Genomic DNA, 67,039 nt, shown 5'->3' on the forward strand with positions numbered 1-67,039 from the left:
ATAAGCATTAATCCTAGCTAAAAGTCATTGGCTGCAGCAAGCCCTGAGATTATAATTAGGTATCTTGCAGTATTGAAATATAAAATTTATGATCAGATCTGGAAAGTTAAAATGATCATAGAAGTGTTGCTTTGTAAAATATGAAATGCTTTTCCTAGATTCATTCGACAAATGGTGAAGTTTAAACAATGAAAGGTAAAAAACTATACTTACATGAGAAGAGGTTAAAAACGAAGAAAAACAAATGGCTTATTACATTTTCACTCCCCCAATTATACAGGATGAACTGATTTGTCTCTCTATCTTTGTGAAAAATACATTTTTGGCAATATTTTAAGTGGTCCTCATTTGAGCTCATTCTATTAAATGATTTTGGTCGTTTGTTGAAAAAAAAAATTAAATGATTTTGGCTTCCTAAAATTACATGTTGACTCTTTTTAGAACTTCTTGGTTGTTGTCTTATAGAAATTTCTATGGGAAAGAGAAACTCTGAAATTACTAATATTTTCTGAAATTTCAGATACCAAATTAGCACTTAACAAACCACTCAAACCTCTGAGACCAAAAAAAAAAAAAAAAAGGAAGAGAGGGGGGGAGGAGAAAAATTGGGCAGCTGTACGTAATGATCTAGTACATTTCTCCTTAAACTGGATATGACATTTCCTTTTCTCAGCGACGTAGACATTTGTCCCTAATTTGAAGTGCTACGTTTGCAGATCATAGGCATATTTCTGTAGAGAGCAAATCTAGTGTTTTCATGATGAATGCATAAATCCGACTGTGACTTTGAAAGATAAAACTTAGATTGAATTGATTTACGGCTATACCTGATATGATCTCTTATTTCTTGTTTAATTTGGTACGATAACTCAGCTTGTTGTCAGTGGCCATATATCCACAGAGTTACACATCACATAGTTCCAAGTCAACAAGGTAAACGTTTTTTTTTAAATTAAAAAAAAAAAAACTAACTAAATCAGAAATGCATTAAAACATGTACGTGATATCATTCAGGAGGTTTCATTTGGCTACAAAAGTCATTAGCTAAAGCAGCCAAAACACAAATGGGAGGAGGGGAATTAAAATAGGCACATCTCCAGCAATTGGAGAGTGTATTAACAACAAAGTTACGCTCTTTAATTATGCCAGAATTATTCCAATTGGTGATCCATTACCAAGTTGTTTTTCTTACACCATCTCTGCCGGAGGTCTCCAATCATAATCCACCAAACTTAAGCGGGGCTTGATTTACTAAACATGAAACTTTTTGGGTAAAAATGTCACAAGAGCCAGACTTCATGGGTACAAGTTTTTTTTTTTTTCAAACAGTAACTTTCTTAAAAAAGAAACATTACTAAAAGAAGGTTGTATACCTACCTAAAGATGGTTACAATTAATGTTATTTTCAAAATAATAGTAACAATGCCAATGATGACGATGATGATACAACTTGTTCATGCAAACATATGGCACAATTAAGTCATAATAAAAGTACAACTTGGTCATATAAACATTTGGGACGGTTATTCAAATTGCTATTGAATACATTTTGTATCAATATATAGGCGGCTACATATAAGAGTGCATGAGTATAATAGGTATGCGGAACAGTGCACCTACGAGACCCTTTTGGGAATTTACCCTAGTGAATGACTTGCACTAGTACATATAATTTACTTGCACACTTTAGTTTTTGACGCAATATTATAGGTCACAAAATATATGCAAATGATAAGTTCGTATTTACGTCCATACAGAGAAAGTTTGGTGAAAGTGAAGGGTGAGAGTGCTGAAGAAGAAGAAGAGAAGGCAACCCTTTTCTCCTCTCCTTTCATTATCCCATCTCCCTGGCTTTGCTTGTTTCTTGTCTGATTAGCAAATCATTCCCTAGCTTCCATGAATGAGCTTCCAAACACCTAAAACAAGCAGATCAACAATTCAGCACCCACGGCGAGCTCCACCGATTTATCACTGATCATCACAAAGATGGTGATGTTTCTGGTTCGCTACTGCCGCCTATAGTCCCAAACCCCAAATCCAACCTTGTACTACCGTCTTATTACAGGTAACTTACCGACATAAGTAGAAATGACTAAGAGAAATCAAGAAACTTTACCATTCATTCTGGCATCATTGGCCTTTTACCTTCTGTTTCCAAAATCAGTTCCCATCGATCTTTAACTTGATTTTCATGTGCATCATCCGTTATTCTTCAGAATATGCTATAGTCTATCAGTTTCATATTATTACACACAGTAGTTTATTCCAGCACAAAGATTACTGTTACTTCTTGAATTTAACATTAAGCAAGATGTTGATGTATTAAATAGGAAGTGGGATGCTGCCAAAATCTTGTTTTACACCTCCCTTTGACAATTGACAGGGTAAGGGCTTACACAAGCTGCCTAGCTAGAATAGGGGTAATTGAATTCGTCAAATCCCAACTATCAAGTTTGAGCATCTTCACACGCCCATGTCCCAAAGCTTCCATCAAGGAATCTACAGCTTCTCAAATGGATATGAAAGATCTCCGACCACGACGAAGCAAGGGATGGAGTGGATCAGCCAAAGAGTGCAAAACTTTGAGCTGCAGCAGCAGCAGCAAGTGCAAACTGAGGTTAATTCTGGAGAGCCACCGGTTTATGATGATACCGGAGGTGGGATGTTGACAGAGATGATAGATTTCTCTCGGGGACGCGGTAAATCAGCTAATCATTTACTGCTAGATGGTCAGATCCCCTCCAGTTATAGATGGTCTCAAAAACAGCAACTACCACTGACGGTGGTAAACGAAGCTGAGGTGAGTAAAAACTAGTACTACTTTTTTTTAATGATGTAAGAAAAGCAATACGACTAATTATACTAATGATTCTTGAACAGTGTTACAGTGCTTTTCTTATTTTTACCAATTTTCATGCAGCTTCTGCTCATGAACCCGCTTCATGTTAAAGCATCTTCTTCTTCTCCAACTAGTACATCTTCGCTCCACATGTCGGTTCCAAACTCCTCCGACTCTCATCATCCTAGCCTTCATCTTCAAGAGTATCATTTGGAAAATCCTTCTCAATTTTCTTGGGTTCGCGTTAACGGTAACGAAGTTGATGATGATAATACCAAAATCGGAAGGGCCATGGAGGCTCAAGGGCTTTCATTGTCATTATCTTCTTCGATGCCAAACTTGGAAGCAGCCAAATTCCAAGAACTGAGACCAGGAGATGGTGGGGTGTACTTCTTTGATCAAGGAGTAGGGCCCCCAATGAATTTCAGTGGATTCAAGAATCAAGAACCTAATCCAAATATACTAGGTAATATTGTTACGGATTATTCTAGTCAAGTTCACGTTGGACTTCCAGCTTCTTCAAGAATCGGGAATGTCTTGAGGAATCCCAGGTACTTGAGGGCTGCCCAGGAATTGCTGGAAGAATTCTGCTGTGTTGGGAAGGGAAATTTGAAGAGCCCGAAAAGTGAAAACCCTAGGACCATTTCTATTGTTGAGAATGCTAGTGGAGGGGCAGTTTCATCAGCTAGCTCCAAGGACCGCCCGCCTTTATCAGCTGCTGAAAAGACGGAGTACCAAAGGAAGAAGGTCAAGCTCTTGTCCATGCTTGATGAGGCATGTATCCAATTCTCTCTCTTTCTCCTCTTTTTACAACATGGTAGCATTGAGGAATTTTTGGTAGGAATAGTTAATTTCCTGAACTTTTTGACCACTTCTCTCCTGGCATGCAATAAGAAATCCGGCCGACAGACTCAGGTTGAGATTGAGATTCTTCTTTGAACTAAACTAAGTGTTTGCTTTACCAAGCCAGCTGGAGATTAAAATTTACTAGTATAGCACAATCCAAGTGTTATCATTTCTGTATATTCTTTCACTTGAACGTCTGACAGGATACCATCTTGGGGTACATGTCGAGGAAGGAGCGACATGCCTCCATTATAGGTTCAATCTTGGATCTATCATGAAGGCTAAGCAAAAGATTCATCCGTACTAACAAATATGTTTTGCTCAAAGAGCTTGGATTTCAAACATTTTGGGACCATGTCTTTTTCATGTTACTGTATGATTTTAAACATTTCTTTAATATAATTGAGTTGTACCATTGACACAAGGCATCTTAATTATCAGAAGCTTCGATTAAAAAATTCCCAAGAAGGTCAGAATAAAGCCTAATGTTACGCTGAAACTTTCAAAGAAATGGACCTTCCAACTCCTCCAATAATCTTCCCAGCCATACAAAATGCTTACCCATGATGATATGAATTTTGAATTGGTTAATGAATGATTAAGTCCTCTACTGAAGTTTGCATTAGGATATTGATATCCTTAATTATTAAGTACTCTACTGAAGCTTGCATTAGGAAATTGATATCCTAATTAATAAGTGCAGTTGATACTCCACTTTCTTCCGGGAGCAAAAGAAAGTGTTTTTGTTGCTAACAAAGGCTCGTAATTGAAGCCTAAGTGTCTGTTAATGACTTGGCGTTACATGTAAAGCTTCGCGTGCCATACAATTATTTAGTGCCATTTTTTCTTTTTTTAACTTTAATATTCAGTCAAGTTTCAATTGTTGATGACCATGTTACAAAATGTATCCGTTTGCTTATTAATCAGGTGGATGCAAGGTACACACATTATTGTGAACAAATGCAAGCTATTGTCCACTCATTTGACTCGGTGATTGGATATGGGGCGGCAGCTCCATACACAAACCTTGCTCAGAAGGCAATGTCAAGGCATTTCCGGAGCATAAAGGATGCAATATTGGGTCAGGTGAAGGTTACATGCGAACTTCTTGGAGACAAAGATGTGAATGGTACAATAGGCTTGACCAAAGGAGAGACCCCAAGACTTCGGTGGCTTGAGCAAAAGTTTAGGCAGCAGAAAGCCCTTCATCAATTAGGAATGCTTGATCCCGAGACTTGGAGGCCCCAGAGAGGCTTGCCTGAACGATCTGTTAACATACTGAGGGCCTGGCTTTTTGAGCATTTTCTTCACCCGTACATCTCTCTCTCTCTCTCAGTTTTAACAGCCTTTACTTTTACCCTTTCATTTTGTTGATTTTTGGTTGAAAGTTTTAGTCATAAAGATCACGACATCCTTTTGTTTTGCTTTCGTGCAATGAGGAAAGGAAAGATTGTCTGGTCTTAGAAAGTCTTTTGTTAATGGAATCTTGTTTGTATTTGATAATTTAAGGAGTCACGAAATCCAGTGCAAGAATTGTTGGGTTGTGATGATTGTTGTGGGATTTTGAATGATAAGTCCTGAATTGGGTTCTGATGTTGTCTCTCTGCAGGTACCCGAGTGATGCAGACAAACATTTGTTATCTCGACAGACTGGTTTATCGAAAAATCAGGTACTCACTCGCACCTTTCTAGACCACGAAAACTGATGTGTCATAATATGCCTTAGAAGTTAAAAATCCATCTTCATCTTCAATGGCCACATCATATTTTAGGAGCATCAACTTTGCTTGAAACATGAAGGGTTAGCAGTACTTTATATGCTGTCCCAAATTTGGTGAAGAGACCGAAACTGAAGAAAGTTGAGACATTTACGAGACAATTACATCGCTCTCGTACTAAAACAAAATCTAAAAGTTTACAATTATATCAAACGTTTTCTGCCCATCGTGAGTTCTCAGATGAATATATGATGAACAACTTTTTTTTTTAAAAAAAAAAAAAATTTTAGTAACAAGAGATTCTCTACAACTAGCTAGACAATAGGAACCATAGATAGAAAGAACTATGAGTTTTAGTCTTACAACGACCATGCTTCTTTTTCTTCGTCTAAAAATGTTGTGGCTCAATTTATTTCCATAATAATTAGCAAGAAAGATTTTAAGAATTTTTTACATTACTTGTATAAGTGCACTACTTCAATAGAATATCTGCGCCCGGGCAGCGTGCAGAACATGTTGTCCTAGGTGTATATTTTGCCTAAGATTCCACGAAAAGAAATTAACAATATGCATTAGTTTACAAGATTCATGCAGATTAAAATAGACAAGTATATGGATATAAAAATTGCAGACAAATTCAATTTATGCATACAACTGCAGATATTCACGATGCATATATGCGTACATATGTGTGTAAAGACTATAGGTATATGCACCAACACCAATGTTGCATATATGGTCATACGATAAAAAGGAAAATGAAAAGATATTGGATTGTGCTAAAGTTGTTCTAAACTACATCCATACGTATATCGTCTCTACTTATAGTTTTAAGAGACTTAATCTTTCAACAAAAAAAAAAAAAAAAAAAAGCAAATAGATCAACTATTTAGATATTCGTGTTGCAAATTTGATTCTATGTTCATCCCAGACAATTGTCGTGTCTAAATTCACCTTTGGTTCACTACGGTTTGGTAAATTACTATCATATTTCTCAAGTGTCTGATGATGCACTAAACGGCTATCATTCCAAATCATGCCTGCCAGAAATAGACATCTCCATCACCTATATGATTAATTATTGGGATACTTTTAAAAACCTCTTCCAAGGTTTCTAATACTTTCATTGTGCTCCATCGAAATTTAGAAATTACACCTACCTCAAAAGTCCAACTAAAATGATAATATTAACCTTACTATTTTAATAACACTCTCTTGTTGGGTATGTATATAGAAAGAATGGGATTTATAATTATATTTTTTTTCCTTTTCTCTTCTTATTTGTCTTTTTTTTATATATATTTTGCGAGTAAAACTATAGAACTCTAAACTATAAGTACGGACTATAATTGCTATCATTATCAAATGTTGAAGTAGTGATCGATCTTTTTTTTTTTTTTGTGACAACTTTGAATATGATCCAATGTTTTTTTTATTGATTTTTTCTCTTTGTATCAAAAGCAACAATGACTTAGAAAGAAACTATTTAAAACTACTACTAAGCTATGATAGTTCCAACAAATCAAAAATCCGCAAACTCTAAAAGAATTATGGTAATACTTTCTTGTCCAACTTAGAAGGAATGTGTATCAAGATTAAAATACCATGTACAGTAACTTATCATAGTGATAAAACTATTGTAATAATTGCTTATTCAATAATAAATATAGGTATTGAAAACTTGACGCTTTTCTTTATATTTTTACTATATATTTTTACAATTGTTTAGGAAAGTAATGTAAACTGAGGGCATTTTAGGGTGTTCATTTAAAATTTTGACCAAATCTATGATTTTGTTCCCACAAGTGTAATTTTTAAATTTTCAAGGGATCTCAATGAAATTATCACAAAACTTAGTGAGGTTTATGAAATTATCCCTTAATTATTAGATTCAATATTTGCCAGAATTCAACATGAATATTTATATGGGAGATTCCAAGATGTTTTTGGAAATTCATATGTGCATGAACATTTTAATACAGAAAACTTTTTATTAGGTGAAACTTTATTTTATTGATCAACAGCAAGAAAAGTGATTATAGAAAGAAAAATACACAGGGCCCCAAATTCAACTCACAAAATTATTACAACAAAACTAGGGAAGACCTATATTTATATGGCAAACATAAGAATAGTTTTTCATTTTTTTCAACCATACCTTATCAATTCTAGCAAAGAAAGGATGGAAATGTTATGTTCAATTGTTTGGCCCAACATAAGAGAAGTTAAACCTGTCAGAAGTAATTAAATCTGTAAAAGTAAGCGTTCTTGAAATAACTGTGAGTCTAAGATTTCGTAGGATGCAAACTTGGAAATTGCTTCAAGTCTTACATGAAATACTTGAACATTGGTTCCTGCGGGAATAAAGATATTGATGCCTACCGGCAAAAGAAAATGAATGCATATATGCATTTTGTACAGTAATTTTGGATTTATTAATAGATTAGTAGTATTTAGTTCTGATCGATCAAAAACAGATCTCCATCTCCACTTTTACCCCAAAATTGACAAAATAAAACAAATTACATATGCTAATCAGTAGAGGTTGTCAACATGTATCCAATCATAGCACTGGCGTCAGTCTTTTACAATGAAATAAAAATTCGCCAAAAAAATTGAGTAAGTACAACAATATGTACTACTTTCCCTAAATGGCTGAATATAGGGGTTATTCTTCATATGGGCTTACTCCTTTTGGACTGCAAAAATGCATGCATGTTACTATGATTTTCTAGGGTCAATTACTACCAGAAATGTTAAATGATATTTCAAGAATACTACGTGGTGATGACAAGTTAAACTCATGAAATCAATTATTACTTTTTGAAAACTCCCAAAAATATATTAACCGACTCTGGTGCAGTGAATTCAAATGGCGCAGTAAAAAAGATTCAAACAACATGCATGTAAAGGTAGACCGAAGCAGCAATGATTTTAAGCAAAAAGAAACTAATTTACACTCCTCTATTTAAACAGAATAAATTGTACAATCTTTAGCAGTTATGCTACAATATTGTCTTAATGCATAAAGAAAAATATAGGTTCAGTATGAAGATGCATGAAATTTTGGCTCTCGCTTTTAATTTCTAAGGACCACTGTGTGTGTGTGTGTGTGTAACACTTTCCCTTTACCGAAAGACATTCTTGCTGCAATAGACAAATATATAAAATCTGTCACCTGCATATGTACGCATTGCTTCTGTGAAATCAATGAATGATGCAATAAATGCATGCTCTTTATAACTCATCAACTTAACTCTCTGTATGCATGATACCTAATAAATTCCAAAAAAAAACAAAAAATCCAGGTTTCGAATTGGTTCATCAATGCAAGGGTGAGACTGTGGAAGCCCATGGTGGAAGATATATACAAAGAAGAGACCAAAGATGAGGAGCAGAAAAAAGTGACAACAGTAAATCATCATGCAGCCAATGAATTAGCCAAATCAGTTGATTCAGTGGATGAGGAGGACCACCACAACCAAAACCAAAGCCAAAACCAAAACCAAAACCAAAACCAAAACCACAACATAGTCTCTGCACAAACTCCAATGACCAACAGTAAAACAACAACAGCAACAACAATATTATCCTCATCAATCACAACTATGACATTGGTAGACGGGCGAAGATCCGAAATCAATGCTGTAGAAAAAGACCCTTCAAAGAACACCATCAATAATGGACAGTACACCTTGGGAAACCAAGCAATTCTTCAAGGTACCCCCTCAACTACAACTCCAACCTCCCTGATCTCATCACCCACATTTGGTCATCATCATGGTCAAACCTTGCCTACATATGGTTGTTTTATGGCCATCCCTGATGAGGCTCATGTAGGCATGCATGGTAATGCTACTTCCCGTGCAACAAATAACATTAATACATCCGGATCCCTTGTTGGGATGGGGAGCACTAGTCAGGCCGGGGATGTTTCCCTGACTCTGGGACTTCGGCACCCCTCATCAAATTTGCCAAGAAAGAGGACTGAGTTCTCTTTAAGAGACTTTGGGGCATTTTGAGTGAATGAAATTATTGATATATGACATATATATATAGTTTCGTAGTAGAAAAATCATAAGAATGTATGAGTGGAAGATATTAGTGCATACATAAACTATATAGTTTCTATTTAGCTGTTTGAAAACGTAAAGTTGGTTGCAATTGTATAAAGGAGTGGTATATGGGTTGTTTTTTTTCCCCTTTTATGAAATTTGTTTGGGAGAATTTTCATCATTACTAGAAAAAATGAGTAGCTCTTTTTTGTTTTTGTGCGCTTTTCGCTCTTATAATTTGCTGGAACATATTTTGGTTAATGACTATCATCCATCACTCCCAGGTTAGCTTCGAATGCAATTAGTGAACTGAATTGTCATGTATATTAAATTAAATAACTTAGTGACATATCTTCGTTGTCCATTATAAGGAGGACACTTGTTCGTATACAGCCAGTAAACACAGTATGTCGGATGTGGACAACATTGAATTCTGGTAATAAGCTATCCATATACATACATATATATATATATATATATATATATATATATATATATATATATCTGTGTATATATGTATATATTAGACAGATAGATATATGCCCACGTGTGGTTAATTTGTTTGCCAAGATCCTTGATCGATCTCTAGTTGTTTTAATATAAGAGAGTGACGTGCATCAATAATGTGAACAGAAATCTCAAGTCCACAAGCTGTTAATTCAGAAAATGAATAAGTAGAGAAAGGGAGAGAAAATGGCTCCTTTATGGAGAAAGATTGGAGGGACTTACAATTATTACTCATAAGAACACTAGCTACCATCGCAATAATTTTGAATTTGGTTCATTCGGGTCCCTAACTATCTAAGGTCACACTTGATTACACATGTAATCACTTACTAAATTAGCTAATTCTTCATGGTTTATGCTTCTATTGAATATGCTGTGTCATGTCTAAAAGACTCCATTTTGTGATAACTTTGCAGTCGTCACTGAGAAATATTATCACTAATGACTAATTTTTATAGTGAATTGTGCAAAACGGAGTGTCATGTGACCTAAAATTAAGGAGTTCATACACGCAATATTTACTTTTTCTCCAACGAGGCCACTGCCTTTCTTCTCTAATTAAAGAGGATAACATTAATTTTGAACTTTATCAAATGTGGACATGTTTTCTGTTTAATCAAAAGGAAAAAAAAAGAAAAGAAAACACCTATCCAGCACATTTCTTACGAGTTTCTAAGAATAGCTCCATATACACTGTATAGGATGCTGAGGTCTCCCAGAAATTTAGGATGCTTTTATCATGAAACTTTTAAGTGACACGAACATGAAGTCAGATGCAGATGCAAATGCACTATTTGAAGATAAAGTAGTCATTAACTTGAGGAGCACAATCACTAACCTGGTACTGTTTGTTTCTGGCAACTAGCACAGCTTTTGTTAATATTTACACTGAAAGCATGCTAATAGTACTAATGTCCATGGTCCCCACTCAAAAGACGCATGATTGATGGTTCTTGATGTTTAACTTTTATTTCTCAACGCTTGAAAATGTCAGATTTAGTTGGTCTCCAGTGAATCCTATTACTACCAATAGTAGTTATGTGTCTGGTAGTACAATTTTTTGAGAGAAATTTGTGAAAAATCCAGCATCAACAAGTTATTACAGCAATAAATTACAAACAATGGATGTGCTTTGAACTTCTACATTTCTTGCCAAAAGAAGAAGAAGAAATCAAGTGAAGCAACTAACTGATTTTCGACAACATAAGGTGATTTAGTCGATAAAGAAGGGCTACTTTCTCACAAAAAATCGTGTGCTCGAATTTTACCACCAATGTGAGACAGTGTTGGTGGGTGATCCACAAGAACCCCTCTAAATGAAGTATAATTTCAAGACATGCCTTGATCCATGGTTGTGATTGAAACTGAATCCATCCAAACTCTTTCGTATAAAAAAAAAAAAAAAAAAAACTGAGTTCCCTTCTTTTACCAGCATTACTGTAATAAGTTCTAAAAAATGGACTACATAAGCTCATAAACTGAGCATATACAGTTGCATTTGCATTAGTTAGTACAAAGTAATCATGCAATATGTTACGTCAGATTCTGGACAAAATGAATAGAAAATTTTGGAATTGAGCAGCTCATTGCTCCATCCTTGGGTGGGATGACTGCCTGTTCACATTTAAGCAGATATGGGCTTTCACGGGTTTATGATCAGAACTGCTGATGGTATCCATAGAATCATAGCAATGCAATGTTGCCTTTATGTGGTCATGATCGCCAATCTTGAACAATATGCGATCTGTCCACGCTGGAACCCGAACCTGCAATGCACCAAGACACAGCCAAACTTATCAGTCAATGCAGGTCTTTGTTAATTCATGATTGATTAACTTTAACTAGGAGCGTAGGAGGAGTGAGTATAATAAATACGCACCTTGTAACTAGTGTCGTAATTGCTGCTTCCTATATTGTACTTGTATGTTGGTTTAAACGATAATGTTCCTTCTCGAAATCCATTAAAAATTTGCCCTCTTTCAGCTTCTTGCAGAAGTTGGTCCTTGCTAGTCAGCAGCTGCAGTCCAGGTTGCAAAAGTTTAGGACAAACCTTAAATTTATGCTTAATACTTCGGTACCATAAAGTGTTGAGGGACAAATTAAATTAAAGTCCCTTGCTGGGTTGCTAAAAAGTTGCACAAAGTTGATAATGCTCCATTCTGTCTTAAATGGATTGGAGTTGGACACTCGGTTTCTCTTTCTCTTATGAGGATCAGGAATAGAAAAACAATCTTTACCGGACACAAAAACAGATATTAATCTTGAAGCCAGATGGTAAAGCAATCTCTATATATGAGAGAGAGAAACTGTATATTGTAGGACTTCTTCACTTACTTCATGAAGGTTTTCGTGTATCAAATCTCTAGCCGGAAATGTATTAATTCCTTCAAGTCTATAGTTGAAATCTCCCAACCATACGGTGAGTTGGGCGGGTGTGGCATTGGAGAAGATGGAGCGTGATATGTGCCTGAACTGGTCGTTTCTCTCTTCCACATTGCCAACATGTGCTGCATGTGTTGTTAAAGTAGCCAAAATCCAATACACAAATGGTTAGTGATGATGAATGCACGCATTTTAGAGACTAAATTAATTTGCTTTTAGACGCTCCACCATCTTTGTCAACTAAAATAATCAAGAATATGCTCCTGTATATAATATATATATATATATATGTACTTAACTTTTAAGATGGCAAAGTACACTTAACTTTTAATTAATATGGTTTTACTGCCAGTGTGGCTCAAATATTCAGAAATCAATTTCTCTGGTTTTCTGAATTAAGAATGTATATGATATACAGATTAATCTTTCCTATACTGACAATTTATACACTGTCAGCGTTGGATAAATGACAACTATACAAAATTTAAATTGAGATTTAACTTTTGTACACATGTCATGAATCCAACAGTTACGGCGTGTATATATATTAAATTCATTCCAATGCTATAAGTCTACCGGACTGTAATTAATGTATGACATTACAATGAAAAATTCGAAGACGAATCAAGGAAGATAACACAGCAGCCCAATTTCAACCAAACATTGATGCGGAGTTGGCCACATAGTGTTTGAGAGAAGTTTCAACGTCTGTGGACCAATTGATGACATTTTTGAGCTGTGAACTCTGCAGACTCTTTGGTGTGAATATGGGCACTAAATGTCCAACCTTACAACCACAGCAAGACCAATTATTGCATCATGGATTTGGACCAGAGGCCTGTGATACATTGTGCTAGACTACGTGGAGGGAGGGAGGCATTTATGTACTTTTGTACTATTTCTTTTTCTTTGTTGAAATTAGAGAAGAATAGTGAAGTTTCACCATGAGTAGAATAGTCCAGTCCACTGATTGATGTTACTTACCAGCAAGATGGCAAGAAACAAACAGCATTTGTATTCCCTTGTACTTAATTCTGATAGCAACAGCTCCTTTCTTTCTCCCAATCAGCCCTCCAAGCCCACCAACAGGCTGCTTATCCACCTTTATTCCTACGAATCAATGAACATCGCAAAAGATTAGAATATAAGATTGTGTTATGCTAAATAAGGCAGCCGAAGTTGATTTTGAAATTTGATCTTGAAATTCACTGGAGGCAAAGTACAACGCACCTCTTACAAACTGCTGAGAATGTTTCGGTCCAAATACGAACAGCTGCAGTGATTGCATTATAGCTTCCCCCAGAAGGCTTCAGGAATCAATCAATTGGAGAAGCAAATGTTAGAATCTACATATCTCTCAAAGTTAAAGGGAAAGAGAAAGTTTTTTTTTTTTTTTTGAATCTTTAATCATACTTATGATACAAAATAACTTCAAATTATTAGCATGTATAACAAATTTAAAAACCCAAGTAAAACTTGGTATAGCTAAAACAACAAAATTTATCTTCATTATTAGGCATATGGTTTTATGTGGTTGGAAAGGTGTGAATATTAGAATCTGGTTTTTCTTCAAGTGGGAAGCTTCATACTTTTTCCAAATTATGCTAGGTCACAATCATGGTGTGGCCGGCTCTATCAAATTATGGCCAAGGATCCCTCAAAAATTATGGTCCAGGTTGCTCCCGGAAAAGTAGTAATAGCAATCTACCACTGCTATCAAAAAAGAACAATTAAAGAACCTCAAATGACAACAATTCAGGCATAAACATGAGGAAACATATATACGAAAGAAAAAAAGCAAAACAAACCCTTAAGAATTAAAGAATTTAAGAAAGATTGACGTGAAGATAATTAATATCCCAGGAATTTCTTACATATGAGTATCAGCTAAGACATTCTTCAATAGTTGGGCAATGTTCTCCCGAGGCACCTCTTGCAGACCAATCACAAGAAGATCCAGCTTCCGAATTTTACCAACCAGCTTGTTTATATCTTCTGAGGATACCTTTTCATCAATGAATACTAATCATAGTTAGTTATTAGAAGTTAAAACGTGGAAGAAGAGAAGAGGAGGAGGGGGGGGGGGGGGGGCGGGGGAATGAGACTCTTGAGTTGATTACCTGTCCATTCATATTCCAAGTCACTATGCAAAGGCAAACGTCAGAATGGCCGGAGAACTCACAGCAATTGCCGGTATCCACAGTTCTGACGCCTTCATGAGTCCTGTCATCGCTGTCAATTATACTCGCCGCTGTTTTCTGCTTGATCATCTTCTTCGTTTTTCTGCTTAGTCTTGTACAGAAAATACCGCAGAGCCCTTCCATTGATGTTGGTGTGCCTTCTGACCTTCATACAATATTAGCTTTAGCCGTAAGAGAACAGATCACTGGAGGGCTTCAAATTTTGATGGCATATGTTCATATATAGATGAGGAAAATTTTGGTAAACTGGGCGGTGGAGAATTCAGAATTGGAAAGAAAACTGGTTAAGCTGTTTGATTTTGAGGATTTCAAACTCAATTGTGTGCTGTCCAAATTAAGTTAGGCCATTGGAGCCTTCGGGGAACTTTTCAAGTGTCAAACTTGATAGTGACATCCCTCTTCGAGAAATCTTGAGGAATTACTAGCAGATGGAACTTGTGCAGCAAATTTCTTGTTTGGATTGCGATTTTCCGTCGGAAAATTACGTCATTTTCCGTGATCACATTTCCCTATTACCTTTTTCCCTCACATACATCAAATCGCTACAGTAATTTTTCCATGAAAAATCATGGAAAATGCAATCCAAACAAGATTTTATAGTATCAATGCAGGACCTAATTCCTTAATGATCACATTAAGTTGATTTTGTTACTGTAAAAGAGAGCTTTTTATGTTCTGCGTTTATGCATGATATACATATATATATACACACACACTGAAAGTTACATACTTTTGTGTATCCGATGAGTTGTTTCCCCAGTACGAATTTACTAAAATGTGAAATTTACATTGCATAAGCTATTGCTTATAAATTATATTCCCGAAGGAAAGGACAGAAGAAGGAAAAAGTCGACATTTTGGACCTTCCTGTGCTTGCGCATGTGGAATTTGTGGTTATGTCTCGTGGTTGTTGAACGGCCATTGAAGTTTTGTACTGCTGCAGTCAATGTTCCGTGTGTCGAGCAACCAAGGAAATATGTATTATGGTAATCTTTCACGCAACTAAAACCAGTATGTATTGTCAAAGTCTCGTATCTCAGGATTTGAAGATGTTGGGTTCTAATTCTCTTTCTTTCTTCTAATTCTTAAATTTAACTCTTTTCTTGTTAGAAGAAAAAAACTCATAACTTTGTAAGCTTTCGTTTTTCTTTTTGCTGGAAATGGGAATCCAACCTGTAATTAACCAAGTTGACATCTAACTGAGAAGAAAAGTAAAAAAAAAAAAAAAAACAAGTGTATATTCAGCCGGTCACATATACTCGAATCTCAACTACATTCATAATAATTTGGATTCGTTCTGTTTGTCGCCTCACTCACCGTTTCATTTTAACACATGTTCTCCCTTATATGCTTGTTATTTGCACAATTAGTAAGTCAATTGGTTTGGCATGAAAGAAAAAAAAAGGTCATTCACTAGATGTCTTGAAACTGTGTGTGTCTGTGTGATTTTTTCAAATATATATATAATGTGATTGTATGGTCAAACTCAAAGGAGATGAAGAGGCACACAATAATAATGGAATAGATAATGCAATCATTGGCCAAAAAGGAAGAGGGACTGAAATTGATAAATAACCTAAATTTTTTATTATCCATCCAAAAAACTTTTTCAAATATTAATAAGTACATTTATATTTCTTTTTATGCTTGATCATTGTTGGTTGTGGTTTTGCTATGGAGATAGAGTTTCTTCTTTGTATTTAAGATGTTGACGTGCTTGGAGATTTAATGGCAGGTTAGATTATTTTGTTTTGAGAAGGTGTGAGCATTGGATTTGAAGTTTTGGGTGCGATTAGTTGTAAATAGGATTTTGATTTTTGGCAAAATGAATTTTTTGAAGATTTCTATAGTCATAATGATGCTTTTCTTTATCTTAAACTTGATTAATTCCATCCATGCCTAAATCTCTCCTAAGGATTTTCTTCAAAGTCATAATGTGGCTCATGTAGTAGGAGTAGTTAAACCACTTATATAGAACCAAATCATGGCATTCTATATTGAAGATTATGCAAATATAAGAGCAGCTGATTGTGAGTTTGATCATTCCATGGAACCATATGGTGAGAATATTTCTGAAGAATGGAACGAATCTTCAGAATTGGATGCATGCTTTGGGAGAAGTAATTTTATGATTATAATGATGTAATTACTTGGGTTTATAATTTAGAATTAGACTATTTGTTAGGTTAGTTTGTTAGTATAGTGGATTTGGTTGAAATATGAAAGAAAGCAATTGATAAAATAATTTTTGTAACGAAAAAGATAGTTTAGAATTTTTGAGAAAAATATAGTCTTTTGGGCCTGTGTTGTTATATAAATACTAAAAGTAAAGGCGGTAGATATAATTTAATAAACTGAAGGAGAGGTCTCTATAATTACTAGAAATCTCAGAAGAGGTTTCTGAAATTATCCCTTTAAAGTAATTGAATATGGGGAAAGGTAGGGGTGTACGCGAGCCAAGCTACTCGCGAGTAGCTTGGTCAACGACTTGGCTCGAACTCGGGTTGACCGAGTTCGAGCCGAGTTTCGAGTAGCTCGAATGAAAATCGAGTCGAGTTTCGAGTCAAAAATCCCCGGCTCGAGACTCGTCGAGTCGGGGTTATTTAAATAATATATTTATAATTTAAATAATATATATGTATTATAATTATAAAATGACCATTATGAGTATAAGTTATATGGAATTTACAAAATACTCTTCGTTATCGAGCCTTATCGAGTCGAGTTTCGAGCTACTCGCGAGTACATCGAGTCGAGTTTCGAGTATCAATTTTTTTGACTCGATCGAGCTCGAGCCGAGCTCAAGCCTAGAGATATATGAGTCGAGTCGAGCTCGAGTATAGCACTACTCGAGCTCAACTCGGCTCGATTACATCTCTAGGGAAAGGGCATGTAGGCCCCAGTTTTAATGGACGGAGCACCAAATTTCCAATATTTTGAGGGCCCCTCCTTCAATTCTTAATAAGTCTCTCAATTTCCCTTCAGGCTTCCCACTCGGCAAAAATGCTCCTGACAGCCGTTTTATATGCTTCTTATCTGCCAATTTGAGCCTGAAAAGAATCATCCTGTGAGTTCCCAAGCCCTGTTCTTCATATTTCACTACTTTAGGTGTTATAATAAATTGGGTTTTTTTTTTAATAATATCTCTATCCAACTCGTACTCTTTCTTTTTTCTTTTTTTTTTTTTAATTCTTATTCTTTCCTGAATGCACCTTTTTGTTTAATTGTCTTTTTTCTCATCACGTTAATTGATATGTAATTTAGTTTTCTCTGATTACAGCTTTGAACAATTTTCCAATGACCCTTTTAGATTACGGTCAAATACCCTTTGCGAAAATTTTTGGTATCGTTCAGGCTGCTGACTAATTTGGCAAAAGAAAAGAGAAACGATTACAATAGGTTGATGGATTTGTACTTAAAAACTTTGTAATTTGGAATCATAATCTATTGATGGAATGCTGATTCTCTCGGGGATTGGGTATTGAACGCTTAAGCAACTTATATTGGAACTTAAATTAGCTCCTTGGTTCTTGTTTTTACTAAGGATAGAGAAGTTCCGCTTTTCTGGGAGCTAATGTGGGTCTCAGGCTGTTGTGGTATAGATTGAGGTTTTTGCGCTGTAGGTGAGATTGGGGTGTGGAAGGGATTAATTTGGGTTTCCATAATATCGACATTTTTGTTTTAGGGTGATTCGATGTCTTTTCCTTGTTTAGTCATGTATTAGAGTTTGATAAGGCTTATGAAGTCTGCTTTGTGTCAAAACTTGATTTTTGAGAAGAGAATCTTCTTTTTGGTTGGAAGAATTTGATGTATAGTGCATGTGTTATAAATGTTTTGAATATAGTGTTCTGAAGCTAAAAGGCTTTTGATTTTGCAAGTGTAAGATGCATTACTGTTTTCAGGAATTTATGCCTTGGTCAGTCTTTGGATGAGAGATTGGTTCTGCATTTCCTATGTTGGTTCTGAAATTGAATTGTTATAGGAGGCTGAAAAACAAAACTTGGCCAAAAAAAAAAGGTTCAGATTTTGGAGGGGAGGAGGGTGCATTGCAATTGGAAGCAATCAACATGAAGTTGTAGGGATGGGATACTATTCTGTAAAACATAAAAGTTTCCTTCTTCGCTGTCTACCTCCAGTGACTTTCATTGTGAAATTTTGTATGATTGGATGTATTTCTTGCACACAACAGTGATTGATTGCAAAGAATTGCGTAAAACTGATATTCTCGATTGATTACATGTGCAAATCAAAAGGTAGCAGTTGGTGACATTTTGCTTGTTTTGCAGCCGTTGAGGTGCAGCCATCAATTGTTTTTATTGCCATAGATGAGTAGCATGGTAAGACAGCTTCTAAGAGTAATTATGTGCATATGGTGTATTTTTCTTGTGCACTCAAGCTTTCAGCTTTATGCTACAGACTTTGGAGTTGTAACCTATCACTCTTTTGAATGATATCATTTCCCTCTCCTTTGTCCTTATCTCCATAAAAGTTCAAGTACATGTTGAAGCTGTAGTTTTGTTCTCTTGTCAACCAAGCTTCAAGCATAGCTCCAGAAGTGCATTTAGTTTTATAGATTATAGTTACATCCACAGCAGAATTGTATCGATCTTCTGGAATTTAGGGGAAATATGAGCACTGTTTTGATGAAAAAATATATTTTCTTGTCTTATATTTTACTATTGGAGGAGCTCTACCGAATTACAAAATCTAAAGAAAAGTTAAATTTGTTGAACCTTCTATATCTAGATTAATCAGTTGAAAAAAGAAAATAGCAGAGCAACTTGCACTGCAGTCAGAATGACTGGTGTTCACCAATAAATGTTGGCAAGTAAGTGCTTAAGGTTGCCCATGCTGTTGTTGGTACTTGAATTGAGGGGAATTGTGGAATTCAAGGAATGTCATTAGTACCACTCCTTCCATCCTCCCCCTTCTTTTGCTCTATGCTCAGTTACTTTTAGATAGGTGTGCCTTATTAATCTGAAGTTGTACATCTAACTGTGCTTGATGCAAACTAGGTAAGTATTTTCTCCAATGATCATTTGACCAAGTTTCTTTGTGTCTTTGACATGCAGAAGCAACGGGAACCACCCAAGTTCCTTTGCAAATTGGAAATGGAGGTGGATAAGATTAGCAACTTACCAGGACATATCATAGACAAGATTTTGTCCCATATGTCACTGAGGGATGCTGTAAGAACTAGTGTCTTGTCAAGCAAGTGGAGATACAAATGGGATACACTTCCACACCTCGTATTTGATAACCAATCTGTCTTGGTTTCATCACAAGATCAGACCCTAATTAAGAATAAGCTTGTTAACATTGTTGACCATGTCCTTTTACTCCATTCTGGGCCGATACAAAAATTTAAGCTCTCTCACCGTGATGTTCAAGGTGTCAGCGATATTGATAGATGGATCCTGTTTTTATCAAGAGGCGCCTTAAAGGAATTTGTTCTTGAGATATGGAAAGGCCATAGATACAAGCTCCCATCATCTATATACTTTTGCCAAAACTTGATTCACTTGGAGCTCTTTAATTGTCTTTTAAGACCCCCAGCTACGTTTGATGGGTTTAAAAATTTAAAGAGCATAGATCTTCAGCACATTACAATGGACCAAGATGCATTTGAGCATCTAATATCTAGTTGCCCTTTGCTTGAGAGACTTACACTCATGAATTTTGATGGTTTCACGAATCTTAATATTCATGCGCCGAATCTTCTTTTCTTTGACATTGGAGGTGTATTTGAAAACGTGAGCTTCCAGGATACTTTCCAGCTAGCTGTAGTGTCCATTGGATTGTATACAAACACAGGATTTGATCGTAATCATACTTTTGGCAGTGCTGGAAATTTGATTAAGTTTTTTGCTCACCTGCCTCGAATACAAAGGCTTGAGGTGCAGAGTTATTTCTTGAAGGTATGCGGTTTTTGCTATCACTACAAGATAGATGTAAGATCTTATACAATAGTTAATGTTCAAAGAATTGCTTTGAGCAGATTTAGTTGTTATTTGATAGTTTAGTCAATTAAGTGAATTGGTTAACAGTTGCATCTTAACATCCTCTACTTACTTCTTTACCTGTTCATGGTCTTACTGAGTGCATAGAAGAAAGAAGTTGTACAACTGATTGAATAATTTTGGAAATACCTAATCCTTGATTCATGTCTGAATCTGATTGCCTTCCATTATCTTCTACTTGTCTTTAGTATTTGACAGCTGGTAAAGTTCCTGGAAGACTGCCTACACCTTGTATTGAGCTCAGCTTTCTTTCCCTAAGGATAAATTTCAATGACGTAGAGGAGAGTTTGGCTGCTCTTTGCCTTCTTAGAAGTTCACCTAATCTACAGGAGCTTGAGATGTTGGTGAGTACATCCTGCTTCACGAGTTTAGTACTTCAAAATTTGTCATGTGATACATTGTTCTGTCAAATTTTAATGTTATCTTGCTACCTCATGATTCTTACCACTCGCCTAGTGCTTTTTTTAAAGAACTCATTTAGACATTGCTACTCGGGAATTTACTTTCTATTGATTTGATGAACTTTAACCAGGCTCGGCCAGAGGAGCAGAGTGCCATGAGAATTTCTGCAAATATTGTGGAAGAAGATTATGAAAATTGTCCATTTAATCAACTGCGATTTGTTAAAATTGCTGGCATCTCTGGTCTCAGACAAGAACTGAATTTTATCAAATTTCTGCTTGCAAATTCACCTGTTCTCGAGAAAATGACTGTTAAGCCTGGTTCAACCGATGGAGGATGGGAGTTGCTAAAAGAACTGATGAAGGAGTTGCTCCGATTCCGGAGAGCTTCAGTACAAGCTCAAATTATTTACCTGGACCCTTAATGTATTCTTAGCCATTCACTGATGGATTCATGCCTTTTGAAGAATAGTCACTTGCTGACATTATATCCGTCAGTTAACTTTCGATTATCAGTATTTGAACCCTTACAAGATTAGTGTTATCATTGGAGTACCGTTGTTAAATAATTTGAGCCCATTCCAGCAAATCCAATTTATGATTTTCCATCGATCAGATGTGATTATCAAACTAGCATACGAGCTGTGACCTTTTGTGAACTTTCCATCTTTGACGTTGCTTTCTGTGACTGGTACGGCAAGCCTGCTTCTTGGTTCAGATGAGGTGCATATGGTATCTTCTTGCCATGCACTAACACTTTCTCAGCTTCATGCTAGGTGATTTGCAACGGTGATTACTATGTCATTAACAGTTGTTTCAAGGACTTCCTCATGATTTTATCCTTTATACAATGCCATGCCTTTGTTATGGATGATGTGAATGGCAAGGTTTTAGCCCTGTCGGGAGATAAATCTCTTTTGGACCAGCTTAGAATGCGGTCACAGTGGATTTAAGGATTTTCATTAATCATGAGGAATCTATTGGATATCTAACATTGTTATTGCCGTGAAAGATTTTTTTTTTTTTTTTTTTTTGGTTTGAGAATCTCAAGCATGGATCTAAAGGACCCAAAAGTAGAGAAAATAGAACCCTGTCAAATGGAATTGATGCATCTTTGTAGATTTTTTTTCTTTAAAAAAAAATCAGGAGTAATACCCACCTTTTCCTTGTTTTTAACAGCAAAAAGACTCCAGGAAAGTTTGTTGGGTCGGGGTTGGGGTGGAGGTGGAATGGAGAGTACCATGTGGTGTGGTGGAAGAGGAATGGCTGGTCGGGTTTCAACTTTCCTTGTCAGCTTCAAATTCTACTGGAATTTGAAAAAGTTACCAAATTGAAGTACCCCCACTTCAATTTTAACAGAAACTGAAAAGAAGAGGAGGCAATCAATGTTTTGAAACTCGGACCGTTAATTGAACCAGCAAGGTGTTTGGATCGCAGTTCAATCGATCTCAGTTCAACTTCAATTCAATGAATTTTTTTAAAAATAAATTATATAAATATATATGCACAGGATAAGATATTCAATTGACTAATTTAGGATTTTATCTGATAAAAAGTTTGATATTTTTAAAGAACTTGGACTATCACAAAAATTTTTTAAAAATTATAAGTTCAAACAAATAAATTTCATCTCAATTGTATTTACTAAAATATAATCTTAAATTCTACCCAAGAATATTATAATATTCTGAAATTAAACAAAATTCATGTCTTTAGGAATTAGACATTATGAATTTAAACCATGTATTTGGGGATTAAAGATTGCAACTTTGTTTTTTTTTTTTTTTTTTTAAATGGGGCTTGGATGAAATCATGAAACTAGAAAGTAGAGATTCAAACTTAATAAGAGACAGAAAATGAGAAGAAAGTAAATGGATGTGGCACTTAATGACTAACCTTTGGAGAATAAGAACCTATTCATTTTTTTTTTTCAGTTTAATAGACAAAAATAAAAAACTGCCAGTTCAGCTGTTCATTCAAATTCGCACGATTCTCATTAGTTCTTAAGTTTAATCAACCCAAAGTATGTACCAGACCGAAATCATGATTGGTTTGCGGTTCGATCGATCAAACAGGTCGGTTTAACCTGAGTTTCAAAACACGGAAGGCAATTAATGATGAGCTAAAAATGTCACGTGTCATTCATCAATCTCTCTCTCTCTCTCTCTCACCCCTTTTTTTTTTTAATAAAAGTATTTGGATGAATTCGGCTTCGATTACTATCACGGATTAGGACATACCTCTAATAGGTAGCTTAAATAGATTCTTACTCCTTACATATTGTCTACCAACACAGTCTTATTTCTTACACATTGTCTATCAATACAAACACAGTCTTACTTTTTACACACCATTCGTCAGTGCAATTTCACATTGATAGCGGAATTTGAATATACAATTTTTTATGAGGAAGTGATCATTCTTGCCAATCGAGCCAACCTGTGCTGGCATCAATCTCTATTTCTCTGGACAAGGAAGAGCCAGGGGTAAAGAAAACGATGAATTGATGAGAGCAAATACGCCAGACTTAGCTAGGTTGTGAAAAGGATTGAATCGACGAGAGCAAATCCGCCAGCTGCCATTCAAACCTCTCATCGACCAAGTATGCAATGGAGGACAACACAAAATTATAAGAATACCTCAAACTTCATATATCTCCATTTGCAATGTTGCTTGCACATATAAAGCTAAGCTACAAACTCTTACAAATTTCTCTTAACGAAGGGGCGAGTTAGGTTCTTGTGTTGAATCAACCCACAGCCATAGCCAACTTGCTTCCATGACAGCTGATAGATAATCCTTGCTGAAATCGTAAGAAAGCAATAATAACGTCAGTGGAAATCCAACTCTGCCTGCTTGAGTCATGGGGAACTGGGGGGAGCTACTTCTTGATGGTCACCCTGGTGAAGGAGAACTCCAGAAAAATGTGGGCATCGGTAAAAGATTCGGTATAGAGTCTAAGAAGTTATGGATGATAGCTGGTCCCATTACTCTGGGAGCCATTTGTCAGTACTCATTGAACGCTATCACATTAACTTTTGTTGGTTTTGTTGGGGAGATTGAACTCGCCGCTGTCTCCATCGGTAACTCTGTCATTTCTGGCCTTGCATTTAGACTCATGGTATGTAACAAAATCTAATTAAGTTCCATTGATGCACTTCTCATTGGTTACACACTTGAACTTCTTTCTCTGTTACTTCTGCATGCAATTGTCACTACTCCAGTTGACCTTTGCAGTTGGGAATAGGGAGTGCCCTGGAGACTTTATGCGGACAAGCATTTGGCGCAGGACAAATAAGGATACTTGGGATATACATGCAGAGATCATGGATAATCGTTGTTACCACTGCCACCATTTTGCTTCCCATTTTCATATTTGCTCCTCCTGTTCTTGAGTTTTTTGGAGAGACCACTGTCATCTCTAGGGCTGCTGGTCAGCAATATTAATATAGATCATAGGACTTCCCATTCTCTTAACTGTACTTGGTTAATTCTCAGGCGAGGAAAATAAAGCCAGTATACTTTGACTTCAGATAATCAAATGTCGCGGAACAGAGGCTAACATGATTGGCAACTGATTGACTGCATGAATGTGGTCAAAATTTCGCAAATATTTTGCATACAACAATTAAAGATAAATACACTGTTAATGTTTTTCCATCTTTTGGCTTTGTAGTGCTAGAACTATCTTAAATGCTCTTCAGACTTGCATTCTTTGAAAACTGACCTTTGGCTTGTGCAGCTTTGCTGTTGAATATTGAAGCCTATTAACAGTTTCCCCTGAATTGTTGATCATCTCTTAATTCTGATAATTTCCTATTGGTATGATAGTCTCTATAAATACAGACTATTGGGTCTAGGCACTCTTTCGGGCAGATTATTCTGGACATCCAGAGTTTTGGCCTGACGAATTGATGGATAGATGAAAACTATACATCTTGCAAAAGGACCATCTCAAGTTGCATCCGACGAACAGCAGAGTGGACTTCATGCAACAAAGAGACTTTCTAGAAAGATTTTGCTTAACATTCTTGCGGGAGTTGCAATTGGAGCTGGATGGCAATCTCTTATAGCATGTGTCAACGTGGCCTGGGCTGCTATTACATTTGCATCCTGTTGGTATTCACATTTCACTTTGGAGATATGGCATATATGTGGCTTTTATCTGTCTTCTCTGGACGCACTTTGATATTTGCAATCAACTCCAAATTGATTAACTTTGGGTTGTCTGCAGACTGTAATACTAATAATCATTGCTTCAATCAGAAACTGGGATAAAGAAGTGAGCATTCTACCCTTTGCCACTCTCAAATTTCTTTCGGCATCTCCACTCATGAAGGCTTGTTGCAAAAAGTGGTACCATTAGCATTTTAGCATGTGTTGGGATCCTGAGTAGAGTTTCAAAATTTGCAGTTCAGCATTTTGTCCCTGAATATTTTTTGCAAAGAAAAATTTCACTTTCATGGAATGGAAGTGAGGAAGAAGTAGTAAAGAAAGCGTAGAGTACTAAAGCACGAGGACTCATTTTGTATGACAAATGACCACTACATAATCGTTTGCATCAATAATCCAAAGATGCCTAGCATAATTGTAATTTATTGCCCAAAAGGCTCCAAAAAAAGCCAATAATTGTAATTATTAACATACAAATTGAGTGTCCAAATTTAGAAGACATAAAGAGATCCGAACTTAAATGCATTCCCCAATTTTCAAAATTATAAAGGTAATTCCAAGTCAAATACTGGATCAATTTCCTCATCAAATGTCAGTGAACTCGAATCTTATATTTTCTCATGCTTTTATTTACGAATGAAAAAAAAAAGAAGCAAAATAGAAATATTTAGCAAATATGGGTTCCTTAAGAGGGGGGGGGGGGGGGGGGGGGAAGAGTAGAGGGCACTTCAGTCAATTCAAGTACATTATCGCCTAAGACTATACTACAAGTGGAGTGCCCTCTCCTACACGAACAACGAAGAGCAAAAAGCCATGGCGACTTCCTTATCTTCTCTGGCCTCATCCTTGGCTTTTCTCTCCTTCTCTTCCCAAATTTCCCAAAAACCCCATGCCTCCGCTCTCTCCTTCACTTCTGCTAAGTCCCTTTCCTTATCTAAGACTTCTACTCCCGTCATTGCCGCCTCCGCTGCTGCTGTCCCGTCCCTTGTTGATTTGGAGACTGCCGACCTCAAGCAGCTAGTCAAATCCAGACTTCCCGGAGGTTTTGCAGCCCAGACCATCATCGGCACCGGCCGCCGGAAGAGTGCCATTGCCCGGGTTGTCCTCCAAGAGGGCTCTGGCAAAATCATCATCAACTACCGTGACGCTAAGGTACTTGAATTCTCCTACTTTTGGGCTGTTTTAACTTTGTAGTATTAGTGTGGAAATTGTTACAAAAAGAATGTTCCACAAGGGTGCAAACTCGGTGATCATTGCTGTAGCTAGAATTTATATGATTTCTGGAGTTGGAATTTGTTTTTCTTTTTTTTTCCCCCTCTTTCAAGATGGGATTTTTATTCTTCATATTTTTTGCAGTGATGGTGTTGTTTTAGCAACTTCGTTAGTTGGCCTGTATTAATTCTAGCTATCCTTAATTATGTCTAGTTAATTGTGTACTGAATATGGAAGAAATTTGAATGCTCATACCGTAAAGGTGTAAACTTGCTGATTACTTTTTGTGCTTGAAGTCTAGAACCGAGTTAAGCTTACTTTATCCTTCATCTTAAGTTTCATTTTTGTTCTTGAGATGGGATTTTGCTTCTTTACACAGTGTGCAACACTAATGTTGGACCTGCAGCTGCTTTATATGTTAAATGCTCTGATTGTTGTAGAAATTTCATGGCATTTAGGAATATCTTCAAGGAAATCCACTGTGGCTTCAGTACGTGAAAACCCCTTTGGCCACTTTAGGATATGAGAGCAGTTATGATGTGTTTGTCAAAGCACAAGGTGGTGGTTTATCAGGGCAGGCTCAGGCAATATCTCTTGGCATTGCTCGTGCTCTACTGAAAGTCAGTGAGAGTCATAGAACACCTCTGAGGCAAGAAGGATTGCTGACAAGGGATGCGAGAGTGGTTGAAAGGAAGAAAGTTGGTCTCAAGAAGGCCCGAAAAGCCCCACAATACTCCAAGCGTTGAGGTTAGACTTTGTATACAAGGTTTTGCGGAAAGCTCTACCTAATTTCTCGTCTTGTGTACATGTGCACTTGGAAAACACATGCAAGCTTCTTATTATTAGCTGTTCAGTGAAGGAAAAGGATTAAAGTAATTTCTAAGTGACTGCTAAGACTTTTAGTGTGGGCAAAGCAAGTAGCATGTCTCCTTGTAATATTGAAGGGTATTGAACTGACATTTTTTTTGTCGACAGTATATGCTACACACAAAGTCCTTGCATTTAAAAAGATTACTTGACACTAAGACCGCTACGTTGGACACCTTGCAGGGTGAGAATGAATCATTAAGGGCATTGTGTTATGCACTGTGAAATGAAGGGCTAGGGCGCCATTATGTTGGGAATTACTGAATTTCTTAAATACATCAAGCTCAGTTCCTCCGTTATGATTGATAAGTTCTTTGACCTGTACTGCAATTTGTTGGCCTTCAAGCAATAATAAGGCTGGCATTCTGTTATTGGTAGTCCTAGATGAAAAGCAAAAGTGTGTCATATTATCTTCTGGATCATGGAAAAAATATTGGATGCCTCCTCTCTGATGCATGTTATTCCTAGAGCACTACAATGGGTATTGTAATTTGTAACCCTTCGGATTTCCACCATTCATATTTACCTCAATGTGGAAACATTTATCCATGATTAGTGCAAGGCATATGACATATATCGATCCCTTTGCCTAGTGGAGTATCATAAATCGTGAAAACATATCAATAGATATGTTTAAGTCTACCAGACATATGAGATATTTTTGCACTTTTTAATTTCGGAGAGAATGAAATGTAATATAAAAGTTTGTGGGATCACTTCTACACGGTGAATATCAAAGGTTTCTACTAGAACATCTAATGAATACTTCAACATGTTAAGCTTCTAGAAAATTAAAACAATTATTTGATGTGTCTTGTGCTGGTTTGGTCATCAGTAAGTTTTGCTGGTACAAAGTATTGCTCTTATCGATTGATGATTTCATTGAACATGCTGAGAACCTTTGTGCCATAAACGAGTGCAATGTGATCATTTTCTTTATTCATTACCAAAGTTCTAGCTCGCAGTAACCTAAAATAAACCTGGCAAGGAAAGGGAATTGAACCCCTGTGGAAAGAAGTAGAACTATGGATGGCAAGGGTTACTGGTCCTAGTTTAGAATTGAGTTCTGCAGATGGATTCAGTTTTTGGCTTGCTGGTCCCATGTTCTTACTGGTGGTAGATCGTACTTGTGGACTTGGTTTTGTTGCTGAACAACTGTAAACTGCTCTATGAATGTCTGAGCCCCACATATTGGTGATTTGAATATGTTTTTTCGTCATTAAAATGTTGCTGATTGACTTTTTTTTTTTTTCACTCTAATTGGTATTTCCACCATGCGGTCTTGCTGGTTTGGTATTTCATTTTGCGGTTGAAATGGACATCAGGGATCCTGATATCATGGACAAATGAAGATAAGGTTGAAAGCTGGGATGTGTAACATTTCTGTAAATCTGTCGCTGTATACGTAGGGAACTGAGGTGACGCCCTTATTTCTGCAATTGTCACTATTCAGAATTTATTTTTGATGCAATCAATGCATCCGCTAAATTTACAAACGCCAATTTGAGGCAGACCCTAGAAGAATCTTCTATGAAGATGCTGAACCGTATCTTTGATTGAGCAAATATGTTTTCCCTTGCATAAAGTTTTCTGTCGTTCTGATTACAGGTGGTGCTATTCTCAGCTACTTGTATATACGAGACCCCCATCAACAACACAAACTCACCAAACCATCGCCACTATCACTGTCACTGCCATCACTCCACCGCCATCCCTACCACCACAGCCAACACTGCAACACTAGGCACATCACCATTACGAGATGTAGAATAATTCAGATTTGCGTGGTTACAATAGAGCAGGAGAGAGAAGACTGGAGAGCAGGGTGGAAAAGAAAGTGGGGGAGGAATACAGGGGTAAAACAGAGTTTTTCTTTTTTGGTGGGTAAGCTCATTTTTCTCATTGATAAGCAAAATGGAGTACATAAGTTCAGGGACAGAAGTCACAGAACCCTTAAACAAGTACAGCAAAATGGATGGAAAAGGAACCTATAACCATACCACTATACAAATGAACCTGACTAACATCAAAATTGGCAGTAAGGACTTTACAGTAGTCTAGAATCTCAAAACAGAGGATTTGTTCATGTTGTCGAGGACAGATTTGCGTGGATGCATTTTTCTGTGCTCCATTGTTGCTGGTTTCGTAAAAATACATGCCCAAAGTGCATCGATCAGTGTATCTTTTGTTAATGACAGCAGTTGCCTCCTCTCCTGGCTCCTGAGCAAAGCTGTTTGTAAAAGGTTTTGCCCAGAATAGGCTCTTGCTTAACCACTGGGCCAATGGCTCAGTAGCCACTGGGGAGGGGCTTAAGTCCCTCCTTGGGTTTTGCAGCGAAAAAAATTTAAGAATTGTGTCAAAGCACTTTCTTGGTCTAGTTGGGTCTGTATACTTACTAGTCCTTTATCACAGCCTTCTTAGGCTCCTCTTCCCCCTTAGATTAGAATAGAGTAGATTATACAAATGTATCGTTGCTAACAAAAAAAAAAAAAGAATAGTCTCTTGCTTAACGCCCAATGGCATGTACAAAAAGATTGAGACAAAATGGTTACTGAAAGCTAGAGAGAAACACCAAAATGCCCCTCCTAGTTGTCTTCCCAAATTCTTTCCCATATATATACTCTTCCATTAAAGATAACAAATACAAGTACTATTATCTATTTTCTTTATTTTCTTCTTCCGTGACAAATGAAAAATTAATTCTAATCTAAGAAAATTCAGGAAAAATGGTTTCTTAAAAGGTCAAAGTACACCAACACTCCGTTTCCTAAATGAACTTGAACTAGGTACATCCAACGCGCTGTTTCCTAACTTGATTAGAACTTTTCGTTATCCATCTACATCAAGGACCCAATCTTGAAACATGAGTCTCGAAAATATTACTACTAAGTAAAATAAAGGGCAAAAAATGGCTAATCTCAAGGAAATAGACACCCAAGAGATTTTTCTTTTCACCAAAAGACTCCTAAGCCTGAATGGAATGCTTTCCACAAAAGAGGTAACATTATTCAAAGTTACTTTTCTTAACAATAAATGATAAAACCCATCCCCCTCACGCCCTCGTTAAACAAGAAGATTATGATTAACCGATCAAAACCTTTAATCAGAATAAGCACTTCACAAAATCATCATCTGTTTTTCACCTTGTTACTATTTTCCCAGTTGGGTTTTCTAATTATTTGTTAATTTCCACACTGTACATTGTGGGGAGGAATTCAGTTGCCGGATTAAATTTTGATCGTTCCACGTATAAGACTGTAAGCCCAAATAAAATTGAGTGCAATGGGGGATTATTACAATGGAAGCAGTGACGATCAGTACTGTGATCGAGTTTGTGATGATGACGGAGAAGACTCTGTTGATGGGCTCCAAGACCCAGAACTTGAGACCGACTTTTCTTGTTGCAGCAAAGGTCCCTCCTGTATGGTATAAATTATATTTTCTCTTATTGTTTCCTTGGTTGATGATCAAGAATTGAGTCTTTAATCTTTTATAAATTTATTTATTTATGTTAGTCATGGGGTCCTACAAGTCCTCTACTTTATCCTATTATGTATCTTTATCTGTTTTGTTGGAGTGAAAAGAGGCTGGGGCTGAAGGCTTGGGTTTTGGAGATTAAGACACTAAGAATTTTATTTAAGATGATTTGTTATCGCTTATGATCATCTCGAGTTTTCTATGTCTTTACTGAACATAAGTTTTTAGTAAATCAGCGTGTGGAAGCGGTACTGTCGGTTACTGAAATTCTAATAGATTGCACATCAACTGAGGATGAAATATATAGCACCCAAGAATGTGAATTTCTACTCTTCTGGTTAGTCATGTATTCTGGGTTAGAAGAGGGGTTGTGCTTGTTAGCTTGATTGAGAGCTTAATTGGGAAAGGATTGAATTTGACCTCTGATACTAATATTCGTACTCCTGATTCCTGAACTTAAACCTGCTAAACAAACAGGAGTTTAAAGTTGCCGGCTTTTCTACATGCATCTGGCATTCACCGATTTGTGTATGTTATCTAGGTCGTTATTGTACTTTTTATAAAGAGAAGAGGAACATTGGCATGATTATGTTGCTTGCCTTTTGCTCATGCAGGTGATAAGAAAAGAGTCTCTTCTGGCTGCACAGGTTAGACACACTCATTAGATGTCTGCTTGGTTGATTTGAGTAACTCTAAATTAGAATAAAGTTTTGAGTTGTTGCTTATGTTGATTTATACAGAAAGAATACTTGCAAAGAGTAATGGATTTGCTGTCCTTAAAGGAGCACCATGCGCGGACCTTACTCATTTATTACCGTTGGGACGTTGACAGAGTTTTTAATGTGTTTGCAGACAGAGGTAAAGCATGGTTATATTCAGCAGCAGGTTTATCAGTTAGGAGCAGCGAGGATCTTAACTCCTCTCAGTCTTCAGACGAAGTAACCTGTCAAATCTGCTTCGAGGATGTCCATGCTAATGAGTCCACGATAATGGATTGTGGCCATTGTTTTTGCAACAACTGTGAGTCTCTTGCTTAATGGCTTTCTTTCTTTTTATATTACTTTTCTCGTGATGCCAGGATCCTGCATATGCATGCTTTCTATATGAAGATTAAAAACTTGTAATCAATTTCTTGGTCCTTGGAACAATATGTTAAAATGAAATACAAATTCTGTGTTTTCTAGTTAACGTCTGGACTGGTTGCTGAAAATTGAACCTCAGAAGCTGTTCAGCTGTTATGATATTCCAAATCATAACAGATTTAGAACTTCAATTTATTTGAGATACCTCAATGAATTAACACATATGAGAACTACAAGGAGTAGTTCCAGTCACTCATCCTCAGACCTGTTATTCTGTGAAATTAGAAATGAGGTCAAACAAACTTGAGTTTTAAATTAATTTTTAAGCTTGTTGATGAGAAACTATTGAACAATATGGTTATTTGTTAAATAACTAGTTTGCTGATGATGTTTGTCATGTTGAACTTCTCAGGCACTATAAAAATAGAGTTATTGGTGCACGTTAATGCAAATCAAGCATCTGATTTTCACTTGATTTTTTTTGAAATCTCTTTCACCAAATGTTAAATTTTGTAACCAGATCTTGTAAAAACAGCAAATTTAAAGGGTTAAGTAGACTGAAGTTTATTTCAATAGCAAAATAGCTTGAGTTAGATGCTCCAGTTAATTGTTTAGTAGATGTGTCTATTAAGTGCTGCTTCTGTGTTGTCGTTGTCGTTGCCGTTGCAGAATGTAAGCATTTTCTGTTCTTTTCTCTTGTTAAGGTTGGACAGAGCATTTTATTGTGAAGATAAATGAGGGTCAGAGTAGACGGATTACATGCATGGCCCACGAGTGCTATGCAATTTGTGATGAAGAAAATGTTAGAAATCTAGTTAGTGGAAGAGATCCTCATGTTGCAGAAAAGTTTGATCGGTTTCTTTTAGAGTCATATATTGAGGATAATAAGAAAGTAAAATGGTGCCCTAGCGTTCCTCATTGTGGAAATGCAATTCGTGTTGAGTGTGATGAATATTGTGAGGTTCAATGTGCTTGTGGTGTACAGTTCTGTTTCAGCTGCTCATCTGAAGCTCACTCGCCTTGTTCATGCCTGATGTGGAAGCTTTGGACGAAAAAGTGCCAGGATGAATCAGAGACGGTTAATTGGATTAAAGTGAATACAAAGTATTGCCCCAAATGTTATAAACCAGTGGAGAAGAATGGAGGATGCAACCTAGTACGTTGTGTGTGTGGACAACCATTTTGGTGCGTCTTCCTATTCTTCGTTCGTTTAAGATTCTGACTCAGCTCATACAGTTTGATAGGTCCAGTCACGACATTATTCATTTTGCACATGCATGTATTAGTATACCTGTACTTTGTGATCTGATCATCGTTAGCACTTACGCACAGTAAGGGCTTGGAGCTGCTTTCCACAAGTTCATTGGTAGTCTCAAGTTTCCTGCATTATGTTTTGTTAACAAGTTAACTTTATTGCCTGCATGCTCCTTGCTACTTCTGTCTTATCTGCTTTCTGTACCAACTTTAGTCATTCATTACCAAAATTTAGGAGCGAGGAACTCTAAAGCATGTCTTTGATCTTCATTTGTATATAAGAGAATGGTTTTTGCTTGCATCCTGGTACTGCATGTCTTTTCTGCTATCTTACTGCTTACCTGATATTTCAGTACATGGGGGATAACTTCTTTGTGTTTCTTTACAGCATGTCATTAATATTTTGTCTAGGATATCTTTAGCCAAAATTAAATGACATGATTTACCGTTTTGTCCTTATTTTCACAGTTGGCTTTGTGGTGGAGCAACTGGCGTAAGTCACACATGGAATAGCATTGAAGGTCATACTTGTGGCCGATATAAAGAAGACGAATTGGAGAATGCTGAGCGTGCGAAAAAGCAACTTTGGCGCTATTCTCACTATTATAATCAGTTCAAAGCCCACACAGACTCTTTGAAGCTTGAAGCTACTTTGCAGGACAGGTTACAACAAAAAATTGTGATCTTGGAAGCAAAGAACCTTGAATCGAGGGATTTTAGCTGGGTGACAGATGGATTCAATAGACTTTTCAGATCAAGGAGGATTCTCTCCTATTCTTATCCTTTTGCATATTACATGTTCGGTGATGACCTATTCAAGAATGCAATGACACAGAAGGAAAGGGAAATAAAACAGAACCTTTTCGAGGACCAGCAGCAGCAGCTTCAGGCTAACATTGAAAAACTTTCAATGGTTTTGGAACAGCCTTTTGCTGATTGGGAAGAAAGGGACGTCCTCAATACCAGACTGCAGATTATTGCTCTCTCCACTGTTACCGATAACCTCTGCAAGAAATTGTGAGTTTTACTAACTAGACTTGAAACTGAACTAAGGAACATCTGAAAATGAGAAATCGGACTAGTTTTATTTATAATAATTAAGTGAAAGGACTAGGACTTTATTGAAATTATTTTTGGCAAAATCTGAGGGTAGATATGGCTATTTGCAGGTACGATTGCATCGAGAGTGATTTATTGGCTCCTCTGGAGGAAGCAACTCACAGTATCGCTCCATATAGGTCTATGGGTGTGGAGAAAGCATCAGAATTTCCTTAAAGGTAATCTGTAACAAATGGTGTGATTCTCATTTTCCAACTGACTGGTTCTGGTGCATCGTTGCTTTTGACCTGGTGCTTTCTACAAAGTGCTAAAACGGTTTGTTTCTTTGCCACAGCTTAACTAGATGCAAGATGGATGAGCAATGGTACGAAGTTCTTGACTTGCAGCCTTTGGATTCTTCCCTTAAGGTGATTGGGCGAGAAGCTCTTGGTGAATGCTTTTCGCATAGTATTTCTAGATGCAGCTGACACAATAGAGAGGAGATGATACATTAACATTCTACTTGGTTTTTGCTCATAAGTACGGTCATTGATGACATTTTGGCTTAAAAAGGTTCATTTGCCAAGTGAATGTCACAAAGGTACTCGCTGAAAGGAAAGGAAAACCATGGCTGTATATGCTTTTTCGCTGCACATATCTCCTGACTTCGCCGCCTTTGTCAATTTTGATTTCTAGGTCCCTTCCTCGAATACTTCTGACCTCATTTTCCGCCTATGTGTGTAACCTTTCATGAAGCTTATAATCTGGATAAACAGTAAACCCTATATGCTGTATATATAATATATTTCCTTGGTCAGCTACTAACATATTGATCAATGGTCGTTCTTTCGAGGGTTTAACGGTGGATGTAGAAAGCTGTTACTCAGAAAACTGTTGCTGGGGAAGGGAAGGTGAAGAGGGATTCGATAGTAAACTTCTATTGTTTCAAGTTCCATCTGAATGCTGAAAATTAATTCATTCGAACTTTTTGAATTCAACATATTTGATAATTGAAATACCTAACCTTTTAATATATCAAGTACTGTTTAATTTGTGTACAAAATTTTAAGTAAAAAGTTTTTATTGAATTTTTTGAATCGATCACATATATTATACTTTTCACATATATATAATATACTCTCGTGCTCTCGCATAATGTATATAGTTGCTCTTCTTCTATTCGACGCACACGATATATGTGCAAACACGCACATACATATAAATACACACATTTAAGTACTATTTCTCAATTGTATAATTATTTTCTCCTATACAAAACACTTTTTTTTCTCTTCAAATATTCAAATAAATATAATTTTTTTAAAAGGTGAAAGTGTAATATATGTGGGATATTTCAATTCAGTGCTTTAATTCAATTAGTTATCAAATACATATCTTTATCAATTCAGCAACTTAATACTTTCAATGTTTAATTTTCGGATTTTTCAATTTAGATTTCATACTTCAATTTTATCTAATTTCTAGATTGTAGAATTCAGATCTCAAAATTCAATTTTATCGAACAGGATATATTGTAGATCTTCTGAAGTTAGAAATTGTTGTCCAGCAATGTGGTTTTTTATTGTTCATTGGCCACAAATATTCTTTTTATTTATAAACAAATTCCTTATTTCCTTTAGCTTTGCCACAATAGTACCACTTTGATTGGACATTAAAATAGGTTATAAGAAAGAGAGGGAACAAATCTCCCGGTAAAACCTCTAACATATAATGGGTTGAGTCAATTGGATTACTAATTGCAAAACAGTGGATGTTATCTCGACTCAGTATATAAATTAAAAATAGCGAAAACTTTGAGAAAATTACAAGATATTTTTTATGAAGGCAAATGAGGAAATTTTAAATAATTAATTTTTTAAATTTGTAAAGGAGTAGAAACAAAGGATATCTAAGTAGATGTTAACATTAGTAGGGAAGTATATTTGACATACGGATTTTCTCAAGGGATGTCCGCATATATGTTAGTATATTTAAGCCGCATTTAATTTACTATATGTAGGGTTGTATTCGAGTCGAGTCGAGGTAAAATAACTAAACTCGAGCTCATCGAGCTTTTAGAATTCGAGCTCGAGCTCGAGCTCGACATCAATTTATGTTACTCGAGCTCGAATTTAATTAAGTGTAATCAATACAAATCAAGCTCAATCGAGCTCAATCAAGCCTAATCAAGCTCACATAATAAAAATTAATATTTTATATATAATTTTAAATAAATGATATTATTGACATTTCATAATAATAAAAATAAAAATTATATTATAAAAAACTCGATTAGACTCGTCGAACTTTCGAATGCAAAATATTAAAACTCGAGCTCGACTCGAGACTTCTATCAAGCAACTCGAGCCGAGCTGCTGACCGAGTAGCTTGCGAGCTCGAGTTAAGCTACTCGGTTCAACAGCAGCCCTAACTATATGAATGCAAACATACTTTTAATGCACCTCCTGCATTTGAACATTCTCAAATTAGTTTCAATCTTTGCTAAAAATGTTGAACGCACCTAAACTTCTTGTTAACCAAATCTTTTGACATAATAATAACGCTTGTTCTAATTCTCCTTTCCTCCAACTTCTCTCTACCTCTTCTCATGGTATCCCTCCCATATATTTCGTTTTATTTGTTTTTCAATAAAATCTCTTCTAAATTTTCTTAATAAGAGTCATTTATTTCTCTTAGAAATTTCTAGTGAGATTTTCTATTTTTATTCTCATTTTGTTACTTGATCTCAAATCTGGTTGTTAGATCTGAAATTTTTTGAGATTTTGGGTCTTTTTCGATTCATCATCATTTATTGAAACCTGAATTCGTTGATTAATAGATTTGTTGATTAAAACATGTACAAATGTACAAAAGGTAGTTGTAGCAATTTATCTTATTAGAAGTCAGAAAACTTCTTATAGTTTTTAGATATGTTTGAGATCATTCACATCTACTGTATCTGTTATTAAATTGTAAATCTGTTATTATTTCAAGTGCGTTTTTAATCTGCCACTGAGATAGAGATGTAAATCAAATCGTATTGGACGATTTCCAACCATTCGTTAATAAAATTTGCTTTTTATAAAAAAAAAACCTTTAACATAATAATCATGGTAGCATTTTGAGAAATTTTAGATGCAGTATATTTTCAATTTTTCAAGAAATTGTGAGTTTTATTTTGCAGTTCATTTATTAGGTGCTTGATGTTAAATGAACTCTCTTTTTTTGTGGAATTGTTGCAATTCGAATGTGGATAATAATTTTAAAGGTTTAATAGTGAATCAACCTTTCTTTTTTGAGAAATGTTAATCACGCTCAATTTTTATTAATTATACTTTTACTATTCATTTTATCATATAGTCTAAATGAAAATCAGATGATAAAAATAATAGCAGTAGTGCGATTAAGTTTTCTCCTTTTTTTTGTGTACCTATCTAGTCCTATAACGCACCAAATAAAAAACTATTTAAAGGTGTAAGCGAATAAATTGCCAACAAGATGTAAACGACAATTTTCGTGAAGAAAGAACAGTTGACGAGGCATTTGGGGAAAGGTGGGTTGGATGCTCAATAATGTAAATTAAAGATTACGAACTCGAAACTTCTCACTGAAACTAAAAAAAAAATGTTGATGAGAGAGACAGTGTAAGTCATAAGTTTCGAATTTGAAACTTCCTACTTATACTAAAAAAATAAAAATCAAAAGTTGATGAGGCATTGATTTGGTAGCCAATGAGATTGAGGAAGGTCTCGTCTTAAAAAGAGTTTGGAACTTTTCACTTGCACTAAAAAAAAATTGACTCCTACTTTAAATTCACTATGTATAGCCAAATAAACAGTAAGAGTCTGAAGTATTAAGGAGGAAGGTCTTGCCTTTCAAGCCCTTCCGGGGTTGGAGCTGATGGTAGTAGTCCAGTTGGGTGAGTACCATCGTCACGGTTTCGACTCTTGGCACTACCGTGGCTGGTGATGCTTGGGGCGGGCCTATTCCAGGCCGAAGTGGAATTAGTTGGATCGTACGGTAACCAGTCCACGGGTCCAGATACCCACTGTCGACCAAAAAAAAAAAAAAAGGTCTTGCCTTTCAAATTTCACTATGTAAAGCCAAATAAATAGTGCAAGGCAATTTCACTATGTACGGACAAACAAATATAAAGAGTACTATAGTATTAAAGGACGGACCAGTCTAGTGAGAAGTAGTGACGAATTCGGTGTTTTCTTGGCCTGGCAAATCCGGTGAAAAGAGACGTATCAATCTAGTGAGAACTAGTAACGAATTCGGTGTTTTTTAGCCTGCCAAATCCGGCGAAAAAAGAGTTCCCCCATTCACGACTGGAAAGTGGAAAGTCGAGCCTTGATTAAATTAACCAGATTCCTTAGTGAGAACGAGCAACGAATTCGGTGTTTTTTAGCCTGCCAAATCCGGTGGAAAAAGAGTTCCCCCATTCACGCCGGTGAAAAAAGAGTTCCCCCATTCACGCCTGGAAGGTGGAAAGTCGAGCCTTTATTAAATAACCAGATTCCTTCCATAATTGAGTTCTTGCGGGTTCACAATGTTCAACAACAGCTTCTCGATCACCGTTTCCGACCAGTCTTCCGATGAGCACGCCGACAAAAAATTACGGGCTCGTGTCCGGAGGAAGTCCAAGAAATTTGGGTTTCGAGGCAAGACTGAATTCACTCGCCAAGTTGTGAGGCAGGTTCTCAAGTGGTGGCCTTTCCTGCTCTTCCTTTCTGCTGCAGCATTGCTCATTTTTGAAGTCTCCCGAATCTATGGAAAATCAACAAGTCCACCACCGCCTCAAACCGCCCAGGCCCAGAAGAAGCCGGACCACCCTCATTTTGAGAAGAAAGAGCAAGGGAACTTGAATCGTCTCGATCCCACCACCCGAGTCGTCGGTGGCGTTAGAGAACGTATGTAATTTATTTTTAGGCTTCTATGTGTTACTGACTAAAAGGTTCAGAATTTTGATGATTTTACTATGTCTCTGAAGGTTAATTTGGATAAAGTTATGAACTTTACCACATTAATTAGCTAATAGGCAACCATTGCCCATGGGCTGCTGCTGTTTCTGTTTTCAACTGAGGACCAATATTTAGATTTCCGTTTCTTGCTCCATTGTCGAGTTTCATAGTCGCACTTTCTTGCAAAAGCTGATTATGACTGGTTTTCTACTGATCATGTTTGAAGAACTGTGCAAGTTTAGATGGTATTTTGGATAACGATTTTATGGTATTGCTGTACCGCGTAGAGTTGAGCGTTGACAGGTTTGTCATTCATGATTTGGTTTTTTGTTGTATCAGGTTGTCTGAAGCTTCTGGCTCCTGAAGAACTTGAACGTTTGGTTTTTCCGCAACAAAGAGTATCTAATATTCCCATTAAAAAAGTGGTATACATCACAGAGACTGATAAAACTTATGGAGAAGGGAACTTCACAAAGTCTCAGCATGGTCTGGACGGCACAAGATTTAATTTATTCACTGGATACCAAACTCTGGACCAGAGAGATCAAAGCTTTAAGGTAATGAGCTGCATCTCGCAATTGTCATTGTTGTGGAGGAGAGTTTTAGATGGCAGTAGATAAATTCTTTAACAATATGCTTTAATATGCTCTGTGATTCTGGATCATTGGTTTGTGGTGGCTTCTGATGTATCTTGCTACTGTGTCTAGTTTTCCACTAATCCAAGTAAACATTTTAAGTTGGCTGTTGTAGGTGAACAAAACAGCAACAGTCCATTGTGGTTTCTACAGTGAGAAAGGGGGGTTTAAGATTTCTGAGGAAGATGAATTGTATATGCACGAGTGTGAAGTAGTGGTGTCTACCTGTGCATTTGGTGGCGGAGATGATCTATACCAACCAATAGGGATGTCAGAGCAGTCACTTCATAAGGTTACAATGTCAAATGCAAAGATCTCCTGAATGAGTTCTATGTTTTCTTTTGAAATGCTTACCATGTTCAAGGATACAGGTTTGTTATGTGGCTTTTTGGGATGAAATTACTCTTGCTGCACAAGAAGCTCAGGGTCAGAAAGTTGGTGAAAACCATTTTATTGGGAAGTGGCGGATTATAGTAGTTAAGGATCTACCTTTTCGAGACCAAAGGTTAAATGGCAAAATTCCCAAGGTAGGAAAAAGTTTGGTTCTCTTGTAGTTCTTTTCTGTTTCTTCATCATGCTCGCAAGTTTGGTTCTGGATCTTTGTTTGTATTCTCATTTTTGAAAAGAATAACAAGAGAGGACACAAAACTCTCGTCTTGCTTAAGAAACGATTGGCAATCTCACAGCCAAGAAATCTGGATTGCAAATTTAGTACATCCAATATGCAATGTTCTGCCAATGTTTATCATCTTTTCTTTTCAAATTGATATTTAAAATGGTCAGTCTTACTGTAGATTTGTTAAACAGTTTTCTTAGAATTCACTGATAATAAAACTCAATGAAGTTAATTCTTCTGTTCTTTGATTAGATGCTAGCCCATCGTCTCTTTCCAAACTCAAGATACTCAATTTGGGTGGATTCCAAGTCCCAGTTTAGGAGGGACCCTCTGGGAGTACTGGAAGCCCTTCTTTGGCGATCAAAGTCTGTACTTGCAATTTCAGAACATGGAGCACGCAGTAGTGTGTATGATGAGGCAAAGGCTGTTGTCAAGAAAAACAAAGCAACACCTGAAGAGGTTGAAGTACAATTAACTCAGTATCGCAAGGATGCACTACCAGAGGACAAGAGGTTCAATGGAAAGAAAGGTACGCTTACACCTCTGCTTCTTGTTATTATCCTATCCAGCAAAATGGTGGTGATGATTGTAAGTGACATAGTTCTGTTGCTTGATTCTCATAAGATTATAAATGATTGGCCAACAAAGATGTGCTTCTGTTAAATAGTTCGTGATACTGCTCAATTTTTTTTTTTTTGCAAATTAGATTCTCTTTCCTGCTGGTATTATTAAATCTACTAAAAAAGAAAGTATTTTTTATAGCTAATTTTTCCTCCTATATGAAGCCTCATGCTCCTTTAATCTTAGATTATTGCATTGGTGAAGTATATGATGGAACTGCAAAACGCTCATATGTAGCTCCATTCCATCTGTACAGCTCTAGCTGAGGCTTCCATCATTGTGAGGGAGCACACGACAACAACTAACCTCTTCATGTGTCTCTGGTTTAATGAGGTGGTTCGCTTCACTTCCCGTGATCAGCTAAGCTTTCCATATGTTCTCTGGCGGTTCAAAGCATTAAAGGACATTAATTTGTTCCCTGTATGCACTCGCAAAGATCTTGTTAATAGCATGGGCCATGTACGCAAGGCCAAGCTTTTGACAAGTTAATTTCTTAATTTCCATTCCTGCTTGGATTCTTCTTTTTCCATGTTTTGGATAGTCTTATTTGGCATCCACTAACTTCAGGAGGATGTTTTGGAGGAAGAGCTTGGGTAGAATCGTCTTTTCACCGGTACTTGTTACCTGTACATTGTATTTGCTGCAGTTCGTTTTTTGCTTCCTTGAACTATTGTAAAGTCTAATTTATATATTTATTTGGGAAAGGACCACAATACTACTTGTATCTCATTGACTAACAAGAATATAGAAGTGAGGAGGAACATCTGAAGGGTCTGATTTTGTAAATTTTTTGGGAATCCTCCAATTCTATAGTCTACTTGGCATTTTGGTGCAACAGTGTTGCAGTTGAAATAAAAGACTTTGGCATCCTTCTTTGCCTCAGAGATGTGGTAGTTTTAATTTTGTGCAACTTTCTCCGTTCCTTTGAGATTGTGTATCTGACTTGCTGTATGTTGTGCTTTTTATCCGAATCTAATGGCTGTTATTATATTGCAATTGGTTTTGACCTCCTTCTTTCCTCCACTTGTATAGATTGAAAGATGTTAGAGGATTAGGAAAGTAAGTGAAGGTGGATTAGGTGGCCAAAACACAGCAAAAACACTAAGAACGGATGTATTAAGGTAGCTCTAACACAAGCTAAACAAATGGCAATGCAACAAACTTTCAAGCTCTCCGCATAATTATGCTTCCAAGGGTCATATTCTGTATTGCGGTTTCTTTAGCTGTAATAGCAGTAGCACTCCTGGCATTGCTCTCTCCCTTACCGCATAGAAAGCCGGCCAAGGACTCCAGGCCCTGGTTGGCCTTATCTCTGTACATTCAACAGCCCAAAATCGGTGGCTCAAATTTGCACTCAGTGGCCCCGTCAGATGCCGGAGCCCTGGTCTTTCATCGCACCCTCACAGAGGGACCTGAGAACACTTCCAGGGTGGTTGGAAAAGCTCAAGGCTTCATAATTCCCATTGATCATTTCGCCCATTCACCGTTCAACATTATTTACCTCACGTTCAACTCCCACAAGCACTCTGGCAGCCTTAGTATTCAGGCCAAGGAGTTAGCCAACAAGGAGAACAAGGAGCTGATGGTTGTTGGTGGAACAGGCTCTTTTGCTTTTGCTCGAGGCCTCGCCATTTTTGCACAAACAGATAAGCAGGGATCATCTCATTCAGACGCAACTTATCATGTAAAACTGCACTTGAAATTCCCTAATCGGTCCCAGATCATACCTGGATGATGAAACGCTACTTCTTGTTGGGACTTCATTTTGTTCTTGATTTCTTGGATTGTAGCTCATCCTATATTGCTGCGGAAAATTTAATCATATACATGAAGGAGATTCTCCATCATCTGTCGCTGACTTTAACACACACCGTATCTTGAGCTGAAGTGTACCCCAAGTCAGCAGGCATGCGTCACAGTTTAATCAAAGGGAACGAGATTTGCTGCTTGCCTGATACTTGCACCTAAGATCAATGATGCAGTGAAAAGGATCCAATGTAAAACTACAATCTGAACACTTCAATATACAAAATTTGATGCTTCCTTTTTTTTTTTTTCCTGTCCTTTACATTATCATGAGCTGAGAAGATTTTTCAACACAGACCTGAGAAGGTTGAATTAATAATTGCAAAAAAGTTATGGAATAAGTTGACAGAAAAGGTTCTTTTTTGTTCGGCAGAGGACAGAAAGTAGTTCAAGTATATTGTAATAGCACTCCCAGGCACCCCATTACCTATCAAGACGGTACTTAACGAAGCATTTACGGTATGGTGCGCCAAAATACAAAGAAATGTGTTAATGAATGTCAATGATGATCAACAGAAAGCTCTTTACTTGTAGATTAAACAGATGATTTCATAAATATGCTTTTCAATTACGCTTTTACATCGTATATATCTCATCACCAAAAATAATATTACGGTGAGTAATATAAAAATGTTTTCCAAATAATTTTCAGCTCAAATGGACTAACTTTTTTTTTTGCAACAACCATGGAAAATCTCAAAATAGTAAGAAGTTTGCTTTCAAGGGGAAAAAAAAGGCAAGACTATGTATAGCATTCCATAAAAAAGAAAAAGTTGAAAAACGACGCTTCACCGTAATCTACACGTTATGGATTTAAGCCATTAAAAGGGGTAAGTGAAGAATAACTTTTGATCTTCTTCATTTAAAAAAAAATAGTAAAAAAAATAAAAATTATGTAACTCTCACGATCTCACCTCAATATGCAAAACAAATTTTATCGTCTCTAATTTTCTAGTTACTTATTATTCGTTTTGTTCTTGGTTTCTCAGAGAACTAAAATATTACAAAATGGTTTTAGGAAAATCGTTTTTGTCGACTCTAAATAGCATTTCTAAAATGATATTGAAAAAAAAACCAAGTAAAAATGGAAAAGAAAACAAATAGAGAAGCTTAGGAGCCGACGTCTAAATGGCCCGACCCGCTTTTCTGGTTACGGTTGTGCACACAGTACACGCAGCAAATGGCGTAACGAATAGTCCACGTACCATTTGGCGCGTGCTCCAAGTCCAAATAACTGATGAACGACGTCGCTGTACATTTTCCTTAATCCACTACTGCTCCTATCTAATTCCTCGTCTCTTTCATCCAGTTTTTTCCACCTGTGAGCTGAGACAATTGTGCGAAGCTTGAGGATTTACGCCAACAGAAGAACGAAACTCTGCCGGAATCATGGCGAAATCGAGCGCCGACGATGAGGAGCTCCGGAGAGCATGCGAAGCTGCCATCGAAGGCACCAAGCAGAAGGTCGTAATGTCGATCCGAGTCGCCAAAAGCCGCGGGATCTGGGGCAAATCTGCCAAATTAGGCCGCGGTCAGATGGCTAAACCTAGGGTTCTCGCCATCTCCAGTACGTCCACATTTTCCTTAATCACTTTCCCGCGTTTTCACTTTCCACTTTCCTTAAGTTCAATTTCGGAGCTAGCTGGTTTAATTTTCATTTTTAATTTTTGAAGCAAATGAAATCACCTTTGTGGAAGTTGGGGTATTAATTTGATGCGTGCTTGGTATAATTCATGTAAGGAACAAGTCAATAGGCTGTGAAGGATTCTCTGATTGTGATGTCGTAAGTTTTGGTAGAGTTTAGATGGTTGTTGTAAGTCAGCTCATGAATTGTTAAGGAATAATGATATGCAGTTTGATAACTTTAACCTACTGCGTAGCATGTCTTCGGAGCTTCGGGTTCGAGAAGCTATCCATTTTAGTGCTTGACTCCAAATTTTGTCCCATACCAAGCCCCCAGTTTAGAGGTGGGATTACCTGCTCCAGGGCAGAAATGTGTCGAGTGGCTTAACCAATAATTGTGACTGGTGAAACTGAAGTGTCTCGGTTTAAAATGCTTCTATTAGTGTGTACTACAATGACGGTATATAGGGTTTTTATATTAATAAAGGTCACTTTTCACTCATGGCATAAAGTGCTTACTGATTATTACCTCGAAATGAATGCTCTGAGACGTGCAGCTGCTAGAACTTCTGAATGCTCTCAAGTTTTTACCTAGAACTTCTGAATTAGCATGAATTTGTCAGGTGATTGATTAGCATGAAAGGATCAGTCATTCTTTCTTTTCACAAGAAATATCCCTACAATCTATCATAACTCGCGCACATGCCAAAGATGACTTGGTCAGCAAAGTATTTTTACAAATTTAATAACTCTAGGTTTGGTAAACCTAGTGACTCTGGATTCTTGAAGACAGAGGGAAGTTAAGGAATCATAGATGAAACCTTGGCCATTGGAAAAATTGGCCTTCAATAGGTAAGTCCTAGTGGGTACACAATAGTATCACAATGAAAACAAGATAAAACATGTGAAAATATCTCATAAGCAACAGATTGAGGAATGCAGAGTTGGTGGTGTTTTACTGCCACTCATTCTTGTTTGTGTTACTGCATTACGTGTCAAAGTTTCCGTTACTCGGTTAGTGTTTGTGCACCGTCAACCAAAAAATCATCACCTTATCTCCTTTAGATTATGCTATCCCTAATCTTTGTCCGTAGTCTTTGTGACTCGGAAAAGACATATCAAGACGGAATGAAAATTGGTTGACCCTGTTCATATGAACGCTTGAAACTTCAATATCCCCCCATTCATTTACAAGTCCGTTTATAACTAATTCAAAAATTTAGCTTACTTCATGTGTTTTCTGCAGCCAAGGCAAAAGGCCAGCGGACTAAAGCATTTTTACGTGTCCTAAAGTATTCCACTGGAGGAGTTCTCGAGGTAATCTTCCACACTCTTTTCTTCATTTGCTGCTTCATACCTGGCTTCTTCTCTCTTTGGAAAAAAAATTTTTTTTTTTGGGGGGGGGGGGGGGGGGGAGAGGGGTGCAGGCCTCATACACATCAAGCTATTCAAAAGTGTGGTCAATGGGTTCCATTCCACTGTGCTAAAAATTAATAAAGTCTTCATACTGATTTCTGCCACTGACAATCTGAGGTTGCTTGAAACATGTGAACTTGCCATGTCTTTAGAGACTACCGTTAGTAATATGTTACAAATGCTCCAAGTGTGTATTGTTGTTTTGTTATATTCTAGCAACTGGGACAAGAGAGGAAAAAACTCAATTATGTGCTTTGGATGCCACCAATTGCCAGCTCATATGACAGTTTGTGGCCTTACATTAAGTTGTGAAATAGGTAAAAGAGAGCCATGGTCAAAGAGAGTCATTTTTCTGGAACTCATGGCAGCAGTCAAAAAAACGGGTGGGTCCCGTATTTTACGAATAGAGAGGAATGACGTGTAGAAGATAGAAAGACAGTTTCTATGACAAAGTGCATGTATGTAATTTTACTTTAAGCTGATAAAAGCAATTTTTTCTGCTCCTGTAGCCTGCAAAATTGTACAAGCTGAAGCATCTTTCAAAGGTTGAGGTTGTAACAAATGACCCCAGTGGATGCACATTTATGCTGGTATTGATCAAAACACATCTAGTGGGAAAATTTTTTTATTTTTGTTATTGCCCAAATCCCGCGCTAAAAAAAGTTTCCGACTTTATTTTGGATTGATCGCATTCCTGCAGGGCTTTGATAACCTTAGGAGTCAGAGTGTTTCTCCACCTCAGTGGACCATGCGCAATGTTGATGATAGGTACCTTATGAGTCCTCGGCCCAAAAATACCTTATTAGGTTTTGAAGTATTGTAACAATTATCTCCATTTTGTCTCAAGTCTTTGATATACTATTTTGCAGGAATCGCCTACTGATGTGCATTTTAAACATCTGCAAAGATGTATTAGGTCGTCTTCCCAAAGTTGTTGGCATAGATGTTGTGGAGATGGCTCTTTGGGCTAAGGTATTTTCTCCCGGTAGCTCAGGAAAAACTCGTTCTTTATTTATTTGGTTTTATTTTTCCTTCTATAATTTATCTTGTACTGGTTGAGTAAATATTTTCTTTTGTCCTGAAACCTTTCAGCTATTCATCATTATTGTTTGCTGTAAGATGCTGCGAACTTTATGAATTTATCTATCTGAGAAGGCATTGTAGAAGTTCTTGACTTTATTTGCAGATGTGACTGTAATTGAACTCTTTTTACTTGGTCCGCTTCCTTTAAGATTACCAATCAACTGGGTTCTGCATGTTGGCATTTATGAAACACAGCAACAATTATTATGTGAAGTTAGTTTTCTACATGAATTATGACTTTAAAATGAAATCTCTGTCCTGATTGGATATTTGTATTGAGCAATATGGGAAGAGGACTGTGTTTAAGCTTCAGGTAGATTCTTTTATGTCAATTTTAATTTTTTTTGGCTGAATAGGTTAGATGCTTATTAACTTTCGTATATGGTGATGAGTAACCTATTATCTTCAAATGCTTTTGACTATTTGAACTTGAACAGGAAAATACTCCCACTATTCCTAAACAACTAGGGAATCAACAAGATGGGCCGGTTGAAGTTGCAGGGGCTGAAGGTGACATGAAAGTGACAGTTGAAAAAGAACTTGTTTCACAAGCAGAGGAAGAGGATATGGAGGCCCTTTTAGGCACGTACGTATGTTTATTTTCTTTCACGGATATTGACTTTATGGTGTATAAATCTGTGTTTATGTGCCCGTATATGCCTAATTCATGTGAAACATAATGCGAATTGCATTGTAGAAATCTCCTTTCATTTTTACACATGTAGCAGTAAAAAGAAAAAAGATACACAAGATAATAGATTTTATTGGTCAGTTATAGATTGACTTGTAGATCTCTGGGCAATGGATACTTGGAACTTTTCTTGCTTGTAATGTTGTTTTCTGTGCACTTATTCTCCTTTGTAACTATTCTTAGCTTGATTCTGTGCATCTTTGCTCTATTTTTGGGCTGAACTTCAACATGAGAAACAAGCTACCTGAGAAGCCAGTATGCACTGGGTCTTGAGAGCATTCTTTTGTACCATTTTAGTCTAATGATGCTAATAGTTAGACTGATCATGTCATTTGCAGCTATGTCATGGGTATTGGTGAAGCTGAAGCATTTTCTGAGCGATTAAAGCGAGAACTTCAAGCTTTGGAAGCAGCAAATGTGCATGCTATTTTGGAAAATGTGCCTTTAATGGACGAGGTTAGATTTTGAATAAATTTCTTGAATAGTTTCTAAAGGCCTATTAGAGCATATGGCCAAATTCTGTTGGTTGTTCTGCTATTGATTGCAATTGTTTCCCTTCTTTTGCTTAATGGTAAGTTTAACCTTGATTTAGTATGAGACAATAGATCATGAATGTAGATCTTTACAGTCTCACTGTTTGTATGTTAGCCCAGTACTTATGTCACGATATCTCCTCTGATAAGCTTGCGGCAATGAAGATATTTAATCTCATTGTATTCTTCATTACCTAACAATACATTTCATCATGATGATTTTTTACTTTTCATGTTCAATAGTTGACTTCCATTGGCCTCCAGAGTTTGTTCTGTTTCTGTCCTTGGAATCTGAAACTGTTTACAATACTTTTCATCCTTTCTAGCGGACTGCATTGTGATAGCTATGGTAGTTAATGTTTTGATCTGTTGCCTGAGTTCTTTGTTCTCCAAACCAATACATATTATTTGGTCTCCCAAATCGTCTGCAGGTATTGCAGGGACTGGAGTCTGCCACTAATTGTGTTGAGGACATGGATGAATGGTTGGGCATTTTCAATGTAAAGCTCAGACACATGAGAGAGGATATTGAATCGGTGAGTACATCTTAGAAATTGAGCTGAGATTTCTAAATGTTTCTGTATTGTTTGCTTTGCCTTTGTTTAAAATCTTTTTAGTTACCTAAATTTACATAATTCAGTTGCATCTCTGCTTATTCTATTGATTTTACCTGGGAAGTGAATTTCACTGTATCCTGTGCAGCTATTGGTATTTGTCTTAATTGACCTGATTTCAGTGGTATTCTTTTAATAGCTAGAAGCACTGGTGAGTTGTTCTTGTTTGTTATACTTTACTTTTATCTTAATTTTTTTCCTTAAAAAATGTACTTTTTGGAAAGTAGCATGTGGGTGCTTTTTCCGAAAGAACTTATATTTATTAAAGCACATAACTAAACTTTCAAATTTTTGAATAGCCTTTTAATAATAGGCCTTTTTGTTTGACTTGATTGTGCTTCTATCAGCAATATGTGTTTCATTTGTTCAAGTCCTGAGGGTCAGAAAGCTTCATTGCACAAGATGAGCTGTCTTTCTAGTTGCTACTTGCAAAGTCATCACTATTTTATGTCATTTGATATTTAAATTAGTCCACGCTGGAAAATAATAGTACTTTATGCTTTCTAAGGGGCATGTTGAAGTTCTAATGATCTGCATTTTTCTGTCTGTGGGCAGATAGAGACTCGCAATAACAAGCTTGAAATGCATTCTGTGAACAACAAATCATTGGTTGAGGAACTTGATAAGCTTCTTGAAAGATTGTGCATCCCTTCTGAGGTACTTCCACATTTTAATTATGTTGTGGTATCAGCAATCCTTGTTTGAGTTATAAAAGTCTATTTTGTCAATTATCAAATTTGGTAGTTATTATGTTCATTTTGTTGCAGTATGCAGCATGTCTAACAGGTGGTTCCTTTGATGAGGCAAGGATGCTTCAAAATATTGAAGCATGTGAATGGTTAACTAATGCTTTGCGCAGCCTTGAAGTTCCTAGCTTGGATCCTTGCTATGCAGATATGCGTGCTGTATGTAAACTTCTTTGGACCTTTTTGCATATACTGTTATGTTTAAATTTGTCATTTGGTGGTAGTTGTAGTTATGATCCTTGACATGGATATGTATTTCTGAACAGTTAAGGGCTCTGGGTTGATCGATTAAGAACATAACAAAAAGTATTTCAGCGGACTAGACAGCTATGACTTTTTTTTTCTTTCTTTTTGGGTTAGCTTAGCATGCTACACAGTGAGATGATAGTATGCAGGATTTAGTGACAGAATTTGTAAATTATAGGGATTCAGTAGAGGACGCCCTTTAGCAAATCATGTATGTGATGATAGACATGAATCTCTTGCAGTACCTGGGACCTCTGGCTCTTGAAAAATCAATTATAGCTTGTGCCTTTGGAATTAATTTTTAACATGATCATCTGCCCCAGAAATCCTGGTGTTTGTGCTTAAAATGTGGGGTAAAGAAAAGAAAGTAATTTCTCTTGATCACCTAGCAAAGATTAAGGTTTTTTTCTTTTTTATTTTTATTATATTTTTTGAGTGATGTCAAGGTTTTAGTTGTTGTGCAGCAAATGATTACATGTTAATTTTGTAAAAAAAGTGCAGCGTTTATCTACTTTCTGAAGAAATGCGAAGTATCATGAAAACTTCTAGATTTTGGTTTACCTTACGAGAATTATGAGTGACTTCTATCAGGTAAGAGAAAAGCGCGCGGAACTGGACAAGTTGAAGAGTACTTTTGTTCGGAGAGCATCTGAGTTCTTGAGAAACTATTTTGCTAGCTTGGTGGATTTCATGATAAGTGACAAGAGTTATTTCTCTCAGGTATTCTTGTAGGAATTCTGCTTTGCAGTGATAATCAATGTCCTGAAGCTAATACTGAATTTTCTGTTCACTTGATTAAACAGCGTGGACAATTGAAGAGGCCGGATCATGCAGATCTGCGGTATAAGTGCAGGACATATGCTCGCCTTCTGCAACACTTGAAGGTCTGCTGAAGTGTTCAATTGGGTTGATGAATTGCCAGTTGTGAGGTGTTATACTTTTGCTCACTTTGATGTTTTGTTCTGTCCTTTCATTTGCAGAGTCTCGATAAAAATTGCCTTGGTCCATTGCGGAAAGCTTACTGTAGCTCCCTTAATTTACTATTGCGCCGTGAGGTGGGAAAACTTATCTTTGTGCAAATGATTCCTTCAATTGTAGTTAATGATGTTTCTGTGTGAAAATTGCTTGGATTTAGATTTCATGTCTCATAGTGTAGTATTTCTTTATTGATCTGTGTGATGATTGTAATTAAGAACTTAAGTATCAGAATAATTAAGCTATTTGCGAGAATCTGATTTTATTTTTCTGATCATTGGTTGTCTACTGTATTGGTGTCAAAGCATTTTGATGTTACTTCTATACAAGTTTCATGGTCCAGGATACCTGTGCCCTTGGGGAACTAATAGTTGGCAATAATTTGCCAGTAGTGATATCTATGTTACTGTCTAATTTGAACATCTCGCTTTGCTGCCCTTCGAGAATGACTGTGATTATTGGATCTTTGTATGGTATAGTTCACACTAAATTACTGAATAAATGAATTATGTCTAGTTGTATCTTAAATTTTTTGCTCTTTCAAATTGCTAAGCTGGGTCATTTTTTATTTGATTTGTGTATTTTGCGTATCCCATCTTAGATTATCACAAGAAGCAAATCAAGAAATAGTGGAAGAAAGTTTTATAGTAATAGAGTTATAAATTGTGAGTTTGTTACATGGAGTTTGAATGGTCTCTTAATACTTACCTTTATAGGCTCGTGAATTTGCCAATGAGCTTCGTGCGAGTACCAAAGCATCGCGAAATCCTACTGTATGGCTTGAAGGTTCAACGGGTTCCAGTCAAAATGTGAACAATGCAGACACCTCTACGGTTTCAGAAGCTTATGCGAAAATGCTCACTATATTTATCCCACTTCTTGTGGATGAGGTTTTTGCTCTAATTGATAACTTCTCTTCCCTCCCTCTCTCTGAGGACATGTCATCTTCACAGATAAACATGTTTATTGCCTTAATTTCAGAGTTCATTCTTTGCACACTTTATGTGCTTTGAAGTTCCAGCACTTGTTCCACCAGGAGGCCTTGCCAATGGAAAAGGTGGGCCCAATGACAATGATGATGGAAATGATGATGACTTGGGCATCTTGGACATTGATGACAATGACAGCAAATCTGGTAAGTTTACCTATAGGGTTCTCCATTTTTGTCAGGCATCCACTTGAAGTTTGCTTCAATTATCTTTTGTCATTCTGTAGGTAAAAGTACTGCAGAGCTGGAGGCACTAAATGAATCACTTCGTGATTTGCTTGACGGAATACAGGTATCTTATTTATGCAATCGCTGAGCTTCCCTTTGAATGACAGATGAGGGGTTAAAAGTAATCATGAATCCTGAAATCTTCGAAATGAAATTGCTTTTAGAAAATGTTTCTGTCACCATGGATGTCTGACATTATATAGGATACTTAAGCATCGTCAGCATTCTGTTTAGAGGTGATATATGTTCATCCACTGCATTAGCACTTTATTAGTGTCTGTAGCTCATAAAATGTCACATGTAAGATATTTGGGAGGATTTTGTGGACTCAGAGCATATGGTTCTTGCTAACCTTTATTGGCATTATAGTTTAATTTAGACAGATAATTGTTGTACAGTCAAATGATTTTTCAACATTAAATGTATTGCAATGCTTTCTTTTTGTTTGTTGCTAGGCATCTTGATTAGAAGTGCCTCTGTGCTTATAGGTTCTTTATTCATTAGCGAAACCTGAGCGAAAGCCACAGCGAGACAGACAAATCAAACAACTTAAAGGAATAGATAGGTGTATTTACTGCGTCTCCCACAAAATAAAAATAAATAGGTGAATTGGATATTAAGGTTGCAGAATTCGTGCATTCGCTTACATTCCAAGTCTAGAAAGACTTGAACAAGCTACAAATTGGTAGAATTTTCATACGAGGATAAAAGATTTCTACACACCAACAGCAACTCAAGTTCACTGATCCAGAAAACATTTACTGGTATTTCAGTTGGTATGTTGGTTTAATGAAGTAGACTGAAGTCCAATCCCATCTCAGGAATGCGTTGCTGGTTTATGTCTGAGTGTAGAACTGAAGGTCTTTGAAATAATTCATGTGGGAACAAGTCACCTGGTTTCTCTTGTTCTCTAGCCTTTCAAAGAGACTATGCTTTCAAATTCTTTTCATCCTCACAGATGGCGTTTATGATCAAACTATTGTTCGCTTGATTGGATCTTCTTACGCTTTGCATAGTCACCAATAATGGGCATGAAGTCCTTTTTTTCCCTTTCAAATTTTCTTAGTGTTGCTTCTTGGGAGCAAAGGAATTTTGAGTTTACTGTGTATATAGCTACGCATTCATAATAGAAGTTCCAATTTTGTTCTAAATGCAATATTTTCTTTTTCTGGCTCTCCCTTGGATATTTAGGAAGACTTCTATGCTGTGGTGGATTGGGCATACAAGATTGATCCCTTGCGCTGCATATCAATGCATGGAATAACAGAACGTTATATTTCTGGTCAAAAAGCTGATGCAGCAGGCTTTGTACGCCTATTGCTTGATGATTTGGAATCTAGAATTTCTATGCAGTTTGGCCGGGTGAGTTGCAGCCTGCTAAATTTGTACTGTATACCTATGTATTTAATGTTATTTTGATTAATTTCGTTGAACACTATGCTGCAGTTTGTGGAGGAGGCTTGTCACCAGATTGAAAGAAATGAGCGAAATGTTAGGCAGGTTGGAGTTTTGTCATATATACCAAGGTAGATTGAATTGTGTTTAATGCTAAATTAATATTTTGAAGGATATCCATTTCTCTACCAACTTAAGTAGTTCTTCATAGTTAATAATTATTCTTATGAACATAGTAATTCTTCATTCTTATTGTGTGATCTGGTGATTCTTTTGAATGAATTTTTGGTGTTCTCCTTGATCTCAGCATTCAGACTCTGCTGCTTAATTATAAAAATGTGCATGATTACCTTATGACTCTACAGACTCTGCTACTCAATTATAAAAATGTGCATGATTACCTTATGTGTTCTCCTTGATCTCAGCATTGAGACTCTCCTGCTAAATTATAAAAATGTGCATGATTACCTTATGTCTCTCCAATATAGTTCTTCATAGTTAATAAATGTTCTTATGAACATAGTAATTCTTCATTCTGATTATGTGATCTGGTTATTCTTTTGAATTTTTGGTGTTCTCCTTGATCTCAGTATTGAGAAGTTGCTGCTCAATTATAAATGTACATGATTATCTTATTTCTCTAGAACGCTAGCTCTGTAAATTTTTTTTAACCTTGAATTCTAGTTCTATGCTAAATTTGTCGTAGCGATGTTGACTACTACATGCATTACCACTGGGTTTATATACCTTCTATGTAGATTTGCTACTCTTGCAACTCGCATGGAACAGTACATCCAGGGACAATCCAGGGATTTGGTTGATCAGGCGTACACAAAATTTGTAAGTTCTGGCTCACGCAACAGTATACTCAATTGAATTGTTATCTGGATGCCTAAATATGTAAATGGACTCTGCCACATCCCAAATTTTTGGTGAAGTACGCAATTAAGAAATGAAGAAATATGATTAAGCCTTGGCTGTTTGGCTTGTCAAAATATGACAAACTTGTTGATAGAAAAATGAGTTGTCCTTATGTCTTGTTTTCTTTTGTTGACATGTTTTTGTTCTCCATTTAGTGTTGATATGATTTGGCTTTTTGGGTATTCTTGGGTTGCACAGCTTTTATGATTGAGATTTATGGGAAAAAATCATTTTGACAGGTTACAATAATGTTTGTGACTTTGGACAAGATCGGGCAGGCTGACCCAAAGTATGCAGATATTTTGCTTCTAGAAAACTATGCCGCATTTCAAAATAGGTACCCTAAGGCAAAATGCAAAATACACAGTTGCATGAATTGCAGATCTACTGCCTTTGTGGATTGGTAATTTCACACACTAACTAAAATTATTTACTTCCAGTCTGTATGACCTTGCAAATGTTGTGCCCACTTTAGCCAAATTCTATCACCAAGCAAGTGAAGCTTATGAACAAGCCTGCACACGCTTTATTAGTACAATTATATATTATGTAAGTATCCTTTCTTGATTCTTGAAATATTTAAGATTTCATGTAAAATGATCCTGCTTCTGTATTCACTTAGCTTATGCTTGTTTTGGAAACTTCCTTTGTTGCAGCAATTTGAACGTCTGTTCCAGTTTGCTCGAAGAATTGAGGACTTAATGTACACAATCACACCAGAAGAGGTTTGCATATATTCCATTTTATCTAATACTTATCTGTCCACAAAGGCTATATTACAAGAATTTTGATCTTTCCTTCAAAAATTATTTGTAGTTGATCAAATACACAGTATGGTGGTGAGTGTTATAAACATTAATCCCTCCTTTGCTATCTCTCTATTTGGTTGTCCCTTTTTTCTTGCTGTTTGGGGGGGGGGGGTGTTTGGTGGTGGTGTTTCGGGGTGTCAGCGTTGGAAGGAACTAATTTTTAAGCACAGGAAGATTCTACTTTGTAGAGTCAATTTGATTCTTCTTTCAGAACCTTTTTAATAATGTGAAATTCTCATTGTAAAAAATGGGCGTAACCCTCTTGTTTTAGCATCCTTCTTTAGGTGCATTCTCCTCTGCTAAGCAAATAGGTTATGTGCTACCACTAATTCCTCAGTGTAGGTCCAGGATAATGCTTTGTTCCATGGCCTTGTAATTTTGGGTTTCATGTTGATTTTATGTTATTCTTTAGGTGCACTTTTTTACCATCTTATTTGTAATCTTAAGTAGTTTTGTTAGTGCTCTGAAAAGTTTACAAAACTTGGATGGTTTTTTACTTAAGGTTAAATGACCTGGTTTTAGCACTAAAGAGAACAAAGGGAAAAGCAACAACATCTGTGAGATAGACCATAATAACAGTGTGCATAAAGGTAGACAACCTGGACAGACTGCTACAGGCATTCTCAACTGGATTAGATGCTATCTTGGCTCAGTCTCACAGTATATGTTTTCTTTTATGTGGTTTTCTTTGAAACTGTGAATTCAGTAGCCGAAATGTAATGGAGTTGCTTTTAGGCCTTGTAGTCCTGAAGCCTTGGGATTTTTAACTCAAGCATTGTTGAACGCCTTATGGATGATGTATTTTGAAATGTCAGATCCCATTCCAGCTTGGATTGTCGAAGATGGATCTCAGAAAGGTGGTAAAATCCAGCTTATCTGGGGTAAGTCTGTGGATTAATGCTCTACTTTTCCTCCATTTTTCGATGACAATGAGTTCATGTCTGCACAGGTTGACAAGGCCATTGCTACAATGTATAAGAAGTTGCAAAAGAACCTGACCTCGGAGGAGTTGTTGCCTTCATTATGGGATAAATGCAAGGTATGGACTGGAATTTTTTTTTTTGTTACCTCCTGGATTTGGCATGATGTGTAATTGTTTTGTAATGCTTCTGGCTAGATTAGTAGCCGGGACATCAGGAGTTTTTATTTGCGCTTGTGTTACTCAGAAGGTTATCCGCCTTTACTTCCCTGTCATCTGTTTTCCTTGTTCCCATCTGAAGATTTACTTTTTCTTCTTGGGACTATATCGTGTGTGTTTTTGTATGTGTGTGTGTGTGTGTGTGTTTTTTTTTTTTTTTTTTTTTTTTGGTGTTCTTCAAAGGTAAGATGTTGCTCATTGATTAATTATTTTGTGAAATAATTTATGGATGCCATTCCCGGATTTCTCTTCTTTTAACTTGGGTAAGGTAACGTTATGATTAATCCTCTAGAAAATCTAATATATTATTTTTTGCACTCATTTTCAGAAGGAGTTCCTGGACAAGTATGACAGTTTTGCCCAACTTGTAGCTAAGATCTACCCTTCTGAGAACATCCCATCGGTGAAAGAAATGAGTGAACTTTTGGCATCCATGTAAAGCAGATGCTCTTTGTAAAATTTAGCTGTTTTTTTTTTATTTTTTATTGTAGTGTAAAGTCGTGTTTACCATAGTCAGTTATTCCCTAAATTTATTCCGTGAATATAGAAATATTAGTTGCGGCAACACAGTGTGAAGTTTGAACAGAGCAAGCAGCGTGTATGATTCGTTGAAGCATAATTTTTGGTTTGTTAGGTTATTTTTTGACATCATCCTTGTGTCCTACCTTGGATTGTAAAGGGAAATTGTAGCGTAATAAGCTGTATCTTTTCTTTATCCTACTCGGTTATGTTCATGGACTTCATGTTACTGTATCATTTATGTGAGTTAATTTTAAGTGCATTTATCTGTTTGATGTTACCAAAACCCCCGGCCTCTTGTTGAGCGGGACGAAAGACGATCGTCTGAAACATATGTACTTTTCTCATGCGGATCAATTCTAATTGTTCCGGAATAATGTGGTGAAGTGATCAAAGCCAATTAACATTGTGCATTTTCTTTTCGCTTCTTAACACTGCATTTTCTGCGTAACTTTTGACACCAAGTATTGCGGATTAAAGAAATTGTTACGGGTCAAATTTCTTTCCTTGGTTCTAGCTTCTAGGTTTCTGACCAGAAAAGTGCTGTAGTAGATTAAGCTCTGATCAATTCTCAGCTTGCCTTTCTTTCGGGGACCCGAAAGAGATTTTTTTTACTACAATTCCATACGAGATATGAGGATTGGGGTTGTTAAGAAGCTCTGCTGCGAGTAATTCTTATTAAATCAGTACTTAATTTTGTCAGTCTATGTTAGACTGACGTCTTTATCTTGCCAAAGGGTCTCGAGAAAAATTGAGTTCTTGTTAACTGCCGTTTCAGGGTGTGGAGGTGTAAAATCTTGGTATGGAGATAATGTAGGATTGTCAATGTTTGTGCACTACTTCCAGGAGGAGGTTTTGGGCTTGTCGATAGTTGTGGAAAAACAGCCTTAAGCAAATCGAATATTTGGGCTAAAGAGAAAGCCTGTGGATTAGGCGGGCAGGTCATGAACTCTTCGAAGATATAGAAGTTTATGGCGTGCACAAGGAAAACTTTGCCCTCTTGTTTCTTACGGTGGGATTTTTTGGCACTCTTCAGGGTCAGTACTACAGTTTTTCTCTGGAAATGTAGTGACATGGTTTTGGCAATTGTCAGTTTGTGGAAGTGGCTTGAATAAAGGAAACAAAATACTGAGATTAAAAAAAAACTAAAATTCGAGTAATTGTCGCATGTTTAATCAAGCCTAACAACCATCAGCCTTTGGACTGATGGCCACCATCAAGCCTTTTAAGGCTTGGTAGCATAGGATAGATTAGAATATAATACAATTGTCGTCTCCGGAAAAAAAAAAAATCAAGCCTAATAACTCTTAGAAGTTTGTTTCATCATCTTTTAGTAGGTTTATGTCCAATCATATAGGATTATAAGTTGGGTTCTTTGTTGTTGAATTTCTTCGAAGAGAGTGATTATCTGCGTGGCTTGCTCTCCATTTTTTGTTGATACTATCAGAATCGTATTCTTCAAACCTATTACAATCTGTGCAAAGTCTCCTCCCATATATTTGAGTGTGTTAAGCTTTTACCTCAACTTTATAATTTGGGTTCTACAGTGCTCCTGTTCTATTTATGCCAAACATCACGAAGCATAATCATTTTTAAGAGGCTGGCTCATTCTTCTGGTTTGTTCACAATTGCTTTTGTTGTAAAGAAGTTGAAGGAATCTCAACCTGCAGTCTCTCGGCACAAATTGGTAAGGAGTCTATGGACAAAGAATTTTCTCACTTCTTTTGCTTTTATTATGTGATTACCGTACAAAAGTATATCGTATACAGAAGATCTAGTGAGTTGTGAGATGATGAGGTATGTGATCACTGTACAAATTGTGACAATGGGTCACTTATTCCTCGAGTTTCCAGTTCTGCAGCATCATGGCAGAAGATTCAATCACATTGTTTTATCTTTAGGGGATTTTTTCTTGGCACAAGTTGTTGCGTGGAACTCATTCTTCCATTGCTGGGAAATTGCTTAGGTTGGCATTAACTGTTACAACAGCGAAAACTGCAGCCTTGTTCCAATTTTTGTGGCTCATGTCCCCGCTTTTGTGCAAACTATCATTAGTGAAGCATAGTTTGTGACTGATTCTTGGAAGGGATTTAGAACGTTCAAGGAGAATTAGTTGGTAGTGCTAGAACGGGAAAGTGTAGGACTAAAAGAGCATAGATCTGAAGGGGGTCAATTTTGTTTCAAGAGGTTGCGTGCCCTCCTCTCTCTGGGGTTTGTAGTTGGTTTCTGAGGTGAACAACTATAAAGTGTAGTCTTCAACTTTAATGAAATTCTTAATTATTGTCTTCAACAAAAATTTTCTGTTTAAGGCTATATATAATGAAGATTACACCCCTAATTCATTTTACCTTCTGAAATGAAGAAGTTAACAGGACATTATACATCTAATGTCATAATCACAAGTAGCCATAAGAATTTTCGTTTTGTCCATTCCCTAGGCATCTGATAATGAAACACTAAACGTAATTTGGAGCCATGCTTGTCTTACTGAAATAGTTTATTTCTTTCATCTATACACCAAAACAATAGGATGATATGTATCTTTGTTTGTTTACATCATCAAGAAGTTCAAGTATAATAGGAAAATTAAAGAAAGAATAAATCAAACAGCCTCAATTCAATTGAAGCTCTTTGTTTCTATTAGGTTATTCTCTTGCTGCACTGTTACTCTGCTTACACGAAACCTTGGCATGAGGGCTTTCCTCAAGTTCTTTCTTGCTTCCATATTCAAGCTCTTTGCATTCCCTATACAACAAATGCATGCAGAAATTCCTTTACTACAAAATTGTGCTTGCGTTTGAGTCAGCTGGCAGAAATGCTAACAAGTTCGTCCTCCCTTTTCTTGGCTAAACTATCTTTTCAAAGCGCCACTGCCACTACCAGCAAGTTTTGAAAGGAGGAGCATGCAAGCAGAAGAAGTAAATACAGCGCCAGCAAAGCAAGCAAGGTCAAAACCAGTAACCAAAGGTATTGTCTTGAACTTCTCCAGCACTCCCACTTGAAGCATCATTATGACAGCTTGCCCGATTTTCGACTTGGCTTGCATTATTGTGTGAATTCCAACTCTTGATGGAACTGCCTGATCAACCAAAAATCAACAATCATCTACGTATCAGAAGCTGTACACTCTTCCACATATACACCTGGCTGCTTGTATTAAGTTTGTTCGTTTATTCTGTTTTGTATCATGATATGTAAGTTTTACCTTTGTTGAGGTTGATAGATGGAGAAACCGTGACAATTTGCCTGCAAGACCAGATGATCCTACAAACATGACATGCATCTCCATTCCGAATAAAAGCATTGTAATTGCAACCAGAAACATGTCTGCAGAGAATTTCAGTTACGAGACAGTATATCTCCTTCATAGCTAGTTCGTTGTGATTAATGCAGAAACGAAAAAGGAAAACCAGAAAGCTATAAAAAGTACAGCTCATAGGGCAACAGTCTATAGAGTTTATACCGATCGCTTCAATTAAGAGGTGGACAAGATGTTCTTGCTCTGACCCTTGAGACAGGGAATGAAAATATTGCAAATATGATTCCAATATCAAGGAGAATCCCTGCAAGTGTTGCTATAACTTCTAAGATTCTTATTTATATTTTCGTAACCTGGAGAAGAAACAGTACTAATGGGTTTGAAGAGAATCATGAGAACGTTTTAAGTACCTCGACAAAGCATAATCCTGAACCAAGTAAAGATCCTCCAACAGCAAACATTGCAAAGAATCTGCAATCCATTATCACCTGCAGAAGTAGGATTCTTTTTGATATATACAGAAAATTCTAATGACTTCTTAACAGTGAATATTCTTTTCTTGTATCATCAATTTCTAATTCCTATATATACACTACAATCAGAAGTATATCTTTTTCAAGGTATGAGATCAAGTACCTTTTCCAGGAACATCTGCATATGTAACTTCCAAGGTGTTCTTTTATTAAAAAAAGCCAATCTCCTAAGCTGTAGAACTACAAATTGAGCAACATCTGTAAGAAATTGAGCCAAGTCAACCCACATGTCCGTCTTTGGTTTGGAAGTGGCAAGGCACCCTGAAGATGAAACGGACACCTTTACTTCCTTGGGAGCCCTTTCACCATGACCAGAAGGCGGCCCAGTGGAAAGCCAATTCTCTGTACTTAAGCCACCGCTGCTGCCAAGACACGTTGCTTTGACAGACCTAGTAGACACCATTGATGAAAATTTGCTGTTATTCGAAGACGAAGAAGAAGGATAGCAAGGCAGACCTAGGGGTCTGCACATTCTGAATAATGTAGCGGATGCCATTATGTTGTGTAGGTTGGAATACAAAGGCAGCTGTACGATCTATATCTCTGGTCTGATAGTTTTCCTTGTAATATTGGTGGAGGAGGGGATTTATATAGTTTCATGTATATAACTGGGGGGATGTGGTAGACACGGAAAGAAGAAGATTCGGAGCATCTTAGCCAAACTTGTCTCCATGCAGGATGAGCTTTTGCTTTGTTTCTTCACTTTTCTTGCAGAGTTAAGTCTTTTTTTCTCCACCACCCCCCCCCCCTCCCGTGATTCTTTTAGTTTTCTACCCATTCATACATGGACAATTCTTCAAACTTACCTTGACCATAACCAAAAGAGTGTTACGTTTGCGTCACAATTCCAGTATGGCATTTTAAACTATAGCAAAATTTTATAAACTATGAGAAATGCATGATAATTTTATGAGTACTTAATTATAACCAAAAGAATGTCACTTTTGCATCACAATTCCAATATGGCATTTCAATTGTAAGACGGAAGGAAAAAAACAAATGCATGATAGTAAATGACAAGGAAAATCTTACAATGAAGGGAAAAAATTACATTTTCTAGTTTAATAATAGCAATCAAGAGTTTTATTTATGTCATGACTAGGATATCTTTAACAATTTATATGCTTGCAATGCATTGCATTTCAATGTACATCTACACCACGGTGAGAAAAGTTCCCAAGATCCTGAAAACACCTCTCTCCTCGAGGAATTGGAAGCCTATGAACCAAAAAATAAAGTCCTTTAGGAAAAAAATAATATTCCCAAGTTTGATAGGACCACAATTTTGTATTAGAACCTAAGGTCAATATGTATGTGAAAGTGAAACGGAGGCTCCACCGTCAAAATTTCGGGCACGTTCATGTCTTTTTTTAAAAAATAAAAAAAAATTAAATAAATTTGATTCCGATTATCATTATAGATAAGGTATATTTCCAAAACTATAGATCATTTGTACAATTCTTCCAAATCGCTCGCCAACACAATTCTTCCCCTCTCGCATCGCGCATGCATACCTAGCCCCTACTACTACGTACTACTTGAGGAGACTTGCTGAACCGCGAATCACAGACGTGGAATTTTGCATTCATTTGGTCAAAATCAGTTTTGCGGGGACTGTCCTGGAGGATTGTGAACCGGACAAGTGGCATTTCGGTATCTATACGCGGACTTGTGTTGGTGTGCTGCGCTTTTGGGGACCGTTGGCTTAGTCTAAATGTTAATAGGAGAAGAAAGTGAACGGCAGTTACATGCATACGCGTTCCTTTCTCCGAACGTAACTTTGGGGTGTTTAGACTTTTCTGTACTTAGCCCACCACGCGCTCGTAATACTACAGTATTATTCTGTGTCATGCAGCCATCTGACTCAGAAGCTGCGCGCTGTGCCTGATTCAATAGTTGCCATTAGGAATTTAGTTGATTATCAATCGACAATCATCAAAGCATGCTGGCTTTCGGGGTTAGAGTAAACTTCCAACGAATTCAGCTCAATCGAGAGCTTGCTCAAAAATTGAATTCGAACTTGCGTCGATCAAATTCAAGTCAAGCTCAAGCAACTCAGATTAGTTTGACAAGTTTGAACTCGACCACAAAACACATGAGCTCAAGTAACACTGCTCAAGCTTGATTTGCACCCTGTTAATCGATTTACTCGATTGGTTGATTTAGATACTTCTGAGCTTCTGCATGGTTGTCTTTGCGAAATTGATTGATCATTCGGGTAAAGACAAACAGAGAATAAATGACAAGAGATTGAATCTTGTTAGCTATTAAGCTCGATGGTGAGATTGTACATGAAAAGTAAGAGGACTGCTTTTTCCAAAGGGATATTCGTTGGTTATTCCACCAAAAAATTTAAAACCTTGTTAACCTATGGCTGATAATGACCACTGACTTGTTCTCTAGATCGTACAAGAACAATTTGTCTCTTTCTCTTGCTTGAGCGAAAACCATTTTTGATCGTTCATTCTTTCTCGGACGCCGATTTCCTGGAAATTTGTGTGAAAACAGTGAACCAAGAAGTAAACAACTGTGGACTGCCAAAATTGCCAAGTACCCTTAATAACCTGTGACAGGAAGGGAAGAGGCACTAAGCCTAACGCTCGGATTGAAAGAAGTTTCCGCGAACTGCCATACAACACTCCTGAGTTGTAAGCACAAGAGCAGGGTAAAGTGAAATGATAACAAATCCTCCCCATACTTCAATAGTTCTCTGCAACCGGTCTGGAAGGAAACAGCCTCAGGAGAAATGTTAACAATGACCACAGGGAAAACACACCTAATATTTGGAAAGTCACTATCAAAGAAACCAATGCACCATTTCTTTCTAGCAATTGTTGGGTAATGGGTGCATCCTTCATCGCAAACATGAAGGTCTGAATAAATTGAACTGCTCGGGTAAGCTGATAGATCCTGTAAACCTGCAATGACACAGTTTGAGGACCTGAAATCCAAACTACACCATTCCCCATCAAAATGATATCTTCAATCCATTACAAGAGACTTCACATACCTCAAAGATGATGGTAACTAGGGGCCAGGAGGAGGACTCGCGGCTTTCAAGACGCTTTTCGAATAAAAATTGCACCAAACAGCCAGCTAAGAAGGGAGCTACTGCCACCAATGCAGGTAAGCCAAGCACAGGCCAGGTAACATAAACGGCTAAGAGAGGGGCAAAAATCTTAAAGCCCGTAATAAAGAAAACGGAGGTTAAGTATCCTCTAAGCCCTGTTATTAGGCTCCACCTCTTTGCACTAAATTGCAGATATGGCTTTTGGACGTGGTCAGTGACACGCAAAAATGTTGCAAGCCCAATATAAAACATGACTTCAGAAGCGAGTGATGAAATAATTTCTGCATGGTCAGTCAAAAGGAACTTCATCAAAGCTTGCTTTTGACAATGAAGTATAATGAAACATCATGCAGATGCAAATACAAATCTGCTCCAAAATGTCCTAAGCATTGAAAAATCATAAACAGCGAAGTTAAACCTAAAAAACACAAATAAGAGAACTGCGAAGAATAGCATCTTCCCTATTTCATCTTCTGCCCCTAGACTGAAGGTTATTTGCCTGCAACAGCTGGAGATAGACTGGGTATACAACTATCCATAGAAAGGTAAAACCTCAAAATTAAACTTCATTTCTTCTTAATAGAATGTTTTAATCACAAAAGAGTCCTCTTAGGCAGTACTGTATTCTTTAAAAAAAAAAAAAAAGCACTGGCTTGAATATACTAGATTCTTCCAGGTTGACTTAAAAAAGTACTGAGACTCCACATGCTTTCTTATTATTCTTTTGAAACTATTATTTACATGTCAAACTAGGAAAACTATTTCAAAATGGAGGATATATTTCCAACTCCTACCAGATTAGGCCAGCAAGTGGAGTAGGCAGTTTACTGCTCTCCTATTAGCAATATAGCCGGAAGGATGTTTATTTGAATCTAAGTATTCTGTCAATGAGCAGCCAATTAGTTCAACAGGATTTTTTCCAATGTAATTTAACCAAGTTCATAAATCACTGAAGATGAGCACAATTTACAATATCAGCATATTCTACATCTCATTTGGAATCCCAAATGTTTCTGCAGGGTACAACAAAGTGGGATCAGTATAATTTGATTTACCACTCATTAACTACAATATGATATTGAAACTCACCACCCTAATGAAAAAAAATGTACCTTTCAGAAATATTAACCACCACATCAATCCCTAGACCTCAACTTTCAGCCATTGACTTTAAATAACTTTGATCAAAGCTTAACCTCTAAGCACAATTTTATGACACTTTGTTAAGTCACTCAGAGAATTTTTAATAAATGGTGATGCAAAAACCCAATAAAGTTTGTGCACAGAACAAGATTATCAATAACCTTATCTAAAATGTCTAGTACGAGGCAACAATGAGCAGTGTGCTACAAGTGATTCACACGTATATTGTTGGAATACTACTACAAACCATCTCCCAAGATACCTTTAGGGTATAGATTCCATCCATGCAGTTCACAATTTTTCTTAATCACAGTAATTCAACCCTTTTTCCACGAAATGTTAAATAATGAAGAATTATGCGTAGCAAGAACCAGATATTCATGATAATAACACCTGAGAGGAGCTCATCCCTGAAGAGGTCTACAACAGCATTGCCAAGAAAAAACCGCGGGAGCACTAAAGATGAGATCAAAGCAACAGGGGCCAATACCCAAACAAAAGACCCTACATTTTCCTCCACAGGAGCTGATACCAATTTACTTTCTTCAACCGATTGGTGAGTGAGCCCCAGAAAAGAAACTGAACCCGGTTTACCACGAAATGGCTCCGACCCGTCAATTGCATTCACCTGTGCATCTCTAGGCTCCCTTCTTGGAGACGTCGATGTTCGAGGTTGCTCAGAATTAAGAGCACACAGTACATTCCTGCTCCTAAACCTCGATTTTACTGAAGGAATACCCAAAAAAAGGGTGAAATGAAAGAAGAATTTTAGCTTGCATTATAACCAATCCTTTAGGATCACAGCTAATTGAAACAAAATTTACAAGAAATTTTAGACCCCTCATTTGAGCGTCTAATTGAGGAATGAGAAAGCATACATTTTAGTTCATTTTGTAACAAAAAGAGTTTGCTTTGAGAATGCAACAGAGGCGTTGAGCTGCTTCTTTGGTGCTGAATCTAAAAGGGGAGCCTAAAAATAGAAATTTATTGCAAAATTGAGAATTTATAAGCAAAGAAAATAATACAAGGACATAAATTTCTGAACTAGTATCGGGTGAAAAAATGAAACTCTTGAGACGCCAGAAATCTACTTACTTTGCGAGGATGAAATGGAGAAATTACAGGGAATGAGAGTTGATTGTGGACCCAGCCACACGCTGATTGCAATTCCATATGAATTAAATAGTGGCCGGGGGTTGAAGTAGGCAGCTGATATAGGCTGTGAATTGATGGGTTTAAGGAAGGAAAAGGCCGTCCTTAAACCCTATGAACCCCACTCCGCCGCGGCTCTTACGACTGTTCTTTCTGCGTTTTAGTGCACCGGCCGCTGTAGTTCGCCACGTGTAAGGTGACTGACGCCACCAAAAATGCTAAACATACAATTACCCCTTTTGTCAGTCCACCTTAGCAAATGAACTATTAAAACATTACAATTGATAAAAATAACCTCCATTTTAATTGTTAAAATTTTTTATGAAAATGGCACTCTTCATGTTCTATAAAGAAGCGACCTCCAAAAGTTTTCCAATTTCTTTCGATCATTCATCACATGAAAAAGTCCTCTCTCCTTCTTTCATAACATTTGCAACTAAAACAGAAAAAAAAAAAAAAAAAATGTCCCAAGTTTCTTCAATTTCATTTTCTTGCTCTTCCTGTAGAGGTTGTTCAACACACGATATGGAAGATCCAATCCAAGAAATCCCTGGAGGATGTGGTAAAATAGTACCTTTAAGAAGATCTTAGACTAATTTTTTTGGATATATTTTACGATAGATTTCTTGGAATCGAGGAAATAGATTTCTTGGATATTCAAATTATAATGTTTGATCTCTACGATAGACTAATTATTTTCTGTATTTTTTAGACAAATAAATTGAAATACGAAAATATTTTTATCTATAATCGTCAATGGATAAACCAAATCTTTATGCAACTGGTGAGAAATATATGTGCTATATCCTATCCGAACTTGCGGACATTTATGTCAGTTCATTATTATTTATAGGAACGACATTATTGTCATTTTGATGTCATCAGTTAACATCGTTACTAAATGTTTACTTTGAGTGAGAAAAATAAAATTTGGGAGATAAATTGCAAATACACCAAACTTGACGGGACTTCTTGTGATTAATCCGCTAAACATATGAGTAACTATATAACGCTTTGTTTTCTTTTCACTTGAGTGGATCAGTAGTTACTCCTTGTTTAGCTGCAAGATGAGATTGACCCTTCTTCCACCTCTGCTCCCGGTATTGATAGAAAATGCCTACTAGAAATTTTAGCGATTTGAAATATATTATTATAACCTAGGGAGCTTCTATTGTCCCTTTTGGAATATAACTTCAAGTTAAATTTACCATTAAATGGTGAAATAAGTATTATTGACTATTAT

At 36.8% G+C, this 67,039-nt stretch overlaps 11 protein-coding genes across 23 annotated transcripts; 8 read left to right on the forward strand and 3 right to left on the reverse strand.

The window, feature by feature from the left end:
• Nucleotides 1-1,715: 1,715 nt before the first annotated feature.
• On the forward strand, nt 1,716-9,639 carry LOC113713507 (BEL1-like homeodomain protein 2). Of its 2 annotated transcripts, none has more exons than XM_072069363.1 (6): nt 1,716-2,065; nt 2,331-2,800; nt 2,921-3,613; nt 4,613-4,998; nt 5,295-5,355; nt 8,712-9,639. In XM_072069363.1, exons 2-6 carry the CDS (start codon nt 2,474-2,476, stop codon nt 9,423-9,425), a joined length of 2,181 nt encoding a protein of 726 aa, XP_071925464.1. In that variant the 5' UTR covers nt 1,716-2,065; nt 2,331-2,473; the 3' UTR covers nt 9,426-9,639. The 2 variants fall into 2 exon arrangements, with proteins under 2 accessions (XP_071925464.1, XP_027093040.1); XM_027237239.2 differs by having other exon boundaries at nt 2,384-2,800.
• A 1,727-nt stretch (nt 9,640-11,366) lies between these two features.
• LOC113714760 (type IV inositol polyphosphate 5-phosphatase 11) lies at nt 11,367-14,891 on the reverse strand. Its single transcript, XM_027238818.2, has 7 exons — nt 14,468-14,891; nt 14,222-14,352; nt 13,578-13,654; nt 13,332-13,457; nt 12,300-12,472; nt 11,845-11,982; nt 11,367-11,731 (listed from the first exon to the last, which is right to left on the reverse strand). Exons 1-7 carry the CDS (start codon nt 14,669-14,671, stop codon nt 11,549-11,551), a joined length of 1,032 nt encoding a protein of 343 aa, XP_027094619.1. The 5' UTR covers nt 14,672-14,891; the 3' UTR covers nt 11,367-11,548.
• A 2,588-nt stretch (nt 14,892-17,479) lies between these two features.
• Nucleotides 17,480-21,558, forward strand: LOC113714761 (F-box/FBD/LRR-repeat protein At1g13570). Of its 2 annotated transcripts, XM_072069153.1 has the most exons (6): nt 17,510-17,615; nt 18,531-18,705; nt 18,835-18,885; nt 19,621-20,466; nt 20,757-20,912; nt 21,101-21,558. In XM_072069153.1, the coding sequence occupies exons 3-6, from the start codon at nt 18,874-18,876 to the stop codon at nt 21,392-21,394; spliced, it is 1,308 nt and encodes a 435-aa protein (XP_071925254.1). In that variant the 5' UTR covers nt 17,510-17,615; nt 18,531-18,705; nt 18,835-18,873; the 3' UTR covers nt 21,395-21,558. The 2 variants fall into 2 exon arrangements, with proteins under 2 accessions (XP_027094620.1, XP_071925254.1); XM_027238819.2 differs by lacking the exon at nt 18,531-18,705 and having other exon boundaries at nt 17,480-17,615.
• A 1,934-nt stretch (nt 21,559-23,492) lies between these two features.
• LOC113714333 (protein DETOXIFICATION 33) lies at nt 23,493-25,263 on the forward strand. Of its 4 annotated transcripts, none has more exons than XR_011822325.1 (3): nt 23,493-24,090; nt 24,207-25,088; nt 25,204-25,263. XR_011822325.1 is itself a non-coding variant. In XM_072068479.1 (2 exons), the coding sequence occupies exons 1-2, from the start codon at nt 23,833-23,835 to the stop codon at nt 24,362-24,364; spliced, it is 429 nt and encodes a 142-aa protein (XP_071924580.1). In that variant the 5' UTR covers nt 23,493-23,832; the 3' UTR covers nt 24,365-25,263. The 4 variants fall into 4 exon arrangements, 2 of the variants coding, with proteins under 2 accessions (XP_071924580.1, XP_027093936.1); XR_011822326.1 differs by having other exon boundaries at nt 24,207-25,084; XM_072068479.1 differs by having other exon boundaries at nt 24,194-25,263.
• Nucleotides 25,264-25,881: 618 nt separating this feature from the next.
• On the forward strand, nt 25,882-28,786 carry LOC113714501 (small ribosomal subunit protein uS9c-like). Of its 2 annotated transcripts, none has more exons than XM_027238377.2 (3): nt 25,882-26,294; nt 26,813-27,101; nt 28,547-28,786. In XM_027238377.2, the coding sequence occupies exons 1-2, from the start codon at nt 25,956-25,958 to the stop codon at nt 27,098-27,100; spliced, it is 627 nt and encodes a 208-aa protein (XP_027094178.1). In that variant the 5' UTR covers nt 25,882-25,955; the 3' UTR covers nt 27,101; nt 28,547-28,786. The 2 variants fall into 2 exon arrangements, with proteins under 2 accessions (XP_027094178.1, XP_027094179.1); XM_027238378.2 differs by lacking the exon at nt 28,547-28,786 and adding an exon at nt 27,405-27,813.
• A 1,292-nt stretch (nt 28,787-30,078) lies between these two features.
• LOC113714500 (probable E3 ubiquitin-protein ligase ARI1) lies at nt 30,079-34,897 on the forward strand. Of its 6 annotated transcripts, none has more exons than XM_027238370.2 (8): nt 30,079-30,219; nt 30,441-30,647; nt 31,313-31,345; nt 31,439-31,718; nt 32,485-32,965; nt 33,503-34,051; nt 34,204-34,311; nt 34,428-34,658. In XM_027238370.2, the coding sequence occupies exons 2-7, from the start codon at nt 30,504-30,506 to the stop codon at nt 34,307-34,309; spliced, it is 1,593 nt and encodes a 530-aa protein (XP_027094171.1). In that variant the 5' UTR covers nt 30,079-30,219; nt 30,441-30,503; the 3' UTR covers nt 34,310-34,311; nt 34,428-34,658. The 6 variants fall into 6 exon arrangements, with proteins under 6 accessions (XP_027094171.1, XP_027094172.1, XP_027094174.1 ...); XM_027238371.2 differs by having other exon boundaries at nt 30,441-30,642; XM_027238373.2 differs by having other exon boundaries at nt 30,441-30,642; nt 31,551-31,718.
• A 3,320-nt stretch (nt 34,898-38,217) lies between these two features.
• LOC113713323 (probable hexosyltransferase MUCI70) lies at nt 38,218-41,790 on the forward strand. The gene is made up of 6 exons (XM_027237025.2): nt 38,218-38,985; nt 39,376-39,593; nt 39,787-39,963; nt 40,043-40,198; nt 40,540-40,816; nt 41,165-41,790. Exons 1-6 carry the CDS (start codon nt 38,625-38,627, stop codon nt 41,395-41,397), a joined length of 1,422 nt encoding a protein of 473 aa, XP_027092826.1. The 5' UTR covers nt 38,218-38,624; the 3' UTR covers nt 41,398-41,790.
• Nucleotides 41,791-41,925: 135 nt separating this feature from the next.
• On the forward strand, nt 41,926-42,951 carry LOC113713324 (dirigent protein 6-like). The gene has a single exon (XM_027237026.2). It carries the CDS (start codon nt 42,092-42,094, stop codon nt 42,641-42,643), a length of 552 nt encoding a protein of 183 aa, XP_027092827.2. The 5' UTR covers nt 41,926-42,091; the 3' UTR covers nt 42,644-42,951.
• A 1,008-nt stretch (nt 42,952-43,959) lies between these two features.
• On the forward strand, nt 43,960-56,901 carry LOC113713322 (exocyst complex component SEC3A-like). 2 transcript variants are annotated; one of them, XM_027237023.2, is made up of 25 exons: nt 43,960-44,281; nt 45,584-45,654; nt 46,263-46,343; nt 46,454-46,521; nt 46,623-46,725; nt 47,274-47,422; nt 47,866-47,983; nt 48,492-48,596; nt 49,230-49,331; nt 49,442-49,579; nt 50,258-50,386; nt 50,470-50,550; nt 50,647-50,721; nt 51,358-51,531; nt 51,623-51,776; nt 51,857-51,921; nt 53,049-53,219; nt 53,304-53,383; nt 54,011-54,092; nt 54,413-54,510; nt 54,614-54,722; nt 54,830-54,898; nt 55,798-55,863; nt 55,932-56,021; nt 56,449-56,901. In XM_027237023.2, exons 1-25 carry the CDS (start codon nt 44,104-44,106, stop codon nt 56,557-56,559), a joined length of 2,667 nt encoding a protein of 888 aa, XP_027092824.2. In that variant the 5' UTR covers nt 43,960-44,103; the 3' UTR covers nt 56,560-56,901. The 2 variants fall into 2 exon arrangements, with proteins under 2 accessions (XP_027092824.2, XP_027092825.2); XM_027237024.2 differs by lacking the exons at nt 55,932-56,021; nt 56,449-56,901 and having other exon boundaries at nt 55,718-55,838.
• A 2,217-nt stretch (nt 56,902-59,118) lies between these two features.
• On the reverse strand, nt 59,119-61,041 carry LOC113714427 (uncharacterized). The gene is made up of 5 exons (XM_027238254.2): nt 60,535-61,041; nt 60,309-60,386; nt 60,103-60,202; nt 59,845-59,966; nt 59,119-59,718 (listed from the first exon to the last, which is right to left on the reverse strand). Exons 1-5 carry the CDS (start codon nt 60,925-60,927, stop codon nt 59,491-59,493), a joined length of 921 nt encoding a protein of 306 aa, XP_027094055.1. The 5' UTR covers nt 60,928-61,041; the 3' UTR covers nt 59,119-59,490.
• A 1,925-nt stretch (nt 61,042-62,966) lies between these two features.
• LOC113714977 (uncharacterized) lies at nt 62,967-66,097 on the reverse strand. The gene is made up of 5 exons (XM_072069642.1): nt 66,092-66,097; nt 65,740-65,908; nt 65,038-65,370; nt 63,442-63,782; nt 62,967-63,349 (listed from the first exon to the last, which is right to left on the reverse strand). Exons 1-5 carry the CDS (start codon nt 66,095-66,097, stop codon nt 63,131-63,133), a joined length of 1,068 nt encoding a protein of 355 aa, XP_071925743.1. The 3' UTR covers nt 62,967-63,130.
• Nucleotides 66,098-67,039: the final 942 nt, after the last annotated feature.

The sequence above is a fragment of the Coffea arabica genome, chromosome 10c (genome assembly GCF_036785885.1).
Source record: "Coffea arabica cultivar ET-39 chromosome 10c, Coffea Arabica ET-39 HiFi, whole genome shotgun sequence".
In the NCBI taxonomy this organism is placed as follows: Eukaryota; Viridiplantae; Streptophyta; class Magnoliopsida; order Gentianales; family Rubiaceae; genus Coffea; species Coffea arabica.

Excerpts from the sequence above, each read along its gene's own strand:
- LOC113713507 (XM_072069363.1), top strand. The coding sequence starts at position 2,474 with ATGTCCCAAAGCTTCCATCAAGGAATCTACAGCTTCTCAAATGGATAT. Across the intron at positions 2,801-2,920 it reads CGGTGGTAAACGAAGCTGAG|CTTCTGCTCATGAACCCGCT; the intron begins GTGAGTAAAAAC and ends ATTTTCATGCAG. Across the intron at positions 5,356-8,711 it reads CTGGTTTATCGAAAAATCAG|GTTTCGAATTGGTTCATCAA; the intron begins GTACTCACTCGC and ends CAAAAAATCCAG.
- LOC113714760 (XM_027238818.2), bottom strand. The coding sequence starts at position 14,671 with ATGGAAGGGCTCTGCGGTATTTTCTGTACAAGACTAAGCAGAAAAACG. Across the intron at positions 14,353-14,467 it reads CTTGGAATATGAATGGACAG|GTATCCTCAGAAGATATAAA; the intron begins GTAATCAACTCA and ends ATTGATGAAAAG. Across the intron at positions 11,983-12,299 it reads TACACGAAAACCTTCATGAA|CTGCTGACTAGCAAGGACCA; the intron begins GTAAGTGAAGAA and ends CCTGGACTGCAG.
- LOC113714761 (XM_027238819.2), top strand. Across the intron at positions 20,467-20,756 it reads TGCAGAGTTATTTCTTGAAG|TATTTGACAGCTGGTAAAGT; the intron begins GTATGCGGTTTT and ends ACTTGTCTTTAG. Across the intron at positions 20,913-21,100 it reads TACAGGAGCTTGAGATGTTG|GCTCGGCCAGAGGAGCAGAG; the intron begins GTGAGTACATCC and ends AACTTTAACCAG.
- LOC113714333 (XM_027238135.2), top strand. The coding sequence starts at position 23,833 with ATGGGGAACTGGGGGGAGCTACTTCTTGATGGTCACCCTGGTGAAGGA. Across the intron at positions 24,091-24,206 it reads GCCTTGCATTTAGACTCATG|TTGGGAATAGGGAGTGCCCT; the intron begins GTATGTAACAAA and ends TGACCTTTGCAG.
- LOC113714501 (XM_027238377.2), top strand. The coding sequence starts at position 25,956 with ATGGCGACTTCCTTATCTTCTCTGGCCTCATCCTTGGCTTTTCTCTCC. Across the intron at positions 26,295-26,812 it reads TCAACTACCGTGACGCTAAG|GAATATCTTCAAGGAAATCC; the intron begins GTACTTGAATTC and ends CATGGCATTTAG.
- LOC113714500 (XM_027238370.2), top strand. The coding sequence starts at position 30,504 with ATGGGGGATTATTACAATGGAAGCAGTGACGATCAGTACTGTGATCGA. Across the intron at positions 30,648-31,312 it reads GCAAAGGTCCCTCCTGTATG|GTGATAAGAAAAGAGTCTCT; the intron begins GTATAAATTATA and ends TTGCTCATGCAG. Across the intron at positions 31,719-32,484 it reads CCATTGTTTTTGCAACAACT|GTTGGACAGAGCATTTTATT; the intron begins GTGAGTCTCTTG and ends TCTCTTGTTAAG.
- LOC113713323 (XM_027237025.2), top strand. The coding sequence starts at position 38,625 with ATGTTCAACAACAGCTTCTCGATCACCGTTTCCGACCAGTCTTCCGAT. Across the intron at positions 39,594-39,786 it reads AGAGAGATCAAAGCTTTAAG|GTGAACAAAACAGCAACAGT; the intron begins GTAATGAGCTGC and ends TGGCTGTTGTAG. Across the intron at positions 40,199-40,539 it reads TAAATGGCAAAATTCCCAAG|ATGCTAGCCCATCGTCTCTT; the intron begins GTAGGAAAAAGT and ends TTCTTTGATTAG.
- LOC113713324 (XM_027237026.2), top strand. The coding sequence starts at position 42,092 with ATGCTTCCAAGGGTCATATTCTGTATTGCGGTTTCTTTAGCTGTAATA.
- LOC113713322 (XM_027237023.2), top strand. The coding sequence starts at position 44,104 with ATGGCGAAATCGAGCGCCGACGATGAGGAGCTCCGGAGAGCATGCGAA. Across the intron at positions 45,655-46,262 it reads CCACTGGAGGAGTTCTCGAG|CCTGCAAAATTGTACAAGCT; the intron begins GTAATCTTCCAC and ends CTGCTCCTGTAG. Across the intron at positions 50,551-50,646 it reads GCCTTCTGCAACACTTGAAG|AGTCTCGATAAAAATTGCCT; the intron begins GTCTGCTGAAGT and ends TTTCATTTGCAG.
- LOC113714427 (XM_027238254.2), bottom strand. The coding sequence starts at position 60,927 with ATGGCATCCGCTACATTATTCAGAATGTGCAGACCCCTAGGTCTGCCT. Across the intron at positions 60,387-60,534 it reads TGCAGATGTTCCTGGAAAAG|GTGATAATGGATTGCAGATT; the intron begins GTACTTGATCTC and ends CTACTTCTGCAG. Across the intron at positions 60,203-60,308 it reads CAGGATTATGCTTTGTCGAG|GGATTCTCCTTGATATTGGA; the intron begins GTACTTAAAACG and ends CAACACTTGCAG.
- LOC113714977 (XM_072069642.1), bottom strand. Across the intron at positions 63,783-65,037 it reads CAGGGATGAGCTCCTCTCAG|AAATTATTTCATCACTCGCT; the intron begins GTGTTATTATCA and ends CTGACCATGCAG. Across the intron at positions 63,350-63,441 it reads TAGTTACCATCATCTTTGAG|GTTTACAGGATCTATCAGCT; the intron begins GTATGTGAAGTC and ends GTGTCATTGCAG.